Source organism: Lolium perenne, chromosome 3 (assembly GCF_019359855.2).
Source record: "Lolium perenne isolate Kyuss_39 chromosome 3, Kyuss_2.0, whole genome shotgun sequence".
Taxonomy (NCBI): Eukaryota; Viridiplantae; Streptophyta; class Magnoliopsida; order Poales; family Poaceae; genus Lolium; species Lolium perenne.
The window spans coordinates 348,853,112-348,924,803 of NC_067246.2; the positions used below are offsets into that span (position 1 = coordinate 348,853,112).

Consider the following 71,692-nt stretch of genomic DNA (forward strand, 5'->3'; position numbering starts at 1 on the left):
CGTCAGTGTTACGCATGTGTGTTTCACCATAAAGATTTACAATAACTTATCCATCGTACATGGAATACTGTCATAATTTGAACAACTCATTGTTTTCATTTGACTAGAACAAAATAACAATTTATAAGGTCTTTATTATAAATCTGAAGGGCTAGGTAGAATGCCAACGACGAACATAATAACTCTTTATTTTTGTTCCAGACGTGCATTATCACCACATTCCTTGTCAGTCACTTAGGCCATAATATTCTTTTATTGCGTTGTGTTGTATGACATCTCATACCAACCAATATGGTACAAATACCTAAGAATTTTATTATGTGACCAAACAAAGAATACATTCATAACTTGTATATCATCTATATACACCTGAGCTAGACTTTCTAGTCTTTTCTTTCTTTCTGCCAAAAACTTTTGTAGTTTCTATTTTGGCTTTCCTCATTATTCGGAAAACACTTCAACATCAATAACTTCTAGGTTTGTTGGTCAAATATCAATAACCTTGAGGTTCTTACTTTGAAGTTGATCATCACATGACAAGTGTTCCGAATTTCACTATTAGTAACCTTTTAATGTGATGAACAATTTCACTCATAATTTTTATCCATCAAATCATGACGTCTTTCCGAGACCATAACTGTACATGCTAGGCTCGTAAAGTTTAACCTCAGTATTCGCATGTGCAAATCTGGTTTGCACCCGTTGTATGCACACGTAGAATCTATAACACCCGATCATCACGTGATGCTTCGAAACGACGAGTCTTAGCAATGGTGCATACTAAGGACGATCGCTTCATGGATATGCGAATATCGTTAGTGCCCAACTAGTTGGAGGATCGGGACGCCTAGCGCCTTCAACCTTCGTACATTCCCATAAAACTTATGAGTTTATGTAGTCTCGCTAGATTATATTCTATCATCTTGCAATAAGGTTTTAGATATCACATATATCTCATACCTCGCTTATTTCTGAAAACAAAATTTCCAGCTCCTTACTTTTCAAACGGATTTGAACATCAAGTTTCATGGAGACAAGATAATTTTAGGTAGTAATTGAAACCATTGCTCTTTGAATCAGCAATGTGAGGTTTACCAAAAGTTTGCAATAGGACTTAATTATTTCTTGATTCTTTAACAATACGGTACCAGTCCGTAAAGTTACTTGTCAGATTTAATAGTGTTTCTATCTCAATTACAAAACTAGCGCATGTTAGATAACGGATGCCAATTTCTACAAATTTAATTCAAAATACTATTCAGACTATGTTCATGATAATTAGTTCAAGTTTTAATCTAATTACTAATGAACTCCCACTTAATACAACATCCCTCATAATTATTTAGTGGCACACGATCCATCGTCACTACACCAAGTCCGATCATCATGTGAGATGATGTAGCTTCAATGGTGAACATCAACATGTTGATCATATCATCCATATGACTCGTGTTCAACCTTTCGGTTTCCTGTGTTCCGAGGCCATGTCTGTACATGCTAGGCTCATCAAGCAAACCCAAGTATTTCCCCGTGTGCAACATGGCTTACACCCGTTGTATGTGAACGTAGAATCTATCACATCCGATCATCACGAGATGCTTCAAAACGACAAACTTTAGCAACGGTGCATACGAGGGGAGAACACTTTATTATCTTGAGATTAATGTGAGGGATCATCTTATAATGCTACCGTCGCGATCTAAGCAAGATAAGATGCATAAAGGATTAACATCACATGCAATTCATAATATGTGATATGATATGGCCTTTCTTCTTGTGCTTTTGATCTCCATCTCCAAAGCACACGAGCATGATCTCCATCATCACCAGCATTGCACCAAGGTCCATGGCGCCGCTTCATGGTTGTCCACCATCCATAGTCACTATTACAACTACTAACTCATAGTAATGGAATAAAGCTATTACATGGTGATTGACACGCAGGTCTTAACAAATTTAAAGACAACCATTAGGCTCCTGCCGGTTGCTATAATACAATAATGATCATCTCATACATCAAATATAATCATCATCACAAAGCCATATCACATCACCAAACCCTGCAAAAACAAGTTAGACGCCTCTAATTTGGTTTGCATATTTTACGTGGTTTAGGGTTTTCGAGTAAGATCCAATCTACCTACGAACATGAACCACAACGGTGCTACTAGTGTTGTCAATTGAAAGTGTAAATTGCATCTAAACTATGGAGGGAGAGACAGACACCCGCAAAGCCACTTATGCAATACAAGTTGCATCTCAAGCGTGGAGCAAGTCTCATGAACGCGGTCATGTAAAGTTAGCCCGGGCCGCTTCATCCCACCATCCCGCAAGACGCAAAGTACACATAACAAAAAGGCAACAAAAGCAACACCGCCCACAAACTCATTGTGTTCTACTCGTGCAACAGATCTATGCATAGACATGGCTCTGATACCACTGATGGGTTTGTTGCATGGAAAACAAAATTTTTCTACCGAGAACATGAACAAAAACCAAGATCCAATCTAGGAAGAAGCAAGATCTAATCTATGAAGATCGAGGCAACGAGATGTATGAAGACTAACCCTCAAAGATCCAAAGCCTTACGAGATCAGATCTCGTTGTTGATGAAGTCGATCGTCCTGTGCTGCAATCCGACAGCACTTCCGTACTCGGTCGTGCGTACGGTGTCGATGAAGTCCGTCCTCTCCCCGTTCCAGCGGGCAGCGGAGGTGTGGTAGCTCTCCTCGGAATCCCAGCAACACGGGGGCGTGGTGGTGGTGGTGGAGAAGAAAAACTGCAGGGCTTCGCCAAGCCGGTACAGAGTCGTGGTGGAGGAGAGAGGGGCGACCAGGGTTAGGGTTTCAAGGTGTGGCGCCCCCTGCCCCTCCCCTCTTTATATAGGGGGGGAGGTCGGTTGGGGTGGTCCCCCACGCCCCAAACCCATCTAGGGCCGGCGGCCAAGGAGGGGGGGAGTTTTCTTCCCCCTCAAGTTGATCCCCCCTAGGGTTTTGGGAAACCCTAGTGGGCTGGCCGACTTGGGCCTTGAGGGGCATGTGCCCCTGGCCCATTAGGGCTAGGCTGCACCCCCTCAACCCATGTTGGACCTCCTAGGGTCGTGGGCCCCTTGGTGGACCCCCCGGAACCTTCTAGAACCTTCCCGGTCTTCCGCCGGAAAAATCCCGAACTTTTCCGAAACCTAGAAATCAACTTCCCTTATATGAATCTTATTCTCCGGACCATTCCGGACCTCCTCATGATGTCCTGGATCCCATCCGGGACTCCGAACAAACTTCGGTCTCCATCTCATATTCCGAATCTACTTATACGACATCGAACCTTAAGCGTGTCACCCTACAGTTCGTGAACTATGCAGACATGATCGAGACTCCTCTCCGACCAATAACCAATAGCGGGACCTGGAGATCCATAATGGCTCCCACACATTCAGCGATAACTTAGTGATCGATTGAACCATTAACATACGATACCGATTCCCTTTGTCACGCGATACTTTACTTGTCCGAGGTTCGATCATCGGTATCTCCATACCTAGTTCAACCTCGTTACCGACAAGTACTCTTTACTCGTACCGTGGTATGTCATCTCTTTTGACCTTGTCATCTCTTGTGACCTTGTCACATGCTTGCAAGCTAATTAGACGACATTCCACCGAGAGGGCCCAGAGCATATCTATCCGTCATCAGGATGGACAAATCCCACTCTTGATCCATATGCCTCAACTCATACTTTCCGAATACTTAATCCCATCTTGATAACCACCCATTTACGCAGTGGCGTTTGATGTAATCAAAGTATCCATCCGGTGTAAGTGATTTACATGATCTCATGGTCGAAGGACTAGGTTACTATGTATCGAAAGCTTATAGCAAGTTGAACTTAATGACTTGATCTTATGCTACGCTTATTTGGGTGTGTGTCCATTATATCATTCACCCAATGACATAACCTTGTTATTAACAACATCCAATGTTCATGATCACGAAACCATGATCATCTATTAATCAACAAACTAGTTTTACGAGAGGCTTACTAGGGACTCTGGTTGTTTATACAACACACATGTATTAATGTTTCCGGTTAATACAATTATAGCATGGGGTGTGAACATTTATCATGAACACTAAGACATAACAATAACTAATTTATTATTGCCTCTCGAGCATATCTCCAACAGAATCAGCCACACCCAAGCCATGGCACTCCCGGATGATGGGAGTAAACCACACCCATGGCCGCCAACTGCATAGCCATGGAGCTCACCAGCACGACGAAACAGCGCTCATCGCAGCTGGTAGCAAGACTTGGAACTCCACGTGCAACTACGGCTGCTCCCCTGGTAGGAAACAAACCACCTCCATGGCTGCCATCTGCAAGCCAGGGAACACCAACCACTGCGAAGAATGAGCCACAACGAGCCGATAGACGGGTGGAGAGAAGGTAGAGAGAACAGTGCCAACCCTGAGGGGCCAGCACACCGCCGGCAGCAACACCGCGCCGCCCAGCACTACGCTGGGCTGCGAAGGGGCACATCCTTGAGCACCAGGCCAGGAACGACGGGCGGTGGATGGAAGGCACCGCCCCCCCGGTTCTGCCACCAACGACGGGGAGCAGGACGGGGAGGCGGGTAGATCGAAGCCGTGCCAGATCTGGCCGGCCAGCGCCTCAACGCGAAGGCCCAGCACAGCTGCACGCGCCCGGGAGCACCGTACCTAGCAGGAGGAGCACCACCACCCGCACGCCGGGGAGCAACGGCCGCCGGCAGGCGCAAGCCGATGCGGGGCGCCGCCGGGACGCCACCAGGCACGCACGCCCGAGCAGCGCACGGAAGAACCCCCCTACCACCTTCGGGGCAGGGGGCCCGCCGCCACCGGAGGATGTGAAGCTGTCGGCGGAGAAGGGGACGCCCCGGTGCCGCCCCTGGAGCGGCACGGGAGCGGAGCTCTCCTATTCGAACTGTTTTTCGTCATGGTAATCTAATTTTAAGGTCTCTTTCAAGCAGGCAGTAGACAGGAGTGATACTCCACAACCCAAACTGGAAGCGTTGACGCGTACCATATGAAGCAACAGCGCCGACCGACGGTTTGTTGCAGAGAATTTGAATAGCTGGAAGATGTGGTACCAGGGGCCGGATGATCGCGTCCCTGTCCTTGAAATCACAACAATATCTGGGAAATGGTTTTCTTGCGTTACGTGAAGTCGATCAGCGGATTGAAGCGCTACTTACGTCTTGCCGGAGCTTCATTGACGGCTGTGGCCAGAAGCCGAGCCGCTCCTCCTCCTCCTCCCGGAACAGCTCCAGGCAACCGCGCATAGCATACGGGATGGCTGTCGCGGCGGCGGCTGTTCTGGTCCTTGTGCTGCTGTCCTTCTCCGGCCCTCTGTGTCCTAGGCTACTCAGCGCATCGCCGTCACCGTCACCGTCGCCGCCGGAGCCCGTGGCGCTCACCCTCCTCGCCTGCGCCACGGAGAAGGGAGCAGGTACGCGGTCTAGGTGCCGGCACAACTAAACCGATTTCCATATGAGACCGACCCAACTGGTCCAATGGACTTTTTTTTGGGTCAGGCTAGGAAACCGATGAGTCACCTGACCCATTCCATCCCAGAGCCTTGAGATAATTTGCAATGCGATTTCATTTCAGTGTGCTTGGATGGAACGCCGCCGGGCTACCACCTGCAGAGAGGCTCCGGATCAGGATCCAGAAGCTGGCTCATTCACCTAGAGGTACCATCCGTCCATCACTCACAAATTTTCTTACTAATCATGTCTATTAGTGTACATGTATTAGTGTACATGTATTTTATCATGTCTAAGCAAGCAGCAAATCAGAAAAAACAAGAATAACAAATTCAAGATGAGATCATGTTCCCATGTTCTTAATTCTACAATGTTCATAACTTAAGTCTATGTTCGTATAGAAGACGTGGCTGGTCCTAGCCAGTTCATGGATGGTTCCCTACACTTACTTTATTCGCTAAAAAATGCCTTTCCTACATGATTGGGATGTTTAGCAAATAAACTCAAGGCTCCCATGGTGGTTAATTGACTGACATATATCTTTTCATTTAACAATATATGCCTACATGATTGGGATGTTTAGCAAGTAGACTAAGGCTGCTAGAGCAATTTACTTGATTGACCTATATTTTTTCTCAATTCAAAATATCCAGGGAGGAGCTTGGTGCAGCACCGTGGAGCGCTGTTCTGACCGCAGAATGACCGTTCTGGGTTCATCAGACTTCATGAAACCGATACAGTTCGCCGGCAGTGGGATCCTAGACAGTGATCAAAATCTGAATCCCGGTAACTGCCCATGCTTCTCTGTCACACACCCCTCCTCCCATCAGTGTCTATTTGTCACATAATTTTAAATAGATTCTCCCCTCTTTCTCTATTTGAATAAAGTCAGGCTTTGAGACCATTTTCCCCATTCGTCCTTTCACTATTTTGATTGGCACATTTTTAGATTTCTACAACTGGAACAAAGTATACGTGCGGTACTGCGATGGGGCATCCTTTTCGGGGGACGCGGAAGGTCGGGCGCAGGTGATTTTTGCGAATCCTGCTCCGACGTCACGGTTTTTGTTGTGTGGAGTGATGTTCTGTTGGTAATGATGTAGGATGGAAGCATACTTCACTTCAGAGGATTGCCCATCTATGAAGCAGTCATTGATGAACTCATGGAAAAAGGACTTGCCAAGGCTACACAGGTCATACTTCCTCTACCGACTTCACATAATTTCTTAAAAGATACATCACTACAGGATTTTGCATATTGGCCATGTGTCCTGGGAAGTAGGTAAAGGGCTCTTGTCAAACACCTAATTGACAAGCGGGTGTTCGCCTAGTGTCTTTTGTCTGCCACTTGGCAAAGCTTTTACTGAGTATTATTTTGGTACTCAGTGAAACAAAGTAAAGAGACAAAGACAGACGTACATGCATAGATATCACCCCTTTTGAGAAACAACCATTGGTTATTTAATTGAGAACAATACCATGTGGAAATGAATCAACCTCATTTATTCCACACATTTCAGGCCCTCCTTACGGGTTGTTCTGCTGGTGGTCTAGCCACGTTGCTTCATTGCGATGATTTTAGTGCAAGATTTCCTAAGGAGGCTTCGGTTAAATGCCTTGCTGATGCTGGGTTTTTTCTTGATGCGTAAGACAATTGTAAATAAATGTAATTCACTAACATTCCACCTGCTAATTTAGCATTTTTTTTTCATGGCAGAAAGGATATATCTGGAGAAAGGTCCTTTCAGGCTAACTTTGACGGAGTTGTTCAACTCCAGGTTAGCCATCGAATATCGCAACATTTTTATGCCGTTAGTCTTGTGCAAAGAATCGGGAAAACATTGCAACATTTTCCTGTCCAATTAATATTGCCACTGAGTTCTCTTCCCCATTTTGCTCCACATTTGTTTCAGAATGTTAGAGAAGTGTTATATAAGGACTGCCTTGCCAACAAGGATCCAACCGAGGTAGATTCTCCTGTATAACTCGATTCATGTCCAACACTTCCGCCATCCTTAAGAATGTATCAGTTAGTTCTGTATCTGACATAATGTTGCTCCTAGTGTTTCTACCCAGCTGAGCTTATTAAGAGCATCCACACACCCGTGTTTATTCTCAACTCTGCGTATGATCCATCTCAGGTAAGTTTCAGTATTTGCTTCTTGTTCTTATATCCAGTTCTGTTCAATTAAGCTTCTCACCATTCTACCTTATGGTTCTTTACCATAGATACGAAACATTCTTGTACCGGGCTCATCTGATCCTGATAAGTCATGGTTGAGTTGCAAGGATAACATCAAAAATTGCAATTCCACACAAATTCAAATCCTTCATGGTTGTCATATCTCATCAATCGGTTTTCTCTTCTATTTCAGTTAGTAGTTTTGCCTCTGTCCTTATTTAACACTAAATAGTTTCTCTTGTTCGTCGATAGGATTTAGGAATGCAATGGTCAATGACTTGAAGGTCGTCCAAGAGAAGGAGGATTGGGGCATGTTTATCGATTCATGCTTCACTCACTGCCAAGCGCTTTATGGCATCTCTTGGAATTCACCAATCTCCCCGAGGCTTGAAAATAAGGCATGGAGTTAAAGAAATACACCGTCAGATTATATGTGTTATCTTTGACGCACTAGGTTGTTGCCTGGATTAATATATTTCGATTACCATTTTGTGGAACAGACCATTGCAAAGGCGGTTGGAGATTGGCACTCTGGCAGAAGGCAAGGAGTGAAATATATTGACTGCGAGTACCCATGCAACCCAACTTGCAGCAGTCTATTGCCTACACCTCCATGATTCATTACTACATGGGACCGCCTCGAGATTTACTATGTAAAGATTCAAGAATGAAGGAACACTACTAGCAATCACCATATTGTATTGCCTATCAAAATGAAAATATTGATTATCTGGAATGAAAATAAGTAAGGTTCAGATGGTCGACAATTGCGTCGAGTGAAAATATATTGAGTGAAAAACTAAAAGTATTTGTATCATAAAGCACCAAATAATCATGATAAAGTTTCCCAGAAAAGGGCGATTTTTTTTTTAATAATACACTTTTTATTATTTAATCCAGAAATAATACTCGTTTTTCATCTATTACACGAATAATACACTGTCGGGTTGGTAGAACCCGAAATTCAAAAATCGGGGCACACGACCCCGAAACGAGGGGAATCTCATCCCTGCCGCGCCGTGCCACGCCGAGTCAGGGTCACTGACCCCGAATTGCTTTAATCGGGCCACTGAATCCCGAGCAAAGCTGTCGGCCGGTCGGCCTGCCAGCGGCAGCAGACATGTCGCGTCGCAGCATCCCGAGGGGGAGGAATCGGGGTCCTCGACCCCGACACGGTCTCTTCGGGGTTCTCCAGCCCGAGATTCCCCTGCATAAAATCGAGCGCGACGCGCGCTGCTCTTCTTCCTCCTCGGTTCCTCCTCACAGCAGCTCCTCTCACTCTCATTTCCTCTCAGCTCCACCTCTGTTTTCTCCCATTTAGCTACGATTTGTCCAACATTTTGCTGATATTTAACCACCAAATGCTGTAGAATCACCTGATCTATAGATGGGTTAAATTTGGGAGCGTTCTGGTGGAGGTGCTGGTGCTGCTGCTGCTGCTGCTGCTGGTGGTGGTGGTGGTGCTGCTGCTGCGTGGTGGTGGTGTTGCTGCTTGGTGGAGGAGCTGGCCAGCTAACGGAGCAGTTTCGCACGCTTCAAGGGTAAACCCTAATCCGTGATATTAGATGGTATAATTATGCATGGTGTGTTCGTTAGCTTGCCGGATTAGTTACAGATATGTAGTTGGTCGTTGTTGGTATTTTTATTTATTTCATAGTGTAGGTGCTAGATTTTTTTGACGAGTCTGTAATTTGTATAGGTGAGCAGATATGTCAGATAGAGTAAAGTTCGTTGTTTACTTCGGTCACGGCACGGTCCGAACAACTCCGATGGGAGCTGATCTGAGCGAGTTTCAGTATGAGGACTTGCATTTGTCAAACCCAAAAACATGGCGAGTTAGTCAGTTGAAGGAGTGGTTGACCGTGAATTTTGGGCTTAATCCGGAAGCATACACTGTTGGTGTGCATGCTTTGTGGAGCAGCTCAAGTACTCAAATTTTCTGGCGGTTGAAGCCGATTGAGCGGACCTCTCAGTGGGTGCACTGGTTAGAAGCGTGCGAGCACAGGGGAACTCACCCCATCGCCTTAATGCTTCCCGAGGCGAAGGAGGTGAATTCCCAGGAAGGCGAGGGTGAGTTCCATGCAGGGCAGAGCAGTCAAAGTTCAGATGCTGGAGGCAGCAGTTTCCAATCCGGGCAGAGTAGCCATGCAGCTGGTGGTCATGACTGTAGTGTCGAGCTTCAAAGCAAGGATGAAGAAGAAGAGGATATGCAGAACATGATGGACGAGGAAGACGAGGATGGAGTGGACGATGAGCTTGACTCAGATGAATCCGGTGGATCCGATAATTCAGATGACAACGAGGAGGAGGATCCGATCCCCTCTTCTTGGAACCATGATTTGTCGGAGGCAATGATAGTGGATGATCGGCACGATTCAGCCTGGGAGTACAGCATGAACACCATCTCAATTGGTGCTAGATATGATGACAAGAGACATCTGCAGGAAGCAATCACTCAGTGGGCAATGAACACGCAAAGGGTATTCAGAACCACTGTTTCAAGTCAGAAATTCTTGACAGTGGTCTGCAGTGATGCTAGATGTCCATCAAGGGTGCATGGGTACTGTCCGAAGTATGACACAACATGGATTGTGAATGACTTCGTGCCGCACACCTGTGTCCTTAAGAGTATGCTGAAGGATCACCGAAACCTTACATCCACTCTGATTGCTCGCCTGTTCTACAAGGAGATTGTAGAGAATACAGCGATGGGGGTTAAAGCCATCCAGAAAAGAGTTCACCTCCAATATAATTATGTAATTGAATATGGCAAGGCATGGAGGGCTAAACAGACGGCACTGGAGAAGAGATTCGGGACCTTCTATGATGCTTATGACGGTGTCGTCCGTCTCCTGCAGACATTGAAGGACCGGAATCCGGGCACCCATGTGGACATAGAAGACTTTGTGATACCACAGTTCCCTAATGTCAGGGTTCTGCACAGGGTGTTTTTCGCATTCAGCATATGCATCGAGGCTTTCATGCACTGTCGTCCGGTGATGTGTGTAGATGGAACTTTTCTTACAGGTAGGTACAGGGGTCAGATTCTGACTGCCATTGGAGTGGACGGCAACAATCGAATTGTGTCTATCGCATTTGCATTTGTTGAGAGTGAGAACACTGCTAGCTGGTTATGGTTCTTCAGGCAGTTAAAAAAATCGATAGTGAAAGATCGCCCAAATGTGAGCGTGCTCCATGACAGGCATGCAGGTATACTTGCGGCTATCAAGACGCTGAAAGAAGCCGGACCTGATGAAGAGACGCCATGGCAGGATATGCAGAGTAGGTGGTGCATGCGCCACCTAGGGGCCAATTTTTTCTCGCAGTTTAGGAGCAAGGGTCTTATCAATCTGTTCAAGAAGTTGTGCAAGCAGAATCAAGAATGCAAGTACACTTTTCTCCGTGGCAAGCTGGATGAGTTCACAAAGGACCATGTGCGACACAGGTTAGCCGCGCGAGCTGCATTAGCAGCAGCTCATGCAGCAGCTGTGGCACAGGGTACACAGGTTCCGGAAGCCCCCGAGCCAGATCCTATTGGGCTATGTGACCTGCCTGGATTTGACCCACCCAATACTAGAAGGAGGCCTGGACGACGGATTAAAATTTTTGCAGAGTGGATAGAGCACGAGCCATTAGAAAGGTGGTCTTTGCTGCATGACACACATGGAGCTAGGTACGGTGTGATGACTACCAACCTAGCTGAATCATACAACTTCGTGCTTAGGGGAAATAGGGCATTGCCGCTGACAGCCCTTGTGTAGGGTATTTTATATGGCACTATGAATTATTTCAAAGAGAGACGCCAGTTGGCTGTGAGTCATATGCTGGAAAATCCAAACACTCCTTACTGTAAGGCCATTATGGAATATATGGATGTCAAGATGAAGAAGGGTATGGCACACACTGTTGTGGCCATATGTAATCAGGAAAGGAGGTTTGAGGTGCGCTTACCAACCGACAAGTTTGGTTGTGTGAATGCGGTGAGAATACATGAGGTCAGAATTGGAAATGAAGAATGGCCATCGTGTGAGTGCACATGCAACAAACCGAGGTTGCTTCACCTTCCATGCTCCCATGTGCTGGCAGCTACCAGACAACTAGGGATGGACTCAATCTCTTTCGTCTCTCCATATTACATGAAAGAGTCTGTGCTGAACACCTGGACCGGTGAGATGGTAGGATACAGAGTTGTGGGAAATTTTACTACGGTTGTACCAAATGAAAGACGATACATCCCTGACCCAAGGTTATTGCGGACAAACAGAGGTCGACGGGAGACAAGGCGCATTAGGAATGATATGGATGAGGCCGAAGCGGGTGGTCCAACTAGGCAATATTTTCTGTGCAACCAGTTTGGACACAGGGACCCCCTATGTCCCACTTTCTACCCAGCGGCAGCAGCGGCGGCGGCTAACCGTGGTCGAGGCAACCGAGGAAGGCGTGGGAGGGGAAGAACTAGAGGGAGACAGTAGCAAATATGCAATATGTATGAAGTATGGTTTAATTTGTAGTATGTCTGAACAATGCTTCAATTTGTAATATGTACGAACTATGGTTTAATTTGTAATCTTTGTCTAAACAATGGTACAATTTGTAATATTTATGAACTATGCTTTAATTTGTAATATTTGTGACCGATGGTTTAATTTGTACTATGTCTGAACAATGCTACAATTTGTGATCGATGGTTCTATGTGTGCAGATATGGCGGCCCGATCGTTGCTCGATCCACGGATTGATCAGAAACATCGTGCAGCGCACTTGGAGGCTGAGCCATAGAGCCTCGAGCCACTCCAGACCCGTACTCCAAAGAAGAACTGGATGATACACCCTGAATGGGAAGACAGGTACGTGTTCAATTGTTTTGTATCAAATTTATAAGAACTATATTGGACCTGCTTGAGCTTGTGCATGATTTGATTTGCAGGTTGAAGTGGGCTGGACTACTACCTTTCGCTCGATTAGTGGAGGCCCGAGATCACATTTCGCGCCTGAACTACGATGCTGCTTTGATCACCTGCTTAGTGGATCGGTGGAGGCCCGAGACCCACACGTTCCACTTTCGCTGGGGTGAGATGGCTCCTACTCTAGAGGACGTGTCTATGTTGCTGGGCCTTCCGTTGGCTGGTGAGCCCATAGGCCCATTGCAGGAAACCATAGGCTGGCAGCAGACCATGGATGCACGTTTCCATGGTATTCGCGCAGACGTTGGGCCTATGACTTTTGATGCTCACGGCCCTCGCCAGGCATGGCTACACGAGTTCCAGGTGCGTAACAGTTTTGTCTTTTTTATCACAGCTTATTTACCTCATAATATGTAAGTCCTAACATTGAAATATATGTTGACAGATCGAGCAGTTCGGATTCCCATATGTACCGATGACTGCGGCCCAGATCACTCGCAGCTTGGAGGCGTACCTCATGTGGCTTCTCGGGAAGACGATGTTCACGGACAATCACGGGAACACGATCAGTGCGCGGTACATCCCTATAGCTCAGGAGATAGCAGATGCCACAAAAGCAGAGGACATCACACAGAGGAGCTGGGGTTCTGCGGTCTTAGCCGCTACGTACCGAGGTATGTGTAAGGGTTGCCAGCTCACCTTGCAGGGTTCTGGAATCGTTGGTTGCCCACTCCTGTTGCAGCTCTGGTCCTGGGCGAGGTTTCCCATCGGCCGTCCTGAGATTGGCGGTGGGTCTTGGCCGACAGACGAGATGTACGACGCGGATCGCATCGACATGCCGACGTTTGGTTCTCTATGGACATCGCGGAAGGTATACGCAATATTTACTCCTTGTTTATATTGTTGTATAAAATGTAACACTAACATAGTTATGTTATGTTACGCAGAGACATTTTAGGCATAATCAGCTAAGGAATTGCTACCCAGCATTCACAGAGCAGTTTGACCTACTACTAGAGAGCGATGTCAACTGGGAGCCATACAGTGAGGACCACCGCGACGGGGCATACCCAGGCGGTATATCAAACATGTGTACCAGAGATTGGGCCTACTGGATGACGAAGGCGAAGATCATCTTCGATATCTTCGTGGAGGAGATGTCGCAGCAGAGGGTCATGAGACAGTTTGGACAGCGTCAGTTGATCGAGCCACCACCTCCCACAGTTCCTCTACCACCACGCGTCCACACATCAGTACAATTTAATTTTATCCTAAGTTATTACATCAATTGGACAATCATTGACGGATTGGTACAATTTAATTTTCAGGTACAACAGAAAAGGAGCGAACAAGACTGCTGCTGGATGGGAACAGCTCCTGGCTCCATACATCACGGGTTGGGCCACTGCGCCGACAGATTCATGGGCCACTAGGGAGCCATTTGATCTCCAGGAATTTCAGCAGTACTTGCGGGCGTACATGCCTAGGACACGACTTCGGTTGAGCCAGGCGTGTGACCCAGTTCAGAGGGCTCCCTCGACACAGTGGGACACCTACCCTCGTCACTCCACTTCAGACACTCGGCATCACGCAGTAAGTCAAATATATTTTTGGTACATTTGGCCAACAGATTACTAATTTGAGCTCACAATTGTAGGCCGAGTTGACGGCGGAGCTCCAAGATGATGCCGCCCAGTATGCACGGTCGCTCTCCTCCGGGCCACTTCTTGGACGGTATGAGCACCACGCCTCCTTCACACGGCGTTTACAGGACAAACTACGTACTATCTACGCGGCTCTCACATGCACCTGATCTTCCGATGTTGTCGAGTACCGAGCAGCACAGCGGCCACCTCGTCCCTCTTTGCAGGTGCATCAGCCGAGGCACGGCCCGCGCCCACGTATGGAGGCACCGCCGAGCCCGAGGCCACCATCTCCTAACCAGGCAGGAGGTTCTGGTTGGCAAAACCAGCAGCAGCACGAGCCTACTTACGAGTATTGGCAGGGTGGAGGTTTCGGCATGGAGCAGCACACTCCCATGCCTAACTTGGGGTGGCGTCCCCGTATGGACTCGCCAGAGGGTATGAAATTACTCACTATGCATATTAATTGTGCACCATGTATGAATTTGCTAGTGACTAACGGTTTTTATATGTAATCATAGGTGAGGCACATATATCGTCTATGTCCGGATCACGATCCTTCTGGTCCAGTGCTCATGATCAGGACGTAACACAGCAGATGTACCAAGACTGGATGTCCAGTCAACATCAAACTCCACCTCCAGATCCCACACAGCCCACGCAGAACAGTCAGCACGAGCAGGGGTACATGATTCCTCCCCGACAGCGGCAGCCACCTATCAGAGGGTACTCGCCCTCACCTTTTCAGGCTGGACCGCCTCCGAGGCGTCGAGGGAGGGGCCGTGGTCAGTGAGATGAGACTTATTGCTACTACTATTTCCTTCATCTAGTGTATGAGTACTATTTGTATGCACCATGTACGAGTACTATTTGTATGGACCATGTATGACTACTATTCCTGCGACTCATTACTATGTACGAGAGACATATTATTAGTATTTCTGTTCAACAAACATTTCAAATTCAACTTCAAGCGATGTTTAAGATACAACTTACTATTGCAACATACCTCTCTGCTAACAAATTAAACGGTACACCAACGCTACAACATACTGAAAGATCCATGACTACTGATAACTAGAACACTAAGAACGCAGCACACCCTTTCCCTTGCCCTTCGAGGACTTGGCACTCTTGCCCTTCGACGATGCAGCTTTCTTCGACTTCGTCGTCCGAGTCGACGACCGGCGGTGCAGCACTCTTGCCCTTCGAGGAGTTGGCACTCTTGCCCTTCGACGATGCAGCTCTCTTCGCCTTGCTGCTAGGGTCAAAGATATCATCGTCGTCCTCGCTCTCAGCCGCCCACCGTAATGGATATTTCAATAACTTTTCCTTTTCTTCTTCATCCTTCCATGTTAGTATCTTCCACTTCTCATTCAACCTGATAAGCTCACATCTTATTTCCCGTGGGCTACGAGCAGGCATCTTCCGCAGTCCAATTCCAAAAGACCAAGTCTCAAATTCCCTACCCACCTTTCGGAGCATGGCGTCGCTACTGATGAACTCCTCGAATGTCTCTACCTTACTCTCCCTCATCACATAGCGGGCACTGGCAAGAAGAGGTTTGGCCATGAATTCATCGAAAAGATGGGGGAATTCTTGTATGGGGGATCCATCTTGTAGAGACAGCACACTGAAATACAAGGAGACGGTGTGGGTTTTTATAGGCTAGAAGGGGTGAGTTTCGGCGGGAAGATGTGAGCTGCAGGGCTGTGGCGGGAAAAATGGGCGGAGAGAAATGGAGGGGAATTTGGGCGGGAAAATAGGGCGGGGAATTTGGGCGGGAAGAAAGTGGCGGTCAATTTGGGCGGGAATACAGCGGAACTTAAACTGAAATTAAGATACATTGCAGCTGAAATTAAAATACGGCTTATCACTACAACGGAATTTAAGATACAACGACAAACTAAATCTGAAATTAAGATACATAGCCAGTACGACACATCACACTACTTTCCCTGCGTCCACCGTGGCCATTTTCCAGACTTGTCGCCGCGTTCTTCTGCCGCTTGCGCTTCAGCAGCTCTTTCCCTTAGTCTCTTCCTCTCCGCTTCACGAGCGTCCTTGCGCACCTCTTCCTCCGCAAACCTACGTGCAGCCTCATCATCCATCCTCTTCTGATTCACCTCGCGATTACGAGCTTGTTCCGCCCTTAGCTTCTGGATCTGTCTCTCTCGCTCTGCTTTACCATTAGCACGAGCCTTTTCCTGACGCTCCTCCTCAAAGAATGTTGCCCACGCACGCCGGTGTTTCTCCTCAACCTCCTGCCGCGCCCAGTCCGGCTGCTCCGTGTCTATCCAGTGAAACCATTTGCATAGGGGCGGGGGAGACTGCAACACAAACAGTTACATTAAATCACATTCACAAAAAAAATTAAGCCAACATAAAATTATGTCAAAACATACCGGTGGCCTGGTGGACGACGAAGCTGAACTACGGGGTGGATCATGCTCATAGCTCGCACACATGAAAAATTTCATGCCGAACTGGTCGGAGAAATCCTCCACCTGCTTAACCTTAGCAAGACGGCCGCACCAACACCGCTCCGCAGTCACACCCGGGGGCAAACTTGCAGCCTTTGCCTTCACTGGCCTAAACTCCTGGTCAGAGCACGGCACACTCATGATGGCTAAGGGCGAGCAAACAGAAAAAAGAGAGAGATACAAGCACTTAGGCAATCCAAAGTAGCGATGCCTGCTTTTATAGGCATAAATTCGACAGCGTGGCGGGAAAATATAGCGGGAGATAATGGCGGGATAAAATTGGCGGGAGATGATGGTGGGAAGGAGTGGCGGGAAGGGTGGCAGCAAGGGCGGGCGGGAAACACGGCGGTGTGAACGCGAAAAGGCGGGAAAAAACAGCTCGGGTAAAATCGGGTTCAGAATACCCGATTTCAATAAATCGGGTTCCTCCACCCCGAAGTGACGTTTTTCGTTTTTTATTTTTGTCCACGCCGCACGAGAATCTATAATCGGGTTTCTCAAACCCGATTTTGTAAATTCGGGCTGATTAATCAATTTCGGGTTCGGCAAACCCGACGGTGTATTATTTCTGAAATTTGCTAAAAACGAATATTATTCCTGGAATTAATAATAAAAAGTGTATTATTTAAAAAAAATCGCCAGAAAAGGGGAGTTATTTTATTAATATATCGAATGTTGTTTAAAATTCTAATTCATTTCTTTCTTGTGTGGAGAAACATAAATGAGAAATCCATAACCTTGTATGTTGAGAAAAAAGAGAAAAAGACAGTCATTATGTGCCGGTATCGATAATACCATGACGAAAGATTATACGCCGTCCTCTCTGTCCACCATGAAAGGTACCTCCACTAGGTAAAATACTTTTGATGGGACTTTTACAATGTGGCGCCAAAAAATTCCGCCGGGTACGGGATGCATAACCTATCTCTCATATTAAGCAAGAGCGCGTTCTATCTCTCTCTCTCTCATGGTGAGACACTGTTAACTTCTTTAGCAACAACTTTTCTGTGTACCTCTGGAAAATGGTAATTAGAAGCTTATTTCAAATAATGTATCTTGAAAATGTGTTTGAGGAAGCGAAAGATTTGGCAAATCTATACCTGAGGAGAGATCTAATAGTTCACTCCACAAGCCTGTTTTTCTAGTTAGATGTACCACTTATGTCATGGTTCATCAGTGCAGTTGAGTTGGAACCATTCTCCAGGATTCTATTTTAGTAGGCTATCTATTTTGTGGCTGTTGCAGCATCTTTTTTGATGGTGTTTTCGTGTTGCCTATTTGGAGTGTTTGTGAGAAGTATATAGGTCATTCTTCTTTAGTTAGAAATGTTACTTTCCCCCTCACATTTGTTGCTTAAAATGCCAGTACCATGTTAATATGTATAAATTATAGATGAAGCTTTGTACCAACTTGGTTGACCGCATCATGAGCCTATGTACGCATCGCCATCTATACCTGTGTACATAGGCTCATGACGCGGCGATGCTTTTCTGATGGTAGGATAAATTGGTGTATTTGAGTATGTTAATGATCAATCAAAATTTCATTCTACCGACTTATTTTTCTGAAACCTAAGAAACATATTATCATTTTCCAACCTATTTTCTTTATCGTACTTATACATATTGTTCATCGGCACGAGTTCCACCAGATCGTGTGAGCCTGGGTGCACATGTAAATCTAGTTTAATTAAACGGGTCGATGTTTGTCGGCCAAAGGTTCGGGGAGGGATTGGGTGACTAATTTTCACCTCAACAATGTTAGCCTGCTATGTAAATGGATTTGGAGACTAGAAAAATAGGAAGAGCTATGTCAGATCTGGTTAGAGCAAAGTACTTGAAAAAAAGGGAATTTTACTCAATGCAAACTAAATCCTGCACTCTCTCATTTTTGGTTGGGTTTGGTGTTCATTAAAGATACTTTTTATAGTTGTTGTTGGGGATGGAAAGAAAAGTAATTTTTGGGAAGACAATTGGATTGACCACAAACCACTTTGTCAAAGTTTTTCCTGTTTAAACACTTTATGTTACAATCATATTGTTACAGTCAATACGGTGTTTACTAGAGGTTTATCTTTCCTAAAAATTTAGGTGGTTTCTGAGAGAGGAAACCAAAGAAATGTAGAATAATTCAGTGGAGGTGTGCAGTCAGGTTGTGTTGACTGAGGAACCAGATAGAGTCACATCAACTAAGTTGGATGTTTTTTCAGTAAAGTCAATGTACTCATTCCTAATTGCTAGAAATGTTAATTTTCCCTATTAAGGTTTGTGGATACTCAAAATTACTTTAGGGATCAAAGTATTATGTTGGTTGGGTATCAGAAATAGAATTCTGACTAAGGAGAATCTTATGAAAAGGGGATGGAAAAAAATGGCACCACGTGAGTTTTGTGAAGAGCGCGAAGATCAGGAACATTTGTTCCTTTTTATGTTCCCTAGCAAAATACTTTTGGAATGTTGTTAGTGTATCCCTCGGCATCAACTTTTCTCCTTTGGGGTTTGGAGATTTGTACAGTTTAATTCTGCTACACAGGTCATACTTCATTTGCTGTTGCAACGGTCGTTCAAAAAGGACGTGCCAGCAGCGAGCGAGATGCAGGCGGGGCGGTGGTCGGTGATCGACAACAGCAATGTCGTCGACCTCGACGGGCCTGGTACTGCTCCGGCACCGGCACCTGCGGTGAAGAAGGAGGAGGCCTCGAGTTCGTCTTGGACTTCGAGTTCGTCTCGGACGGCGCCGACAGCGCTGTCGACTTCACCGCCTTTGACCGCCGCTAGGTTTAGTTTTTTTTTTCATCTACTACTATTTATTTTGCAAACTTTGTATAAATTCGAACGCGGGCGGGTCGGTGGAGATGCTCTAAGAAGCAATCATTAATACTCTACGCAACACAAACACAAACTGGAAGAGTTGACGCGTATCATATCAAGCAAGCAGAACCAACTGACGGTTGTTTGAATAGAATTTAAATAGCTGGAACATGTGTTACGTGTGGGAATTTAAATAATCACTTCCCTGTCCGCTTGCCGGGTACACCCACGTGCTTGTTGTTGTAAGCTACGCCTTAAAATCAATCGATCACAACAGGCACGATACCGTGCTTGTGGCGGATCTTTTTCTTGTACTAGCGTGATCAAATCCATCAGCTAGCTAGCTTCAGCTCTGCCTCTGGGATGGCCGTCACAGCGGCGGCTGTTCTGGTCCTTGTGCTGCTGTCCTACGCCGGCCCTCTGTGTCCCAGGCTGGTCCGCGCGTCGCCGTCGCCGTCGGAGCCCGTCGCGCTCACCCTCCTCGCTTGCGCCAAGGAGAAGGGAGCAGGTACGCGGTCTTGTAACTTTTTTTTGTCTGTGCCAGGGATCCGATGGGTTGTTTACCCAGCCCATTCCCATCCCAAGTCTCGAGATAATTGTTCGGTTTAATTTTGATTTACTGTATCTGCATAGTTGTTTTTCGATCTGCATTTAGTTAGTATCATGTAGTTAATTCAGCTAGCATGCAAGGTGAGATGCCGATGGGCCATGCCATGCGGCTAGAATGGCGAGATGCCTAGGGTGGTGAGATGCTGCTGTACATGTCTTGGTTGATTAGCTGCTTGTACGTGCATGCTGGCCGGGTCATGCGTTCCTCGAGTGAATCTAGGACAAAGAGAAGGTTAGCTGTTAGTGCGTGAGTTGAGTTAGTGGCCGGTGTGGTGTAGGTGCATGGGTTAGTGGGTGCGTGTGTGTGAGTCTACAAATAGCATTGTAATCAGCATGTTTTCTTTGAGAAGTGAAGAAATAGAGAGAAGAAAAGTTCAGGCTGTGTGAACCCGCTGAACGCAAAATCCTTGTATCTGTTCTTGTGAGAAGCAAGAGAGATACTCAGAGAGCTGAGCGACTCAGCTGTATCAATAATTTGCAATTACAATGCGACTTCATTTCAGTGTGCTTGGACGGAACGCCGCCGGGCTACCACCTGCAGAGAGGTTCCGGGTCAGGATCTAGAAGTTGGCTCATTCACCTAGAGGTACCATGCTTCAATCACTCACCAATTTTCTTATCTATTAGTGTAGTGGTATGTTTTTTCCATGTCCAAGCAAGCAGCAAACCACAAAAATACAAGAATACCAAATTGAAGATGAGAGGATCTTCCCATGTTCTTAATTCTACAATGTTCGTAACTTTGAGACGAGACCTGGCTGGTCTTGGTCAGTTTCTGCTGCCATTAAGCAGATGGTTCTCTACATTTCTTTTATTCGATAAAAAATATGTCTTCCTAAATGATTGGGATGTTTAGCAAACATACTCAAGGCTGTCAGGGCCGTTAATTCATTGATCTATATTAGTTCATTTCAAAAGACATGCCTACATGATTGGGATATTTAGCAAGTAGACTCAAGGGTACCAGGGCCATTGGTTGATTGAATTTTTTTTTTCAATTCAAAATATCTAGGGAGGAGGCTGGTGCAACACAGTCGAGAGTTGTTCCGACCGCAGAATGTCCATGTTGGGTTCATCGAACTTCATGAAACCGATAGAGTTCGCCGGTAATGGGATACTAGACAGTGACCCGCAACTGAATCCCGGTAAGTACTCATGCTTCTCTCTCACACACCACACCTACCATCCATAGCTATTTGTCTGATCATTTTACTTATATTTCCTTCCTATTTCTGTTTGTTTGAATAAGGTCAGGCTTTGATAGATTTTTTCCTGTTCGTCCTTTCAATAATTTTAATTGGCACATTGTTAGATTTCTATAACTGGAACAGAGTTCGTGTACGGTACTGCGATGGGGCGTCCTTTTCGGGGGACGCGGAAGCTCGAGCGCAGGTAACATTTCTGAATTGTGGTTCACCGGTGCTGCTTTTGTTCCTTGAAGTGATGTTCCGTTGGTAATGATGTAGGATGGAAGCATACTTCACTTCAGAGGATTGCGCATCTATGAAGCAGTAATTGATGAACTCATGGAAAAAGGACTTTCCAGTGCTACACAGGTCATACTTCATTTACCAATTGAACACAATTTCTTAGAAAGATACATTACTTCTGGATTTTGCCTATGTGCCATTTACCGATTGAACACATTTCAGGCCCTCCTCGTGGGTTGTTCTGCCGGTGGTCTAGCCACGTTGCTGCATTGCGATGATTTTACTGCAAGATTTTCTCAGGAGGCTTCAGTTAAATGCCTTGCTGATGCCGGGTTTTTTCTTGACGCGTAAGACTCCTGCAAATAACTGTAATTCACTAACATTGCACCTAAACTAATGTACCACTATTTGTCCTGGCAGAAGGGATATATCTGGAGAAAGGTCCTTTCGCTCTGCCTTTGATGGAGTTGTTCAACTCCAGGTTAGTCTCCGGACATTTCTACATTTTTTTTATGTCGTTAGTCTTGTGCAAACAACCGGGAGAACATTGTAACATTTTCTTGTCCAAGTAACATAGCCACTGAGTTCTCCTCCCCTCTTTTCTCATACATTTGTACCAGAATGTTAGAAAAGTGTTGCCCAAGAACTGCCTTGCCAACAAGGACCCATCCGAGGTAGATTCCGCTGTATAATTTGATTTACGGCCAACACTTATGCCTTGCATCACATTATGTCACTAAGTTCATTAGCTGATATAATGTTGCTCCTAGTGTTTCTTCCCAGCTGAGCTTACTAAGAGTATCCACACACCCGTGTTTATTCTCAACTCTGCGTATGATTCATCTCAGGTACGTTTCTAGTTTCTTTTTGTTCTTATATCCGCTTCTCTGTATTAAAATTCTCACTGTTCTACCTTATGTACCTTTGTCGTAGATACGATACATTCTTGCACCAGACTCATCTGATCCTGATAAGTTGTGGTTGAGTTGCAAGGATAACATCAAAAATTGCAATTCCATACAAACTCAAGTGCTTCATGGTTGGCTTAGCTTATCAATCGGTTTTCTCTCCTCTTTCAATAGTACTTCTACCTTTTATCTTTCCTGAAACACTAAATAGTTGCTCTTGTTTGTCGATAGGATTTAGGAATGCAATGGTCAATGACATGAAGGTCGCCCAGCTGAAGGAGGATTGGGGCATGTTTATCGATTCATGCTTCACTCACTGCCAAGCACACTATGGCATCTCTTGGAATTCACCAATCTCCCCAAGGCTTGGAAATAAGGCACGTAGTTAAAGAAATTCACTGTCCTATTATCTGTGTTATCTTTGAAGCACTAGGTTGTTACTTGGCTTAATATATTTTGATTACCAATTTGTGAAGCAGACCATTGCAGAGGCGGTTGGAGATTGGTACACTGGAAGAAGGCAAGGAGTTAAATATAATGACTGCAAGTACCCGTGCAACCCAACTTGCAGCAGTCTGTTGCCTACACCTCCATGATTCATTAATACATTGAACATTGTCGAGATTTACTGTGTAAAGATTCAAGAAAAAAAAGGACAATACCACCAGTCATCATATTGTATTGCCCATCGAACTGAAAAATAATGATTGTCTGTACCGAAAATAAGTATATGGTCGATGATTGACAATTTCCTTGAGTGAAAATGTCAATTGTGTGAAAAATCAAACTATTTATAGTTTGAGCACCAAATAACCATGGGAAATTTCCCCCCAAAAAGATGTGTTATTTTATTAACTCATCAAACGTCGCATCAAAACTCAAATTCATAGTTCTTTCGTGGAGAAAAAATATATAGAATTCACCGTTTCCTGTCGTGGTTAAGTTGCAAAGTCAGGCTCGACTGGCTTGATGTGGTTGGGTGACGTCATGCACTGTGAAGTTCTTCGTGCCCGGTAGCGATTGACAATTGCGCCAAGCAAAGATGTTGATTGCGTGAAAAAGTAGATCTATTTATAGTTCAAGCACGAAATAAGCATGGGAAATTTCCCTAAAAAAGAGGTGATACTTTATTAATTCATTGAACCTTGCATCGAAATTCAAATTTATAGTATTTTTTGTGGATAAAGAAATATCATCAGCTCCTATCTGGTCGTGGTCAAGTTGCAATGACAATATCCAAAACTGCAAGTCTACACAAATTGAATTTCTTAATGGCTAGTTTATAGTTAGTCGTGGTCAAGTAATCATATTTTGTTCTTTTTGCGCGCGGGAGTCTGTGTTATCTTTGATTCATTGGACAACCATGTGCAGTCGCTTGCATTGTTATATATATTTTTAATTAATATTTTATTATATGGAGCAGACCAGTCCGGAGGCTGTGGCATCAAGGAAGAAGCCAAGGAGCGAAAGAGATCGAGCGCGAGTGCCCATAGAGCCCAACCTGTAGCAGCGAGTTGCCTCCATGATCCATTTTTACCAGTAGCTACATTTGACCGCGCCGGAAAATTTTACTATTGTGGCGCTTCAAAAAAAGAAAAGAAGAGGCAAACCGAACAATCATAATACACTTCTGCTCCGGTGCTCCCCCTTGGGAAATGTCAGACCTCGTCAAAAATAAGGACGGTTAAGATCTTTTTATACCCCTTCGTAAGCGGGGTTATGATTGTAAAATTTAAAAATCTGATATGTACGTACGACCCTCTAGAGGGCCGTATGGCCCGCATTGTTTTGTCCGTACTACGGTGACGTTCGTGTACAAAATAGGCAGGACATATAAAATGGTGGTGGACGTCTTCTCATACATCGCCCCACCAATCTGTTCTCAAATCAGGAACGGAAATACCTTATCTATACCTACCTAATAATAAAGGAGCTAAGGTTTCTGCCAAAATTTTCGTCCAACTTTTTATTTTCCGATTTTACCCTCCCACCAATCAACATAATACTACAGATGCCACATACCGTTTCGTTTATCTCCATCGGCTGCGCTCGATTGAAACCCAATCGTTCCTCACCAGCGCGTGGCCGACCCAATCTCCAATCCACCCTCTACTTACGCTCGGCCTCCTCTATCTATCCAGCCTCGCCTCAAAGCATGTACACTCCCGCCCCCTCCTCCTCCGGCTCCGGCGAGGCAGGACGCCACGGCCTCCCTCCTAATCTCCGGTTCTCTCTTCCCCCGCCCTCCTACTCATCCCGTCCGTCGTTGCCGCCCCCAATTTCTTCGTGGACAGGTACAGCCCGTCGACGGTCGACCTTGCTGCTGAAGCTGCACCCAACGCCAGTGTTGCCGCTCCCCGGCCGTTTCGTCGGCCTCCAGGAGCACGCCGCGCTCCACCGGATCCACGACCTCTAGCAGTTGGCCCGGCCAGATCCCCGACCTCCGCCCGCTGACTGCAGCACCCCGTGCGCCCCTGGTTGTCGCCTGCCCGAGCTATTGGTAGTGGTTGACTGCACGATCCTGCTGCCTGGGTCCTCCCCTACGTCTTGTTGCTGCTAATTGTTGCCTGCTCGAGCGAACTGAAGATGCTGAAGGTAAGATGCATTTGTTCAGACGGAACTGCCCATAGGTTGACTGGAATAGAGTGTGTATATGACAGTTTTAGTTATTTGTATCTACAGAGCCATCAGCGGTAACATTTTGTGTAGTATTCAGGAATATTGATTCATATGTGTGCATTCTTTGGCTGACAGAAAATTGAGGCTTGTTGCAATATTGCATTTCTTGTCACAGTATGATGGTCACACTCTTATACAATGTAATTCATCACTTCAACCATCCAAACAGGATTTGACATTCAACCTCAATATCAAGTTTAGGTTCTAAATAACTAAACATCCAAACACAAATATTAGCATTCAATATCAATATTAATATCTTGGATATTGACATTCAAGCCAATACAATGCCAAGCCTCCTAATTCAAACATCCAAAGTGAAATATATAGTGTCATTTAGAGAAACCACCATATTCATACAAATCAAATAGGATTTATTTATAGAACTATATAAGTCGACAATATACAGAGACATATTTCCACCGCTCATACTATGTTGGAGGATAAAATAGGTAAAAGCTAAAGCAAGGCTAGGGTTACGGTGCTCGCCTTACTGGATTGTCGGGCAAAATTCAAGTCGTATGGTTGTTTTAGTACTAATTTTATAACCACTGGCAAAATATTATGTATGTACTACTTTAAATTCGTTTGATTTTATTTGTTAATAAAATTTAAGAATGGCGTCTAAATAAGAAAAACATGATCACCATCACGATGGCGACATAAAAAAAGTACGAAGACTGATGGTCCTTTTAGATTGTTTGATTATCCGTACTTCCAGTGCAACGCACGGACCCTTTTCCTAGTGTATACATATATACATACATTGGATGGACATGGGTTAGCGGGCCTATGGTTGGAAAACAAAACAAAAAATGAATACAACCTCTCAACTTGTGTTAGCTTGTGTTAGTGGGGAGCACCGGAGCAGGACTCGTCATAATAATGTGTTCTGCATCGGAGCGTAAAACATGTGGCTGTGTACATGGATCGTTGTAAAGGTCTGGACATTTCATTCTTCCTAAAGCAGGTGGCTGTGTGCAGTTCCGCCCCCCTCCCGATGCTCGCTCTATAATCGCTCGACTGGTGGTTAGGGTTCTCGGATCTGCTGGGGTGGAAGAGAAGCCGCTCCGGTCCGCGCGGCGCCATGGCAGAGTAAGAATCCCCCTCCCGCCACTTTCCGGCGTTTCCTTCCCACCGACTGATAAACAGGTCGGGACATTACATTTCATCCTTCTTGCTCCAATAAAAAAAGGACGAGAAAAATTCAGTGCAAAACGCAAGCAAGGAGTGGTAGAAGTGCTCGGCACAACGCAAGCACAAACTGAAAAGATTGAAGCGTACTAAAGTACGTAGTATCAAGCAACGGCGCACCAGACAGTTGGTTGAAGCATTCAAACTGTAAGTCTTCAGCGCGAAGATGTGGTGGCGGCAACCAACGGTGGAGGGGTGGAGTCCACCACCACTGTCGAGATAAGAAATCATGTAGCCCGCCTCCAAGCGACGTACGGCCAAACAAACAGCAATGGCGCCGGGGGCAACCGAGCCGCTCCTCGCCCCGCAGCTTCGGCGCCGCGCATGGGGACTCGCCGTGACGGCGGTCCTGGTCCTGATACTGTTCCTGCTGTCCGCCTCCGGCCCTCTCCGTCCCAGGCTGTTCAGCTCGTCGCCGGAGCGCGTCCCGCTCACCCTCCTCGCCGGCGCCACGGAGAAAGGAGCAGGTACGTTCGCGGTGTTCATCCGACGTTCTATCAGAATCATAGCTTCTTTCTTGCATTAATCCATCCATTTCAGTGTGCTTGGATGGAACCCCGCCGGGGTACCACCTGCAGAGAGGCTCCGGCGACGGGGCCAACAAATGGCTCGTCCATCTAGAGGTAGTACCATCATCCATCAGTCACCCTTTTTTTTTCCTGATATATAAATTGCTAGCTAGAGTACGTTTTTCCATTTCTGGCATTAATTAGCTAGCAGAAAATTGAAAAAAAAATCAAATTGAAGATGAGACAGTCTTCGTGATCTTTCTTATAATTTAAAATATTGAGATAGAGATCGACCTGGGTTCTAATCAATTTTTGCTTCCACTAAGCATGTGGCTCCGTGGACTTTTATTCCATATAAGAAGATGCCTTCTTATGATTGTGGTTGGTGAGCAGACGGACTCAAGGCTGGCAGGGCAATTAGTTCACATATATTTTTCGATAAAGGGTGTTTCATTACTTCAAATGTTTAAGCATTACACTAAGTGTATAGCTAAGATGCGTACTACTGTTCAACGTCCGACGAATAAAACATGAAAACAAATAGTTCGACAGAAGGAGACACAAATGGCGGTGCAACGGCATCTAAAGCAATGATGGTCCTATTCGAAGACTAGTACAATTTACAAAAGATATATTTTTATAACTTTTTTTAAAAATATGCACTTTTTATAACTAAAACGTGCTTTGAGATAGAGACCTGGGTCCTAATTTCTTCGCCAATAAGTAAGCTTTTCATTTTTTTTTCTAATTGAAAACACCCAGGGAGGAGGCTGGTGCAGCACAATCGAGGATTGTTCGAACCGTAGAATGACCGCGTTGGGCTCATCCAATTTCATGAAGCCGATACGGTTCGCTGCTGCCATTCTCGACAGCGATCAGCTGCAGAATCCTGGTAATTGTTGATTGTTCTTTCTCATTTACCACTCCCTATTTGTTGCATTGTTCCCCTTTCTCTTTGTTTGGATGAAATCAGGCTGACTTCTTTACCTATTTGATGATAGTATGTCCTTTAACTAATTTTGATTGACACATTGGTTAGATTTCTACAACTGGAACAAAGTCTATGTAAGATACTGCGATGGAGCGTCATTTTCTGGGGATGCAGACGGTCGGGCGCAGGTGGTTTTTTTCTGAATCGTCGTCCAACGTTGTTGTTTTGGTTGCTTCAAAATGATGATGTTCTGTTGGTAATGATGTAGGATGGAAGCACACTTTACTTCCGAGGATTGAACATCTATGAAGCGGTTATTCATGAACTCATGGAAAAAGGACTCTCCAATGCTACACAGGTCATACTCAATCTTTGTAAACTTGGTGTTTTGGGCAATCTTAGCGCTTTGTTCTCAATACAAACACGTGCTTCCAGGCATGTTCGACAAAAAATGTTCTTGCAGTTTCAGCAACAACCTTTAGTTATCTAGTTGAGAACAAGACCATGTGAAAATGAAGTAACCTCAGTTTCCTTCACATTCCAGGCTCTACTTACAGGTTGCTCTGCTGGTGGTCTAGCCGCAATACTGCATTGTGATGATTTTAGCGCAAGATTTTCTCAGGAGGTTGCAGTTAAATGCCTTGCTGATGCTGGATTTTTTCTGGACGTGTAAGACTCTTGAAAATATATGTGAAATCTACTAGCATTGCACCTGAACTGAAGTAACTTTTCTTTGGCAGAAAGGATATATCTGGAGAGAGATCCTTTTGGTCTGTCTATGATGGAGTTGTACAGCTCCAGGTTAGCTGTTAGACATGCTTGAAATTTTGGACGGCATGCCTTATTTTATACTGAAATTTTCTAATCATCTTGTAGTCCTTTTTGTACTTTTCTCCAAACGTGACAATAAACAAGGAAAATATTTGTAAACCATAGATTTTCCATGTGGCTAGTCTTGTAACAACAGTCAGCAGAAGATTGCCTATTTTCTGTGCATATTGTTTTTTTTTTTTAGAAAATGGGAGCTTAGATTACCCTTTGTACTAAATGCCATAGTGTCATTCTAGTCTCGTTTTGTTTGCTAAATTATTTCAGAATGTTAGAAAAGTCTTGCCCAAGGACTGCCTTGCAAACAAGGAGCCAACCGAGGTAGCTTTCTTTTATAATTCGACTTCCTTCACACACTTACACATGTCATCAGATTATGTGAGTATGTTCAATATCTGACATAATGTTGCTCCTAGTGTTTCTTCCCAGCTGAGCTCATAAAGTACATCCGCACCTCCATGTTTATTCTCAACTCTGGATATGATTCATGGCAGGTAACTTTCAATATTCTCTTCTGGTTATTATATTCATTTCTCTATATTAAAATTTCCACTGTTCTACCTATGGTTTCGCTACAGATACGAAACGTTATTGTACCAGGCTCATCTGCTCCTGATAATTCTTGGTTGAGTTGCAAGGACAACATCCGGAACTGCACTTCCAAACAAATTGAAGTTTTTGATGGTTGGATTAGATTGCCAATCTGTTTTTTCTCCTTTTTTTTAAACTTATCACCTCTGCCTTTTCTCTTTTATGAGACACTAAATGGCTTCTTTTCTTCATCAACAGAGTTTAGGAACACAATGGTTAACAACTTGAAGCTCGTCGAAGATAAGGAGGACTGGGGCATCTTCATCGATTCATGCTTCACTCACTGCCAAACACTCTCTCGCATCTCTTGGAATTCACCAACCTCCCCGAGGGTTGGAAATAAGGTACAGAGTTAAAATATCCACTATCATATTAGTATGTTATCTTCAATGAACCTTGTTATTGATTGGATTTATATACTTCCATTATCATTTGCTGGGGCAGACCATTGCAGATGCTATTGGAGATTGGCACTCTGGAAGGAGCCATGGAGAGAAAGAAATTGATTGCGAGTATCCGTGCAATCCAACATGCAGCAGTCTGTTGCCTACATGATTTGTTACTGCATTCGAGTAATTCAGTTCTTCAAATAAAATTGGATGATTTGTTTCTACATTGGACCTGTCGAGATTACTATGTAAAGAATCAAGAAAAGGGGTAATACCAACAATCATCATTTTGTATACTCCATGGAAGTGAAAATTGAGGATCATATGGAATGATAATAAATATGGAATGATAATAAATATGGTCTGATGAATGAAAATTGCATCGAGTGAAGAAGTGAAGTTATTTATAGTTCAAGCACCAAATCATTATGAGAATTTCCCCGAAATGATAAATTATTTTATTAAATCATTAAAACTTCCTTCAACATTTCATTTTCAATTTTATTTTAACAGCGCAACTAACATGGCAGCATGCAATTTAAACTACATAGAGTTCAACAATTCTTCACTAACATTACTTAGGGCTACACATTGCCACTAGACAGTACTTAGGGCTACACATTACCACTAGACTACTACAGCTTATTCATCACATATGTGCTTGATTTTTAGCAACTTTTCCTTGCTAGCATTTCTCAACTTAAGAATACCGTACAACTAATACTCCATCTTCTTCTTCTCCTCCTTCAGAATCATATTTTTCTTTTCCCACTGTTCCTGCATCAACCTCATTTTTTTGCCACCGGCAATCTTGCCATCCTTCAACATAGCAACTTCATCACTGGCTTTCATCAACTCATTCTCAAGATGAGCCTTTATATCCCTCAATTTTTTCTCCTCAGTTCCATTCACTATATTGTCATAGTTTTGCTCAATAAACTATATCTCAGTATCATTCACGAACTTGGCCACATCAGCCATCAGACTGGAGTACTTCTTATCCACCTTTATCTTCTCCTCATTCAGAATCTTTCACCAGTTCGCTATTCTCAATCTTCTCATCTAAAAGTGCATTATGCATGTCATGATACATTCCCTACATCTTCAGTAGTGTGTTCTTCATTGTCTGCGGCCACTCATCATCTAGCCAAGAGTGAAACCCATAATTCTCAATATACTGCATATATCAAATATATACATTATTACTGTATATTATCACATCCAACAAATGAACAGAGCTACTGGCTAAATGGCCAACATGTTTATTAAACTACTGGCTAAATGGTTGCCCATCTACTGGCTAAATGGTTGATCAGCTACATTGGCACTAATTCAGAGCAACAACAAATGAACATAGGTGCAAAATTGAGTGGACAGAGCAAATACTACTAATTCAGGGTTATCAGTTGTTAGAAATTACTGATTCACTGAGAAGTTGGAAAATCAAGTTACAAATGAACATAGCAAATACTACTAATTCGGAGAAAACTGCTAATTTAGCTACTATTAATTTCAGAGCAACAACTACTGATTTAGAGCAAGTACTGCTAACATAAATTGACAGCCGGTGTTAGAAATACGTAGCAGCAAGAACACTCCAGCGAGAACACACGTACCCCTTGCATAGAACACATGTAGAAGCGATGGCCAGTGTTCGTGCCTTCAAAAGCGATGCGCTTCACCGGCTCCTTCCCATGGAGGAGGCACACCTCCGGGCAATCTGCCTACAACCCGGTGAATGTAGGTTCGTCGCACGTGTCTGGGCAGTAGTCAATCGTGCTAAAGTCCTAATTACGCATAAATTCATCCTCATTAGACCAAAATCAAAGAGAAATCGAAAATTCCCAAATCTGGGCGAAACCCTAGCCCTAGATGCGGCGATAGGACCGAGCATTCACTTACCCCTGGCTAGGTAGGAGACGTGCTCGATGACTCACCGTCGTTCCAGCCGGGCATGGATGGCCGCTGACGACAAGCAGCGACCAAATAATGGCAGTCGACGGTGATAGTGGTGCGGCATCCGAGAGGGGATGAGCAAGATAGAGGAGTGAGCGGGAGTGAGACATCGATTGCTTTTGACCAGCCTGGGCTCACGGGTGGGCGCACAACTGCCCATTAATGGTTGTCTCGTCTGTCCATCTAGCATGGGGCACGCTAGTGAAGGAGATATGCCCTAGAGGCAATAATAAAGTGGTTATTATTTATATCTTTATGTTTATGATAAATGTTTATATATCATGCTATAATTGTATTAACCGAAACATTAGTACATGTGTGATATGTAGACAACAAGAAGTCCCTAGTATGCCTCTTAAACTAGCTTGTTGATTAATGGATGATTAGTTTCATAATCATGAACATTGGATGTTATTAATAACAAGGTTATATCATTATATGAATGATGTAATGGACACACCCAATTAAGCGTAGCATAAGATCTCGTCATTAAGTTATTTGCTATAAGCTTTCGATACATAGTTACCTAGTCCTTATGACCATGAGATCATGTAAATCATTTATACCGGAAAGGTACTTTGATTACACCAAACACCACTGCGTAAATGGGTGGCTATAAATGTGGGATTAAGTATCCGGAAAGTATGAGTTGAGGCATATGGATCAACAGTGGGATTTGTCCATCCCGATGACGGATAGATATACTCTGGGCCCTCTCGGTGGAATGTCGTCTAATGTCTTGCAAGCATATGAATGAGTTCATAAGAGACCACATACCACGGTACGAGTAAAGAGTACTTGTCAGGAGACGAGGTTGAACAAGGTATAGAGTGATACCGAAGATCAAACCTCGGACAAGTAAAATATCGCGTGACAAAGGGAATTGGTATTGTATGTGAATGGTTCATTCGATCACTAAAGTCATCGTTGAATATGTGGGAGCCATTATGGATCTCCAGATCCCGCTATTGATTATTGGTCGGAGTGAGTACTCAACCATGTCCACATAGTTCACGAACCGTAGGGTGACACACTTAAAGTTGGATGTTGAAATGGTAGAACTTGAATATGGAATGGAGTTCGAATATTTGTTCGGAGTCCCGGATGAGATCCCGGACATCACGAGGAGTTCCGGAATGGTCCGGAGAATAAGATTCATATATAGGATGTCATTTTATGTGAATTAAAATGTCGCGGAAGGTTCTATGGAAGGTTCTAGAAGGTTCTAGAAAAGTCCGGAAGAAACCACCAAGGAAGGTGGAGTCCACATGGGACTCCACCTCCATGGCCGGCCAACCCTAGTGGGGGAGGAGTCCCAAGTGGACTCCCCTTAGGGGGCCGGCCACCCCCCCCATATGGGAGGTGGAACTCCCACCTCTAGTGGGAGTCCTAGCTTGGCTAGGTTTCCCCTCCATATGGAAGGTTTTTGGTTCGGGTCTTATTCGAAGACTTGGAGACCAACTCTTGGGGATCCACCTATATAATGAGGGGCCAAGGGAGGGGGCCGGCCACCCCAAGACCACAAGCTGGCCGCCCCCCTGGAAGTGGCCGGCCACCCCCTCCCACACCCTAGCCGCCCCCCTCTCCTCCATATCTCCCGCGTAGCTTTAGCGAAGCTCCGCCGGAGTTCTCCACCGCCACCGACACCACGCCGTCGTGCTTTCGGATTCAAGAGGAGCTACTACTTCCGCTGCCCGCTGGAACGGGAGGTGGACGTCGTCTTCATCAACAACCGAACGTGTGACCGAGTACGGAGGTGCTGCCCGTTCGTGGCGCCGGAACCGATCGTGATCAAGATCTTCTACGCGCTTTTGCAAGCGGCAAGTGAACGTCTACCGCAGCAACAAGAGCCTCCTCTTGTAGGCTTTGGAATCTCTTCAAGGGTGAGACTCGATAAACCCCTCGTTGCTACCGTCTTCTAGATTGCATCTTGGCTTGGATTGCGTGTTCGCGGTAGGAAATTTTTGTTTTCTATGCAACGTTATCCTACAGTGGTATCGAGCCGTGTCTATGCATAGATGGTTGCACGAGTAGAACACAATGGTTTTGTGGGCGTTGATGCTCTTGTTATCTTTAGTTTGAGTACTTTGCATCTTTGTGGCATAGTGGGATGAAGCGGCTCGGACTAACTTTACATGACCGCGTTCATGAGACTTGTTCCTCGTTCGACATGCAACTTGTATTGCATAAGAGGCTTTGCGGGTGTCTGTCTCTCCTACTATAGTGAAGATTCAATTTACTCTTCTATTGAAAACATTAGTATCAACGTTGTGGTTCATGTTCGTAGGTAGATCAGATCTCTCTCGAAAACCCTAAACCACGTAAAATATGCAAACCAAATTAGAGACGTCTAACTTGTTTTTGCAGGGTTTGGTGATGTGATATGGCCATAATGTGATGATGAATATGTATGAGATGATCATTATTGTATTGTGGCAACCGGCAGGAGCCTTATGGTTGTCTTTAAATTTCATGTTGAGTAGTATTTCAAAGTAGTTGTAATAGTTGCTACATGGAGGACAATCATGAAGACGGCGCCATTGACCTTGACGCTACGCCGACGATGATGGAGATCATGCCCAAAGATGATGGAGATCATGTCCGTGCTTTGGAGATGAAGATCAAAGGCGCAAAGACAAAAGGGCCATATCATATCACATATGAACTGCATGTGATGTTAATCCTTTTATGCATCTTATTTTGCTTAGATTGCGACGGTAGCATTATAAGATGATCCCTCACTAAAATCTCAAGATAATAAAGTGTTCATCCTTAGTAGCACCGTTGCCAAGACTTGTCGTTTCGAAGCATCTCGTGATGATCGGGTGTGATAGAATCAACAAGTGCATACAACGGGTGCAAGACAGTTTTGCACATGCGGATACTAAGGTGGCCTTGACGAGCCTAGCATGTACAGACATGGTCTCGGAACACGTGATACCGAAAGGTAGAGCATGAATCATATGGTTGATATGATGAACACTTTGAGTGTTCGCCATTGAAATCACACCTTGTCTCGTGATGATCGGACATAGGTGCGATGGATTTGGTTCATGTGATCACTAAGACAATGCGAGGGATATTGTTTTGAGTGGGAGTTCATCTAGATTTTTAATTATGTTGAATTAAAATTTGAACTCAATTTGTCATAAACTTAGTCTAAACTTTTGCAAATATATGTTGTAGAGATGGCGTCCCCAATCAATTTTAATCAGTTCCTAGAGAAAGAGAAACTTAAGAGCAATGGTAGCAACTTCACCGACTGGTTCCGTCATGTGAGGATCTTCCTCTCTGGCAGAAATCTGCAATATGTGCTTGATGCACCGCTAGGTGACCCTCCTGCAGAAACTGAAACCGATGAAGTAAAAGCTGTTTACGAGACTCGGAAAATTCGGTACTCTCAAGTTCAGTGTGCCATCCTGTGCAGTATGGAATCCGATCTTCAAAAACGTTTTGAGCACCACGATCCTCATGAGTTGATGAAAGAGCTGAAAGCTATTTTTGAGACTCATGCGGCCGTGGAATGCTATGAAGCATCGAAACAATTCTTCAGCTGCATGATGGAAGAAGGCAGCTCCGTTAGTGAGCACATGCTCGCCATGACCGGGCATGCGAAGAAACTCAGTGACTTGGGAATAGTGATTCCTAACCGACTGGGGATTAATCGTGTCCTTCAATCACTGCCACCAAGTTACAAGAACTTTGTGATGAACTACAATATGCAGAACATGAACAAGGAGTTACCTGAACTCTTTGGCATGCTAAAAGCTGCTGAGATTGAGATCAAGAAAGAGCACCAAGTGTTGATGGTCAACAAGACCACCAGTTTCAAGAAACAGGGCAAGTCTAAGGGAAAATTCAAGAAGGGTGGCAAGAAAGCTGCCACGCCTCCTATGAAACCTAAGAACGGCCCTAAGCCCGATCTTGCGTGCTATTATCGCAAGGAGAAGGGACAACTGGAAGCGTAATTGCTCCAAGTATCCGGCTGATCTGAAGAGCGGCCTTGTCAAGAAGAAGAAAGAAGGTATATCTGATATACATGTTATAGATGTTTATCTCAACGGTTCTCGTTCTAGTACACTGGTATTTGATCTCGGTTCGATTGCTCATATACGTAACTCGAAACAGGAACTAAAGAATAAACGAAGACTACTGAAAGATGAAGTGACGATGCGCGTTGGAAATGGATCCAAAGTCGATGTGATCGTTGTCGGCACACTTCCTCTACATCTACCTTCGGGATTAGTTTTAAGCCTAAATAATTGTTATTTTGTAACCGTGTTGAGCATGAACATTATATCTGGATCTTGTTTAATGCAAGACGGTTATTCATTCAAGTCTGAGAATAATGGTTGTTCTATTTTTATGAATAATATCTTTTATGGTCAAGCACCACAAAAGAATGGCTTATTTCTGTTAGATCTCGATAGTAGTGATACGCATATACATAACATTGATGCTAAGCGAATTAAATTGAATGATAATTCTACTTATATGTGGCACTGTCGTCTTGGTCATATTGGAGTGAAATGCATGAAGAAACTCCATACTGATGGATTACTTGAATCACTTGACTTTGAGTCACTTGATAGATGCGAAGCATGTCTAATGGGAAAAATGACAAAGACTCCATTTTCTGGTATGATGGAGCGAGCTACTGACTTATTGGAAATCATACATACCGATGTGTGTGGACCAATGAGCGTAGCATCGCGCGGTGGTTATCGTTATGTTCTAACCTTCACAGATGATCTGAGTAGATATGGGTATATCTATTTCATGAAACATAAATCCGAAACTTTTGAGAAGTTTAAGGAATTCCAAAGTGAAGTAGAAAATCAACGTAACAAGAAGATCAAATTTCTACGATCTGATCGTGGAGGTGAATATCTGAGTTATGAGTTTGGCATGCATTTAAAGAAATGCGGAATACTTTCACAATTGACACCGCCGGGAACACCTCAACGTAACGGTGTGTCCGAACGTCGTAATCGAACTCTCTTAGATATGGTTCGTTCTATGATGTCTCTAACTGATTTGCCGTTATCTTTTTGGAGTTATGCATTAGAGACAGCCGCATTCACTTTAAATAGAGCACCATCAAAATCCGTAGAAACGACACCGTATGAATTATGGTTTAATAGGAAACCTAAGCTGTCGTTCCTGAAAGTTTGGGGTTGCGAAGCCTATGTAAAGAAGTTACAACCGGACAAGCTAGAACCCAAAGCGGAGAAATGCGTCTTCATAGGATACCCTAAGGAAACTATAGGGTATACTTTCTATCACAAATCCGAAGGCAAAATCTTTGTTGCTAAGAACGGAACCTTTCTTGAGAAAGAATTTCTCACTAAAGAAGTGACTGGAAGAAAAGTAGAACTCGATGAGATTGATGAATCTATACTCGTTGATCAGAGTAGCGCAGTACCGGAAGTTGTACCAGTACCGCCTACACCGGCAACAGAGGAAGCTAATGATAATGATCATGAAACTTCGAACGAGGAAACTACTGAACCTCGCAGATCGACAAGGGAACGTACCACTCCTGATTGGTATGATCCTTGTCTAAATGTCATGATTGTGGATAACAATGATGAGGACCCTGCGACGTATGAAGAAGCGATGATGAGCCCAGATTCCAACAAATGGCAAGAAGCCATGAAATCCGAAATGGAATCCATGTATGATAACAAAGTATGGACTTTGGTAGACTTACCTGATAGCCGAAAGGCTGTCGAGAATAAATGGATCTTCAAGAGAAAAACAGATGCAGATGGTAATATTACTGTCTATAAAGCTCGACTTGTCGCAAAGGGTTTCCGACAAATTCAAGGAGTTGACTACGATGAGACTTTCTCACCTGTAGCGAAGCTAAAATCTGTGAGGATTTTGTTAGCAATAGCTGCATTTTTCGATTATGAGATTTGGCAGATGGATGTCAAAACAGCATTCCTTAATGGAGACATTGAGGAAGAGTTGTATATGGTACAACCCAAAGGTTTTGTCGATCCTAAAAATGTCGACAAAGTATGCAAACTTCAGCGTTCAATCTATGGACTGAAGCAAGCATCAAGAAGTTGGAACCGACGCTTTGATAAGGTGATCAAAGACTTCGGGTTTATACAGTGTCATGGAGAGGCCTGTATTTACAAGAAAGTGAGTGGGAGCTCTGTAGCATTCCTAATATTATATGTAGATGACATATTATTGATCGGGAATGATATAGAACTATTAAGCAGTGTTAAAGGTTATTTGAATAATAGTTTTTCAATGAAAGACCTTGGTGAAGCATCGTATATATTAGGCATCAAGATTTATAGAGATAGATCAAGACGCCTAATAGGGCTATCACAGAGTACATATCTGGACAAGATTCTAAAGAAGTTTAGAATGGACGAAAGTAAGAAAGGGTTCTTACCTATGTTACCAGGCAAAGTCTTGAGTAAGACTCAAGGACCGGCTATTGAGAAGAAAGAGAAAGGATGAGTAAAATCCCCTATGCCTCGGCGATAGGATCTATCATGTATGCCATGCTATGTACTAGACCGGATATAGCACATGCTGTTAGTTTGACTAGCAGATATCAAAGTGATCCAGGGAATGGAACAACTTTGGACAGTGATCAAGAATATCCTGAAGTACTTGAAAAGAACTAAGGATATGTTTCTTTGTTATGGAGGTGACCAAGAGCTCGTTGTAAGTGGTTACACCGATGCAAGTTGGAACACTGATCCTGATGACTCTAAGTCACAATTTGGGTACGTGTTTATATTGAATCGTGCTGCAGTAAGCTGGGCAAGCTCGAAGCAGTGCACGGTGGCGAAGTCTTCAACAGAATCAGAGTACATAGCGGCTTCAGAGGCTTCATCAGAAGCGGTATGGATGAAGAGGTTCATTATAGAGCTCGGTGTGGTTCCTAGTGCATTGGACCCATTAATCATTTACTGTGATAACATGGGTGCCATCGCCAATGCACAAGAGCCAAGGTCACACAAGAGGCTGAAGCATATCAAGCTGCGTTACCACTCGATTCGCGAGTACATCGAAGATGGAGAAGTAAAGATTTGCAAAGTACACACTGATTTGAATGTAGCAGATCCGTTGACTAAAGCTCTCCCTAGGGCAAAGCATGACCAACACCAGAATGCCATGGGTGTTAGGTATATTACAATGTGATCTAGATTATTGACTCTAGTGCAAGTGGGAGACTGAAGGAGATATGCCCTAGAGGCAATAATAAAGTGGTTATTATTTATATCTTTATGTTTATGATAAATGTTTATATATCATGCTATAATTGTATTAACTGAAACATTAGTACATGTGTGATATGTAGACAACAAGAAGTCCCTAGTATGCCTCTTAAACTAGCTTGTTGATTAATGGATGATTAGTTTCATAATCATGAACATTGGATGTTATTAATAACAAGGTTATATCATTATATGAATGATGTAATGGACACACCCAATTAAGCGTAGCATAAGATCTCGTCATTAAGTTATTTGCTATAAGCTTTCGATACATAGTTACCTAGTCCTTATGACCATGAGATCATGTAAATCATTTATACCGGAAAGGTACTTTGATTACACCAAACACCACTGCGTAAATGGGTGGCTATAAAGGTGGGATTAAGTATCCGGAAAGTATGAGTTGAGGCATATGGATCAACAGTGGGATTTGTCCATCCCGATGACGGATAGATATACTCTGGGCCCTCTCGGTGGAATGTCGTCTAATGTCTTGCAAGCATATGAATGAGTTCATAAGAGACCACATACCACGGTACGAGTAAAGAGTACTTGTCAGGAGACGAGGTTGAACAAGGTATAGAGTGATACCGAAGATCAAACCTCGGACAAGTAAAATATCGCGTGACAAAGGGAATTGGTATTGTATGTGAATGGTTCATTCGATCACTAAAGTCATCGTTGAATATGTGGGAGCCATTATGGATCTCCAGATCCCGCTATTGGTTATTGGTCGGAGTGAGTACTCAACCATGTCCACATAGTTCACGAACCGTAGGGTGACACACTTAAAGTTGGATGTTGAAATGGTAGAACTTGAATATGGAATGGAGTTCGAATATTTTTTCGGAGTCCCGGATGAGATCTCGGACATCACGAGGAGTTCCGGAATGGTCCGGAGAATAAGATTCATATATAGGATGTCATTTTATGTGAATTAAAATGCCGCGGAAGGTTCTATGGATGGTTCTAGAAGGTTCTAGAAAAGTCCGGAAGAAACCACCAAGGAAGGTGGAGTCCACATGGGACTCCACCTCCATGGCCAGCCAACCCTAGTGGGGGAGGAGTCCCAAGTGGACTCCCCCTTAGGGGGCCGGCCACCCCCCCATATGGGAGGTGGAACTCCCACCTCTAGTGGGAGTCCTAGCTTGGCTAGGTTTCCCCTCCATATGGAAGGTTTTTGGTTCGGGTCTTATTCGAAGACTTGGAGACCAACTCTTGGGGATCCACCTATATAATGAGGGGCCAAGGGAGGGGGCCGACCACCGCAAGACCACAAGCTGGCCGCCCCCCTTGAAGTGGCCGGCCACCCCCTCTCCTCCATACCTCCCGCGTAGCTTTAGCGAAGCTCCGCCGGAGTTCTCCACCGCCACCGACACCACGCCGTCGTGCTGTCGGATTCAAGTGGAGCTACTACTTCCGCTGCCCGCTGGAACGGGAGGTGGACGTCGTCTTCATCAACAGCCGAACTTGTGACCGAGTACGGAGGTGCTGCCCGTTCGTGGCGCCGGAACCGATCGTGATCAAGATCTTCTACGCGCTTTTGCAAGCGGCAAGTGAACGTCTACCGCAGCAATAAGAGCCTCCTCTTGTAGGCTTTGGAATCTCTTCAAGGGTGAGACTCGATAAACCCCTCGTTGCTACCGTCTTCTAGATTGCATCTTGGCTTGGATTGCGTGTTCGCGGTAGGAAATTTTTTGTTTTCTATGCAACGTTATCCTACAGCTAGCATCTCAGGTGGGGCCGGCATATCAAAAATTGTGTCAATTTGATGCAAATCAACGATTAGCTCGTTCGGCAAAAAACCTAGCAAAATCCATCGGTTTTTTGTTCTGCAAACGTAAAGTTGTAGTATCCAATAAATTTGAGTTGTAAAATGGCGGTTTTATGCTATTAACACACTGAAATGATTGAAGTCATACTACTGGTAGCGAGCGCACCATCAGACGGTTGGTTGAAGAATTTGAAATTATAAATTTTCAGGTGGAAGATGTTGCGGCGGCAAGAAACTGTTGGAGTGGAGTCGACACCACTTCTGCAATAAGAAACCAGGCAGCCTGCCTCCATACACTGGTGGAAAAAGGGCCTTTGGTCGCGCTTCGCAACTGCCATTAGTCGCGGTTGCGCAACCGCGACCAAATTAGCGCGACTGAAGCCCCCCCCCCCCCTTTAGTCGCGGTTGCTTACGAACCGCGACTAAAGGCCCGTCCACGTGGGCGCCAGGCGACCGTCGGGGCGGAGGACCTTTAGTCGCGGTTCTTCTGGCCAACCGCGACTAAAGGCCGCCGCAGGTTTAGGGTTTTAGGCCCCCCCCTAAACCTGACCCCCCTAAACATATTTTCTGTTTAATTTGTATATTGTTTTATTTCTTTTGTGCTTTATTGTAATTTTGAAAGAGTTTCACATATTCTGCGGTACTACATATATACATGCATATGAATGTACAATTTCAAACAAATTTGAAATTAGAACCAAAAAGAATTCAAGAGGAATATACAGTATATATTCAATATCATCGGATGACCATATACAAGTTTGAACAAGTTTCCATACATAATTTAATGCATGTATAGTTCTACGTCCTCGCAATGGTGTTCTCCTTTAGGATCGAGGACTTCCCTCCTGAACCATCTAGCTAGTTCCTCTTGAAGTGGTCGGAAGCGAGCTTCTGGACTAAGCATCATCCGGAGGTTATTCCTCTGAGCATTGAGATCACTCGGAACGCGCTCAGAGGTGTATCTCCGGATCATCTCACAGACATAGTATCCACACAGATTGGTTCCCGGTGGCTGAATATCGCCACCATTCTTAGCCTTTGACCGCATGAAATTTAGCTCTTTTTTGAATTCACCGACCTTTGTATCTGAGAACTGTCTCCAAACCCTACGAGGCAAAGAAAATTAAATGAACAAGAGAGTTATTAGTTAATTACTTGAAGCTTAATTAGGAAATGAACGAAATAGGCCGATCGATATAGAGCGCAAATGAATGAAAACAATTACTTTTGAATCATTTGTCTCATGTCGGCCCACTCCGCCTTATCCATATTCAGAGAGTCGTGGACGATACATTCTGATTTGTCAACTTTAATTACTAGCAAAATCCAGTGGAACCTGCGGACACGATACATGCACAGTACGTCATGCATAACTCATCGATTAGCCGGCCACATACCATGCATGGAGTAAACAAAAGAGAATGTGCTCAAGACATAAACACTCACCCAAAATGGTAAGGAAATAGAATATCACTTTTGAGTTCCTGCTTATCAAGAAACCGCCACAGGTCTTTCTCCACGTCGGCGGGGTGATGCTTTAACGTATATCCATTAACGATGTGTGGGTCAATGAACCCAACATCATGGATGCTCCTTACTCTGCATTCCTTAATCTTCAATCTGCATGTATAATAGCGGACACAACAATATAGTTAGGACATATATATATAGTGCAGGCAATATGAACGAGATGGGGTAGAAATAAATCACTTACAGAACGTAGCAACTGATGATAGATTTGTCGAGCTCGCGCAGATTGAAAAGCTGGAACAATTCACTCAGATGAATTTGTACAGAGTATTGTTTGAAGTGATGCTCATATCCAACTTCCGCATAAATATAATCTTTGGCGTTTTTATGTTTTATGTAACCCTTGTACCAGTTCAGCAGACCTTTCATTTGTGGAGGTAGATCCTCTTCCTGCGCAGGCTCGACGAGAGGCCCATTCTTCACATATGAAAGTACTACCTAATTCACTGGCGCCTCATCAAGGCCTAACAGTTCACGAAGAGTAATACCTAAGTTGGCCGCTTGTTCTCTGGCACTCGTTACAGTCAATCCCTGTGCTGCTGCAGCTTCTATGATTTCGGGGGCATCCGGACCGGCGGCTGTCACTATAAGCGGGGCAATCGATTGTTTACTTTGCTCCCCGAGCTGGGCAACAACTCGTTTCCCACTTTGTGCACTTTGTAATTCCGCTTTATCGGCCTCCTCTTTCTTCTTCTTGAACATGCGTGCCTGATTCTTTAGTTCACATGCATAGTCGTCAGGCAGATTCTTCGCGGCTTGGGACGGTGTGTTCAAAAATGACTTAGCCCACTTCTTTTGCTCATCAGAAAATACTGGCTTGGGCTCGGGCTCTCTTTTCTTCTTGCAGCCCGCCTTCCATTTCTCTAATTCAGCAGTCGCGGCCGCCTCGACTTCCTCGGCACTACGTTCCCAAGGCCTCATGGGGAGAGGCTTCAGTGATGGCTCCGGTACCTTTGTTTTCTTAGGTACGTAAGGGTCCGGGTTAATAATCCAGGACTGCTGCTTCTGCTTCTTCGCCGGAGGTGGATTGGGGGGCGGCGTCTGCTTACCCGCCCGGGGCGGACTACGGGGCGGCGGCTGCTTACCCGCCGGAGGTGAATTGGGGGGCGGCGTCGGCTGACGTGAAGGAGGTGTAGGTGAAGCACCACCACCACCGCCGCCACCGCCGCCACCACCACCACCGTAGGGGGGTGGACTTCTGGCGCCTCGCCTGGAAACTTGATAAACTTCTTCTGCCATAGAATGAACTGGCGCTTGACATCTCCAAGTCTTGTCGCCCCTTCAGGTGTAGCAATGTCAATGTCCAGGTCCACAAACCCTTGGACTATGTCCTCCACCGTGACACGAGCATAGCCATCTTGAATGGGGTTGTTGTGGTGGAGTGCTCCAGGTGGTAAAGCACTGCCGATGGCTACCTTCATGGACATGTTCCCGATAGGATAATACAGATGACATGCTTTCATCTCCTTTATATCGTCCACGGGGTAGCGAGGAGGCTCCGGTGCAGTAATTTCGACCACCAGAGGCTCCGGAGCAGTAATTTCGATCGTCGGTGCACCAGCCGGTGGGGCCTCCGTGGAAGCCACGCTGCTTCTCCGCTGCTGGCTTCCGAGATCCAATGGATGATCTTCATGCTGCGCCCGACCCCCTCTTCCCGCCTCTTTCTTCCCGCCAGTTCTTTCCCGCCTCTTTCTTCCCGCCACTTTCTTCCCGCCAATTTCTTCCCGCCAATTTCTTCCCACCTCTTTCTTCCCGCCACTTTCTTCCCGCCTCCTGTCTTCCCGCTCCCATTTTTCCCGCCATTTGTCACTACATATATGTAGCCCGGCTTGGCCAGCATTATCACATCTCTACAATCTCTCATCACTCTCAATGGCTTCCACCGCACCCACTCTAACCTACTAGCAGGTGGAGGAGCTTTGCGCCTCAAACTACCCTTGCCCACCGGGCTACCGCGTCCCCGCCGGCTGGAGCCTAAGCGCCGGCGGCGTGCCGGTCCCTCCCGTCCCTTAGGGTACTGCGCGCCGGGCGGCCATCACGAACCACTACTACCTCGACCTCACGCCGGAGCAGCGGATGAATCCCCGCTGGCATCCCGATAACCAGCATACTTGGGACGCCTTCTTCATCAATCGGCGTGAGAGGGCGCTCGCCAGGTATGAGGAGGATGGTCTGCCTCCTGGGAACTTCCACGAGGCCGGCCGTCGGCTATGGTGGTACGGCCGGACTCTGCAGAGCGTCATGGACTACATTACGGCCGGCGATATCCCCCGCCTGCGCTACCCTCAGTTCGAGCCACGAGCGCCGCCCGACGACAGCGACGACAGCAGCGACGACGACGGCGGCAACTTAGAAGGCGACGACTACCAGTACAACGGCGGCGGCTATGAAGACTACGAGTATGCATATTATACGCCTAGGCAGGAGTATGACTGAGTCACTCCAAATTTCATGTATCATCAGTGCTATCTCGAGTCAATTGAATCATTCGAAAATGGACACCAAACACATCACGGGTAATATAATTCACATGATCCATTCAACAAAGTTTGGTACAATAAATTATTACACATCATTTCTTCCCTTGTGTCCCTGCTTGCTTACGATTGTGCCGTATCCATGGAGCATCCTCATCATTTAACTTAATGTTTGGGTCGGTGTTCACTTTGAAGGGCGGAATTTCAGCAAACATATTATAATCTTCTGACATGTCTGTCTTGTCCTCCACTCCCACGATGTTTCTTTTCCCTGAAAGAACAATGTGGCGCTTTGGATCATCGCATGATGTACTGATCGTTTTCTTATCTTTCTGTTTCCTCGGTTTGCTACTCATGTCCTTCACATAGAAAACCTGAGCGACATCTTTCGCTAGGACGAATGGTTCGTCAAGGTAACCAAGATTGTTGAAATCCACCATTGTCATTCCGTATTGCTGGTCCACCTTTACCCCACCTCCTGTTAGCTTGAACCATTTGCACCGGAACAAAGGGACCCTAAAGGAGGGTCCATAGTCAAGTTCCCATATCTCCTCTATGTAACCATAATATGTGACCTTTTGCCCATTCTCGGTTGTTGCATCAAAGCGGACACCACTGTTTTGGTTGGTGCTCTTTTTATCTTGGGCGATCGTGTAAAATGTATTCCCATTTATCTCCTACCCTTGGAAAGTCGTTATAGTCGAAGATGGTGTCTTGGCCAACATGTACAGCTGATCTACAACATGATCGTCATTCATTAAATGTTTTCTCAACCAACTGCCGAAAGTCTCCATGTGGGCCTTCCTAATCCAGGATTCAGGCTTCCCAGGGTTGTCCGAGCGTAAAATATTCTTGTGTTTCTCAAAGTACGGAGCCACCAAGCTGGAATTGGTCGAGCGTGTGGTGTGCTTCAATCGAGAGAATGGCCGTCCATACATATCGTTGATTTCCTTCCGATCGTGCCTTTTCCACTTAGTCTCCCCTCGTGCCGCGATCGAGGAAGACCAATCGGCTTAAGGTCAGGAACAAAGTCAACACAAAACTCAATTACCTCCTCATTTCCATAGCCCTTGGCGATGCTTCCTTCTGGCCTAGCACGGTTACGAACATATTTCTTTAATATTCCCATGAACCTCTCGAAGGGGAACATATTGTGTAGAAATACAGGACCGAGAATGGAAATCTTATCGACTAGGTGAACCAGGAGGTGCGTCATAATATTGAAGAAGGATGGCGGGAACACCAACTCGAAACTGACAAGACATTGGATCACATCGTTCTGTAACCGTGGTAGAACTTCTGGATTGATTACCTTCTGAGAGATTGCATTGAGGAATGCACATAGCTTCACAATGGCTACTCGAACATTTTCCGGCAGGAGCCCCCTCAAAGCAATCGGAAGCAATTGCGTCATAATCACGTGGCAGTCGTGAGACTTCAGGTTTTGGAACTTTTTCTCCGCCATGTTTATTATTCCCTTTATATTGGACGAGAATCCAGACGGGACCTTCATACTGCTCAGGCATTCAAAAAAGATGACCTTCTCTTCTTTGGTCAGAGCGTAGCTGGCACGACCTTGAAACCGTTCCGGATGCCGGTCATCAGGGTCTTTCAAACGTTGCTGGTCCTGCCGTGCTTCCTTTGTATCATTTGTCTTCCCATACACGCCCAAGAAGTTTAGGAGGTTCACGCAAATATTCTTCGTAACGTGCATCACGTCGATTGCAGAGCGGACTTCTAGGACTTTCCAATATTCTAGCTCCCAGAATATAGATTTCTTCTTCCACATGGCTGTGTGCCCGTCAGCTCCCTTCGGAACTGATTGTCCGCCAGGACCCTTTCCAAAGATGACTTTCAAATCCTTGACCATATCAAATACCTCAGCACGTTCCGCAGGCTTCGGCCGGTGATCTGCCTTGCCATTGTAATGCTTGCCTTTCTTTCTTACTGGATGAATTTTCGGAAGAAATCGACGATGCCCAAGGTACACGTTCTTCTTACAATGTGGCAAATGTACACTTTCAGTCTCATGTAAGCAGTGCGTGTATGCATTGTATCCCTTATTTGACAGTCCCGAAAGGTTACTAAGAGCAGGCCAATCGTTGATGGTTACGAAAAGCAACGCTTGTAGGTCAAATTCCTCTTCTTTGTGCTCATCCCACACACGGACACCAGGTCTGCCCCACAGCTGTAAAAGTTCATCAACTAATGGCCTTAGGTACACATCGATGTCGTTGCCGGGTTGCTTCGGACCTTGGATGAGCACTGGCATCATAATGAACTTCCGCTTCATGCACAACCAAGGAGGAAGGTTGTAGATGCATAGAGTCACGGGCCAGGTGCTATGGCTGGAGCTCTGCTCGCCAAAAGGATTCATGCCATCCGTACTTAGACCAAATCTTATGTTCCTTGCGTCAGCTGCAAAATCTTTGAACTCTCTGTCGATCTTTCTCCATTGCGTTCCATCTGCGGGGTGTCTCAACTCCCCGTCCGACTTACGGTACTCTTTGTGCCATCGCAACAACTTGGCATGCTCTTTGTTCCTGAACAGACGTTTCAACCGTGGTATTATAGGAGCATACCACATCACCTTGGCGGGAACCCTCTTCCTGGGTTTCTGGCCCTCAACATCGTCACCAGGGTCATCGCCTCTGATCTTATAACGCAATGCAGTGCATACCGGGCATTCATTCAAATTCTCGTATTCACCGCGGTAGAGGATGTAGTCGTTGATGCATGCATGTATCTTCAGAACCTCTAAACCTAGAGGGCAGACAACCTTCTTTGCTTCGTACGTACTGGCGGGCAACTCGTTATTCTTTGGAAACATATTTTTCAACATTTTCAGCAATTTTTCAAATGCCGAGTCAGCTACACCTGCCTGTGCCTTCCATTTCAGCAAATCCAGTGTGCAGCCCAGCTTTTTCAGACCATCATCGCATCCGGGGTACAGCACCTTTCTGTGATCCTCTAACATGCGATCCAAATTCTCCCTCTCCTTTTCAGTTTCGCAGCGTCTCCGTGCATCAGCAATGGTCCGACCAAGATCATCAACGGGATCATCATGTGCCTCTTCTTCACCTTCCCCTTCACCTTCCCCTTCACCTTCAGCATCCTCCATGAAAGTATCACCGAAATGAGCAAGATAGCTTTCATCGATGAAATCATCCCCTTCTTCATCTTCTTCCATTATAACCCCTCTTTCTCCATGCTTGGTCCAACAATTATAGCTTGGCATGAAACCGTGCCGAAGCAGGTGCATGTAAACATCTCTTGAGGAAGAGTAACCCTTCTGATTCTTACAGTTAACACATGGACAGATAACAAAACCCCCATGCTTGTTCGCATTAGCCACTACGAGGAAATCTTTCAAACCCGTAGTGAACTCGCCGGAGAGTCGGTTACCGTACATCCATTGCCGATTCATCTGCATTATTATAATATAAAATATATAATTAACCATCATGCATTTGTTAAACTGACTAGCTACAAACAATATAAATTAAACAATGAACTACACACATGCATATTTTATCAATGACACATCAAAGGTTCAAGTTGCTAACCGCGATCGAGGAGGAAAAAATAAATGAGAAAGCTCAAGTGTGGCTCCAACACTTCATATCATGTTTGTTTCATGCTCTTGGGGCATTTCATCAAACACCTTATGTGCATAAGAGGAACCAAAAGCAAACCTAACACCCACTTGTGAAGTTTGTGAAGAGAATGACTCCAAATGGCTAAGTGTTGGCTGCTGGATGGGTATATATAGGGGAGGGGCTTTAGTCGCGGTTGGCCACCTTTAGTCGCGGTTGGCCTGGCCAACCGCGACTAAAGCCCCCCACGTGCACCAGCTGGCCACCGAGCGCCCTGGGCCCAGGCCTTTGGTCGCGGTTCGCCTCCCGAACCGCGACTAAAGGTCCCATTAGTCGCGGTTCCTATAGCTTCGCGACTTATGGTGCTGGACGGAAGCCTGTTTTTCTACCAGTGATACCGTGACACTGCCAAACAAACAGCAATGGCGGACACGACCGAGCCGCTCCGATTCCCCGCCCCGCACCCGAAACAGCGCCAGCCTCCGCCAAGAAGACACAATCTTTTAATCTTTACTTTTTTATTTTAACAAATCGGATAGAGTCCCTACTACACTTTTTATTAAGCAAATTGGATCAAACGCACATGGATCCGTACGTACTACAATTTATTATTCGATAAAAAATGTACTCTTACACGATTGGGCATGGTTAGCAAGTGGACTCATCGCTGGCAAGGCAAATAATTGATTGAGACCTACATTTTTCTAAATCAAACTATCCAGGGAGGAGGTTGGTGCAGTACAGTCAAAGATTGTTCGAACCGCAAAATGTCTGCATTAGGTTCATCTAAGTTCATGAAACCGATACTGTTCACCAGCGCAGGGATCCTCGGTAGTGATCAGCAACTAAATCCCGGTAATTGTTTAAGCTTCTCTTTTGCATACCACTCCTTGTTTATTTGTTGCATCAATGTTCACGCGGTCCCTCTTGTTGTTCATTTGGATAAAGCCAGCTCATGAGACCTTTTTGATAAGTCCTTTCACTAACTTTAATCAGCTCTTTGTTAGATTTCTACAACTGGAACAAAGTCTATGTACGGTATTGCGACGGGGCGTCATTTTCTGGTGACACTGAAGGTTGGGCGCAGGTGAGTTTTCTGAATCCTGGTCTGATTTCGCTGTTTTGATTGCTTAAAGCGATGATGTTCTGTTGGTAATGATGTAGGATGGAAGCATACTCCACTTCAGAGGATTGCACATCTATGAAGCGGCTATTGATGAACTCATGAGGAAAGGACTTGCAAATGCTACACAGGTTGTACTTAATTTACCCATTTCACATGATATTTTCAGAACCATCTTTCGTGCATATATATCTCTCTGCCAGTTTCAGCAACACCCGCTAGCTATTTTGTTGCAAACAAGACCATGCGGAAATGAAGCAACCTGACTTTCCTTCACATTTCAGGCCCTTCTTACAGGTTGTTCTGCTGGTGGTTTAGCCACGATACTGCATTGCGATGATTTTAGCGCAAGATTTCCTCGGGAGGTTTCAGTTAAATGCCTTGCTGATGCTGGCTTTTTTCTTGACGTGTAAGACTCTTGAAAATAGATGTGATCCACTAGCAGTGGACCTCAACTAAAGTACCTTTACTTTGCAGAAAGGATATATCTGGAGTACGGTCCTTTTGGTCTGTCTATGACGGAGTTGTTCACCTCCAGGTTTGCTGTAGGACGTGCTTCAAACTTTAGTAGATATGCCTTCTTTTATAATCAAGTCTTTTTAGTCTTGTTAACATACTTGTACTTTTATCCAAAACATGGCTACTAGAAAAGGATTTTTGTAAAAACAATGTTTTTTCATGCAGTTAGTCTTGTGAACATCACACTTTTCCCTATCCAAGTAATTGATGCCACTTAGTACCAAAATCCATTGAGTTATTTCTCCCTTTATTTTTCTGCTAATTTTTTTCCAGAATGTTAGAGAAGTGTTACCTAAGGAATGCCTTGCCAACAAAGAGCCAACCGAGGTAGTTTCTCTTGCATAATTTGATTTGCTTCCCATACTTACGCCTGCCATCAGATTATGTCAGTAAGTTCATTAGCTGACATAATGTTGCTCCTAGTGTTTCTTCCCAGCTGAGCTTATAAAGAGCATCCGCACCCCTATGTTTATTCTCAATTCTGGGTATGATTCATGGCAGGTACTTTCCAATATCTTCTTCATGTTCTTTTATCCACTTTTCTTTGTTGATGTTCACACAATTTTATTAGTGATTCTTCTTCATAGATACAAAACGTCCTTGTACCAGTTTCATCCTCTCCTGATAAGTCATGGTTGAGTTGCAAGAATAATATCCGAAACTGCAATTCCACACAAATTCAAGTTCTTGATGGTTGGCTTAGCTTGTGAATCTTTTTTTTTTCTCTTCTTTCATTTAGTACTTCTGCCTATTCTCTTCTGAAAAACAAAATACTTGCTTTTCGTCATCGATAGGGTTCAGGAATTCAATGGTTAATAACCTGAAGGTTGTTGAAGATAAGGGGGACTGGGGCATGTTCATCGATTCATGTTTCACCCACTGCCAAACGCTCTATGGCATCTCTTGGAATTCACCAATCTCCCCAAGGCTTGGAAACAACGTAAGGAGTTTAAAATGCACTATCAGACTATCAACCTTATCTTTGACGCATTGTGTTGCTGCTTGGATTGATACATTTTGGTTATCATTTTGTGACGCAGACTATTGCAGAAGCTGTTGGAGATTGGTACTCTCGAAGGAGGCAAGAAGTGAAACAGATTGACTGCGAGTATCCGTGCAACCCAACATGCAGCAGTCTGTTGCCAACATAATTTGTTACTACATTGGTACGCGTCGGGATTACTATGCAAAGAATCAAGAATACAAGGGGAGAATCAACAGTTACCATGTTGTATATCCGTGTCAATGTAAAAATAATGATTATTTAGAATGAAAATAAGTATGGTAAGATGAATGTCAATTACTCCAGTTGAAAAAAATGAAATTATTTATAGTTCAAGAACCAAATCATTATGAGGATTTCCCCCCAAAAGAGGAATTTTTTTTTTTAGGCTAGACAGTGGGTTTCCCCACTATGTATACTTTAAAAAAAATCAGTGAAGTGTTGTACAAATATTGTTGCTAGAGATTAGCAACGAACTATTAGGCTTCAAACCTAAAGAAAAGAGGAGTTATTTTATCAATTCAGTAGAAGTTGATTAAGCAATTCAATTCTGCGTTTTTTTTTTGGGTCGGAGAAACAAAATACAAAATCCCAAACCTTGTAAGATGAGAATGGAAAAATGATTAAATGACAAAAGTTATTGAGCACATAGATAATCTCCTTAACGGTTCTATGAACATAAATTTATTTAGAGCAAGAGAAATTTGATATATCTCTTTAGTTCTTGAATAGTTAAGAGATATTCGGAAAATCTCAGCGCCATATGCCGTTCAACGATGGCTCTGCCAAAAATGACCATATTTTCCCTGTTGGTCCCATCTTCCCCTGTTGCACTATGGGACGAGAGAGGAGAATCCCACCTCCACTAGAAAGGCCAAAGGCTGCCCCCAAATGGTGCAATGATAGAGGCAAGTGTTTATATCCTCTTGCGTGGCCTAGACACCGGTGGCTCAAGAGGAAACCCAGTTTCCTTTTATATGTTGGTCAGGCAATGGTGGAGTCTAAACGTCGTTACCTTGTTGAAGACATCACCGTCACAGCCGGCGTCTACTCACTCGTGCTGCTCTGAGGAAACCCCAGATTTGGGTATCATGGATCAGACCATGGAGGCATTGTCGGCGTCGCTCTACCTCTTGGGGGCATCGTTTTTTTGAGCAGTTGCTCGATGGTGGATGCATCTGGTGGAGTGGTGTGCATGTATCTTGTTGACGATGGCGAGTCTCAATGGCGTGGTGCAGCGGGGCCTCAGTGACAAGGACGTGGTGTGATGGGCTCGGGCAGGGTGGGGGTGTTCTAGGGGTATGCGGATCTCTGCCCTGAAAATGGATCAGCGATTGATGGCGATGACGGGGCATGAGGCATTCACCCATGGTCAGCAGATGTGTGCTTCTGTTTCGTCATAGGGTGACTCAGTGATGCCCCCAGTTTTTTTGTTGGTGGGACGTTGTTTGTGTTTTTACGGTATGAAACCCTGATGGTTCACCCATTGTCGGGCTTGTAGACGTTGAGTGGTGGCTTTGAGTTTTGTAATATAGGCTCTTGGAAGATCTTTGTTGAATAAAATCAGAATAAAAGCCGTATGCATCGATTGATGCATAGGCTGGGCTTCCCCATTTCGATTTTGTTTGCAATGATGCTTGATCAATGCCATACGGTCTAATATAATATAAACCGATTAGACAGACATACCTAGATGCAAAAAGAAAGTTATCAAACATTTGATGAAGTCGGGCCATTTTGTGAGAGGGGATACCACCGTCGCCGGCATGGATCCATGCACACATGCTCATTTATTGTGAAATTTCAGTAGTTGTGGTAATAAGATAATCGGGCCATATAATTAGATAAACAAAGTACTAATTAATCTATATTTTTACAACAAATATATGCTCCGGGGTGGTGCAGGTGGGTGTTGCACGACGACCAACCGATCACTTAAAAGAAGGCCAGACGATACATTCAAGCTCCCTGCATACAGGCACGCACTTAAGCAGCCATTAAGAGCTGCTAGAAGCCAGCGAGCGAACGAACCTCCATGGTTTCAGTTCTGGCAGACGAGGAGCACAATGAGCAGCAGGCCATGGGTCGATGGCCATGCGCCGTCGTCATCGTGGAGGCGGAGGGTGGCCCACCGCGTCCTTGTGGAATGGCTGCAATTGCGGCACGCAACAACAGCGCCATTGTCTTTACCTATATATATCTACAGGCCTAGGTCTTGGGAGCTTCGATGGATCTTTCTATCCATCGTTGCGAGATCGAAAACAAATGCACAATGTATATATGGGGCATGTATTGTCGTCTCTTGGAGAAGGACATGCCGTGTGAAGGCATGTCTCCGATGCTTTCCAAACGCAACACGCTCCATTCTCATGGTGTCCACGCCTTGCACGAGCGCACCTCGATCAGAATTCAGAAGCCTAGGTTTACAACTTTCATCGATCAGGTTTTTTTAGATGACATGCTATAGGTCTAGCATTAAGTTAATAACGCCCTTAACGGCGAACAAGATACACGATGCTAACCCCAGCTTACACGGACACGCTACACACACAAAACCAATGCCACCCAAGGAAGCTATAGCCGGAACCGAGAGCAGCCGACACGACTATTACAGTCTACCAAGAGGAAGAGCAGGAGCACGGTGGGATACGTTGTTGAACCCGTGTTCACCCTAAACCCCTCAAAAGCTCTGTGTCTGTGCCCATGATAATGTTAATATGTGGCATGCAATGACATGGGCCGGAGGGTCTTACTAAGAAAGGTATACTAAACATATCAATTTGGCATAACATGTATCACTCGTTTAAGAACACATAATAGATGATTGTTTTGATATCAAATAATTATTGTGAGCTGAAAATTTCGTTTAGCTATGTTATGCACATGATCTTCATTAGCTAGTTATACTGGCTTAAGAATTTCATTAGCCAGTTATATCGGTGTAGCAGGCAGTGGTAAACTTTTCTCGAGTGCGCGCAAGCAATTTCTACAAAGATTGACATAAGGCATATTAGTTAACTGATCACCATTTTTACATTATGACGAAGGCGATGGTGGTGTAAGGAGGTGACATTGCGACAGCAATGATGAGGTGGTGGAGGAGCGTCCACCCACCCGACAATGTAATGCAAATCTGAGCTAACTGGTGAACGTGAACATGCAGTCTAGCAGCAAGGGTGCCGTCCAAGAAGGCGAACATGCAACCGAGCGGCGAGGGTGCCATCCAAGAAGGCGAACATGCATGTAGTCAAGCAGCGAGGGCTCCATCTAGGAAGGTAGAGGGTGCGCCATCTATGGACATGGGAGTGCTGTCATGCAGTGTCAAATGCAGCGGCTACACAAGAGGTGTTGATTCCGGGTTAAGCGACAAAAGGGGACGGAGTAGAATCCATTAAAGTAAATTGCTAAATGCACGAAATAGAGCTGATTAGGCTAACGCGAGCTGTTAGAGCATCTCCACTCGTCCCCCCGAACAGGCCCCCGGCGAGCCATTTTTACATCCGGACGGCGTAAATCGGCCCAGTCGCGCCCCCGGTTCCTTGTTTTCGTCCGGATTTGGCCCTTCATCCATCCGGCGAGCCCACGCCATCCCCGGTCCCCCGGGGCGCGCTCGGTGACTCCGGACGAAAGATTTTGGCGCGAAACGTCGTGTGGACCCGCGTAGTCGGCGACAGGAAAACCAAATCCTGTCGATTTTCCCTCCAATTTGCTTGCATATCCCCATTCCCTCCAATTTGCTTGCATATCCCCATTCTCTCCCGCCGAATTTGTCCATTCTCCTCGTCTTCCAGTTCCAGTTCCCGGCGGCGTCTTCTCGTCCACCACCGCTCTCCTCCTCGTCTTCTCGTCCACCACAATGCCGCCGAAGGCGACGACGAGGAAGCCGCGGGCGAAGAAGGAGCGGCCGCCGGGCTTGACGAACGCAGAGTGGGCGGCGGACGAGAAACGGCGCGAGGTGGAAACATGCGGCAGGGCGGAGAGGGTGAAAAAAAGCCGCCGCCAAGAGGGCGGCAGTGGCGGCCCATGACGAACAAGCGAGGAAGATCGGCATGGCCATGAGCGGCGGCGGCGGCTCCATGTTCCCCGGCCAATGGCCGGCGCAAGGTACAAGTAGTTCCCCGTCGTCCTTCTCCCCTTCGATGTACTCGCCGTCGCCGCCTGCCATGTTCCAAGAGGGCGCCTACGTCCAACCGCCCAGGTTCACGCCGTCGCCGCCCGAGCTAGACGTCGGCATCGGCGGCCAGTTCGAGGGCAGCTCGCCGGTCATGCGACGAGGGCCGCTCCCGTTCGGCGCGATGGCAGCGCCGAACGAAGAGGAGATCCACGAGATGATCATCTCCGGCTCCATGGCCGCCGCTGCGAGCCCGGGGTTCTTCATGGCCGCCGCCGCCGCGAGCCCGGGGTTCTTCACGCAAGAGGTGGCGAGGACGACGACAGCTGTGGCGGCGCGCAACGGGCATCGGGAGGATGTTGCCGATGGAAGCCAAGCCGTCGAAGAAGAAGACGAAGAAGAAGAAGAGCCAACTCAAGCCGCCGCCAACCTGTCGAAGGGGGAGAAGAAGAGGAAGAAGGACTCGCCGCCTGCCGAACCGCGTATCAAATGGACGCCGAAGGAAGAGGAGTGCCTCGCCGAAGCTTGGATGACCGTGTCCACGAACGGCATAAACAGGGTCAATCAGTCGTTCGACACATATTGGCTTCGAGTGAGGCAGGCGTACGAGGAATGCAAACTCGTCGATCCCTACTTCAACAAGACGAACATGAACGTGTACCGGGGAGACAAGGCAATGGCCACCCATTGGGGGATCATGCAGACGGCGTGCAACAGGAGGAGGTCGACAAACGGCCGATCAGCGGCCACGACTTGGAGCAAAAGGTATGCTCCCTCGACCCTGCATCACCGAGGTACATCGTCGTGAGCTGACCCGTATCGCCGTGCTCTTTTTTCCCCAGCTGCGCCGTGCTTTGGACATGTACACGGACGACACCGGCCTGCAGTTCAAGTTCCTGAACGTCTACGCCCGCCTCGAGAACTGCGAGAAGTGGAAGGAAACCCGCACGACCCTCTCGAAGAGCAAGACCGAGCAGTACAACCCCGACGCTCCGGCGGCTTGCGCGGCGGAAGGGCGCCCTGAACTCGGCCAGAAGAAGCTCAAAGAGCTCAAAAAGACGGGCAATCCCGCCGACAGGATGCAGGCGTCGATCGACAAGTGCTGGGCTGACTTGAGGTCGCACGCCGACGGGAGGAACGACAAGTTCGACGGCAGGTGGCGGGAGATGCTCGCCAACCAAGGCGTCCGGATCGCCCTGCTGAAGACGAGGGTGGCGGCGAAGAAGAGGAACACAGACTTGGCGTTCCTGATGGGCGGCGGCAACATGGAACTGATGGACGAGGAGACGAGGAATTGGTACCAGGGCCACCGCAGCGACATCCTCCGAGCCACTCCGGCCAGTCCTTCGTCGTCTCCGCCGGCTCCTACCTCGGCTTCCTCACCATCTACCTCGTCGACTGCGACTGCTTCGACGTCCACTGCCGCTGCTTCGTCGTCGGCTGCCGCAGCCGCTTCGGCCACGGCGTGTGAGGAAACTGGTCCGTCGGACACCGCCGTGCCGGCCGGGACTGCCGATGAGCCTATTTCCGTGTAATTTCCCTCCGATCGCTGATCTGTTGCTGATCCTTTTGCTCCTTTTGCCGATCAACTGGCCGTACTTGTAGCGCGGGATGGCGCTTTGTTTGAATTTAAACTATGTCCGCCGAACTCCGGGTGGACGACTGGAAATACGGTACTCCCCACGACTTAATTTCGTCCAATCCGGTGGTTGTTTCGTCCGGATTTGGGCGTGGGGAGCGCCAACGAGTGGAGATGCTCTTAGATTGTGTTGAGTGGACCAGATCCTACATATTAAGTCCACCCGTGTATGTTGCTAGGTTCGTTTAGAGAAGTTCATGTTAGTAGTGGAAGGTGGAAGTATCACGGTCCTCTACTATATCAATCCGTGTAAAAACTTTAGCCCTTGCCAAGATAATTAAGCTTGCCATTAACCAGAAAATCATGCTACTATATCAATCCATGCACACAACCTCGTTCATGCTACAATTTTAGTCCTTTGAAAAATAAGATAATTATAAACCCAGCCATTACTAGGTAAACATGCTACTAATTAAGGAGAACAAGTATTTACGTCTAGTACTAGTAGGCTGGTGCTCGACCTTACACTGTGATGGATCACCAATGTCCGGTCCGGCGTCTACCGGCTTGTTGAGAAAGACGACGAGCTCGTCGTTTGAGACTTGCACTGTCTTCCCCCCCCCCCCCCCCCCCTCCCGGATGATCTTGGTGTCCTCCTCAATTCTCTTCTCCTTGATTCTCTTGGTCTCCTCCCGGATGATCTTGGTCTCCTCCCGGATTTTGTTGATCTCGTCGTCCTTTCTGTTCATCTCCTCCATGCGATTGGTCTCCTCCTCGATTCTCTTCTCCTTGATTCTCTTGGTCTCCTCCCGGATTCTCTTGGTCTCATCCCGGATTCTGTTGATCTCCTCGTCCTTTATCTTCATCTCCTCTATTCTCTTCACCCGGATTCTGTTGATCTCCTCGTCCTTTATCTTCATCTCCTCGATTCTCTTCTCCCGGATTCTGTTGATCTCCTCGTCCTTTATCTTCATCTCCTCCATGCGATTGGTCCGCTCCTCGATTCTCTCCTCCCGGATTCTGTTGATCTCCTTGTCCATTCTGTTCATCTCCTCCCTGCGACGCACCTTTGCATGCAGACTCCAAGCGATCACTGACCCAATACCGTACAAGAAGGCCAGGCGGCACATCCGCGCTCTCCGCATCCCACGCACTTGAGCAGCCATCACTAGTAGAAAAAGGGGCAATAGGCCCGGTCCATTTGGGCCTTCAGACCCGGTTCCCGAACCGGGACCAATTAGGCGGGACTAAAGGGGGTACCCTTTAGTCCCGGTTCAAAGATTAACCGGGCCTAAAGGCCTCGACACGTGGTGCGGCCAGGGAGCTCGCGGTGGAAGGCCTTTGGTCCCGGTTCGTGGTACGAACCGGGCCTAGGTTTCTCTGCCGCGGCAGAGAATTGCTATTTCTCTGCCGCGGCACAGATTTAGGCTGTACCAGCGTTTCTCTGCCGCGACGAGAGAAACGAGCGTTTCTGCCGCGGCAGAGTTTCAGCAATGCATATATATCATTCAAGAAACCACAAAAAATCGTCATGAATATATATAGACATCGTCAACAGTACACGACATAGTCAACACAGTACACGTAATGCATGCATATTTACAATACAACATCTCCTCGACGAATATCCTCCGCCGTCACGATCTTCCGATAGTGCTCTCCACCTGGGGTAAGGACCTCGGTAATAAAGAATCCCGCGATTTCCTATTGAATTGCTTTTATTTGATCCGCTGTTATGAGAGTGTCCCGCAGGCGTGTCATCTATATTTAAAAAAGGAGATCAATATATGAATGGAACTCAATACAATAGATGGTACTAATTAAGATTAATTGTGGAAATTTGTTATCGTACACGAGTGTGGTGCATTTGGGCATCCCCACCCTTGGGACAGGACATATCACGCATGAAGGTGCAGACGTAGTATCCACATAAGTTATTCCCTTGTTCCTGCCTCATACACTTTACGAAAAAATAGTTCGATCAAACTAATAATCAAGCATCGTATTGAAAGTAAATATCATATATAAAGTTTCACGGACATAGCTATATATATAGTACTACTTACAGGGTAATCTTTAAATGTAAGCTCCGGTTTCCATTTACCCGGAACAGTATTGATGAACCGTTTCCAAGCCCTGCCCGGCAAAAAATAATGAGTAAATGAGTAATTGATTAGTTGATGATATCTTCGAATTAGAGCAGATGAAGATGCCAATACGAAATTGATTGAAACTACCTCTGGAGGATGGCAGCCATGTCCGCCCATTCCGCATATTCTTTACGTTTCGAGTCCATGACTTTTACGACTCCAAGGTGAAGATCAATGATTAGGAGAATAAAGTGGAAACTGCACAAGCATAGCTCAATGATTACGAGAATAAAGTGGAAGGTGCACAAGCATAATGTATGTTATATATAACACTCACTTGAAGTTGTAGGGAAAGAATATATCCTCTTTGTCTGCTTGCTTCTCTAAAAATATTACGATGTTGTCCTCTGTGTCCTTGGCGAAGTCTCGAACCGTAACTTCATGAACTGTGTTTGGGTCTATGAACCCCAGCGGTATGAGCTTGCCTCTTTTGTATTCCAGCTTCTTCATTCTGCATAATTAAATGTATAGCGTACACAAAGAATATAATGAGGATAATTGTTAGTGCAAATGAATGAGCTACAAACTTAATTACACAAATAAATCACTTACAGGCAGTAGCAACTGATGACAGCTTTGTCGAGGGCGTCTTAATTGAATAACTGAAACAGTTCTTCTAACTCAAGGTTTATCTCGTCTTTCCCCCGGAAGTAATGCTCATCTCTAAGATACACCGTGAGGTAGGCATCACCTCTTCGACAGGCATTCAGGTACCATTCATGTAACCTTCGCATCTGAGTCCCTAGACGCGCGAGCTTGATACGTCTCCGACGTATCGATAATTTCTTATGTTCCATGCCACATTATTGATGTTATCTACATGTTTTATGCACACTTTATGTCATATTCGTGCATTTTCTGGAACTAACCTATTAACAAGATGCCGAAGTGCCGATTCTTTGTTTCTGCTGTTTTTGGTTTCAGAAATCCTAGTAATGAAATATTCTCGGAATTGGACGAAATCAACGCCCAGGGTCCTATTTCGCCACGAAGCTTCCAGAAGACCGAAGAGGAGACGAAGTGGGGCCACGAGGTGGCCACACCCTAGGGCGGCGCGCCCCCCCCTTGGCCGCGTGGCCCTGTGGTGTGGGCCCCTCGTGCCGCCTCTTGACCTGCCCTTCCGCCTACTTAAAGCCTCCGTCGCGAAACCCCCAGTACCGAGAGCCACGATACGGAAAACCTTACTGAGACGCCGCCGTCGCCAATCCCATCTCGGGGGATTCAGGAGATCGCCTCCGGCACCCTGCCGGAGAGGGGATTCATCTCCCGGAGGACTCTACGCCGCCATGGTCGCCTCCGGAGTGATGTGTGAGTAGTCTACCCCTGGACTATGGGTCCATAGCAGTAGCTAGATGGTTGTCTTCTCCCCATTGTGCTTCATTGTCGGATCTTGTGAGCTGCCTAACATGATCAAGATCATCTATCTGTAATTCTATATGTTGCGTTTGTTGGGATCCGATGAATAGAGAATACTTGTTATGTTGATTATCAAAGTTATGTCTATGTGTTGTTTATGATCTTGCATGCTCTCCGTTACTAGTAGATGCTCTGGCCAAGTAGATGCTTGTAACTCCAAGAGGGAGTATTTATGCTCGATAGTGGGTTCATGTCTCCGTGAATGCGGGAAGTGTGAGAAATCTCTAAGATTATTGATGTTCTGTTGCAAAGAGTGATAAAACATTGGTGCTATGTTCAATGATGTAGTCACTTATTACATTACGCGCAATACTTAATGCAATTGTCTGTTGTTAGCAACTTAATACGGAGGGGGTTCGGATGATAACTTTGAAGGTGGACTTTTTAGGCATAGATGCATGCTGGATAGCGGTCTATGTACTTTGTCGTAATGCCCAATTAAATCTCACTATACTCATCATAATATGTATGTGCATGGTCATGCCCTCTTTATTTGTCAATTGCCCAACTGTAATTTGTTCACCCAACATGCTATTTATCTTATGGGAGAGACACCTCTAGTGTACTGTGGATCCCGGTCCAAGTCTCTATCCTGAAATACAATCTCCTGCAATACTAGTTCTAGTGTTTTCTGCAAACCATCATCTTCCACGCCAGACGGTTAATGCTTGGTTTCAGCAAGCCGGTGAGATTGACAACCTCACTGTTTCGTTGGGGCAAAGTACTTTGGTTGTGTTGTGCAGGTTCCATGTTGGCGCCGGAATCTCTGGTGTTGCGCCGCACTACATCCCGCCGCCATCAGCCTTCAACGTGCTTCTTGACTCCTACTGGTTCGATTAAACCTTGGTTTCTTACTGAGGGAAACTTGCCGCTGTGCGCATCACACCTTCCTCTTGGGGTTCCCAACGGACGTGTCAACCACACGCATCAAGCAAATTTCTGGCGCCGTTGCCGGGGAGATCAAGACACGCTGCAAGGGGAGTCTCCACATCCCAATCTCTTTACTTTGTTTTTGTCTTGCTTAGTTTTATTTACTACTTTGTTTGCTGCACTAAATCAAAATACAAAAAATTAGTTGCTAGTTTTACTTTATTTGCTATCTTGTTTGCTATATCAAAAACACAAAAAAATTAGTTACTTGCATTTACTTTATCTAGTTTGCTTTATTTACTGTTGCTAAAATGGCTACCCCTGAAAATACTAAGTTGTGTGACTTCACAACCACAAATAATAATGATTTCTTATGCACACCTATTGCTCCACCTGCTACTACAGCAGAATTCTTTGAAATTAAACCTGCTTTACTGAATCTTGTTATGCGAGAGCAATTTTCTGGTGTTAGTTCTGATGACGCTGCTGCCCATCTTAATAATTTTGTTGAATTGTGTGAGATGCAAAAATATAAAGATGTAGATGGTGACATTATAAAATTAAAATTGTTCCCTTTCTCATTAAGAGGAAGAGCTAAAGATTGGTTGCTATCTCTGCCTAAGAATAGTATTGATTCATGGACTAAATGCAAGGATGCTTTTATTGGTAGATATTATCCCCCTGCTAAAATTATATCTTTGAGGAGTAGCATAATGAATTTTAAACAATTAGATACTGAACATGTTGCACAAGCATGGGAAAGAATGAAATCTCTGGTTAAAAATTGCCCAACCCATGGACTGACTACTTGGATGATCATCCAAACCTTCTATGCAGGACTAAATTTTTCTTCGCAGAATTTATTGGATTCAGCTGCTGGAGGTACCTTTATGTCCATCACTCTTGGTGAAGCAACAAAGCTTCTTGATAATATGATGATCAATTACTCTGAACGGCACACGGAAAGAGCTCCACAAGGTAAGAAGGTAAATTCTGTCGAAGAAACCTCTTCCTTGAATGATAAGATTGATGCTATTATGTCTATGCTTGTGAATGATAGGACAAATGTCGATCCTAATAATGTTCCGTTAGCTTCATTGGTTGCACAAGAAGAACATGTTGATGTGAACTTCATTAAAAATAATAATTTCAACAACAATGCTTATCGGAACAATTCTAGTAATAACTATAGGCCATATCCTTATAATAATGGTAACGGTTATGCTAATTCTTATGGGAATTCTTACAACAATAATAGGAGTTCACCCCCTGGACTTGAAGCCATGCTTAAAGAATTTATTAGTACACAAACTGCTTTTAACAAATCTGTTGAAGAAAAGCTTGGGAAAATTGATATACTTGCTTCTAAAGTCGATAGTCTTGCTGCTGATGTAGATCTTTTGAAATCGAAAGTTATGCCTAATGAGGATATAGAAAATAAAATTGTTACTACAGCAAATGCCATCCAAGTTAGAATTAATGAGAATATAAGACTAATGGCTGAACTGCGTGCTAGGTGGGATAGAGAAGAAAATGAAAAACTAGCTAAAGAGAAGAATGTAGCTAAAGTTTGGACTATTACCACCACTAGTAATGCTAATGCTACAATGTTGCTGCACCTCCTACTATTAATAATAAAAGAATTGGTGTTAGCAATGTTTCCACTTCTAATGCAAAGCGCGAGAAACTGCCTGAAACTGCTAAAACTGCTGAAACTGCCTGTGATAAAGCTGCTGAATTTTTTTCCAACATTGGGGATGATGATCCCATTGCTTTAGATTATAATGGTTTGAATTTTGATAATTGCCACATATCTGAAGTTATAAAGTTCTTACAAAAACTTGCTAAAAGTCCTAATGCTAGTGCTATAAATTTGGTTTTCACGCAACATATTACAAATGCTCTCATAAAAGCTAGAGAAGAGAAACTAGAGCGCGAAGCCTCTATTCCTAAAAAGCTAGAGGATGGTTGGGAGCCCATCATTAAGATGAAGGTTAAAGATTTTGATTGTAATGCTTTATGTGATCTTGGTGCAAGTATTTCTGTTATGCCTAAGAAAATTTATAATATGCTTGACTTGCCACCGCTGAAAAATTGTTATTTGGATGTTAATCTTGCTGATCATTCTACAAAGAAATCTATGGGGAAAGTTGATAATGTTCGCATTACCGTTAACAATAACCTTGTCCCCGTTGATTTTGTTGTCTTGGATATTGAATGCAATGCATCTTATCCCATTATATTGGGAAGACCTTTTCTTCGAACTGTTGGTGCTATCATTGATATGAGGGAAGGTAATATTAAATATCAATTTCCTCTCAAGAAAGGTATGGAACACTTCCCTAGAAAGAGAATGAAGTTACCTTTTGATTCTATTATTAGAACAAATTATGATGTTGACACTTCGTCTCTTGATAATACTTGATACACACTTTCTGCGCCTAGCTGAAAGGCGTTAAAGAAAAACGCTTATGGGAGACAACCCATGTTTTTACCTACAGTACTTTGTTCTTATTTTGTGTCTTGGAAGTTGTTTACTACTGTAGAAACCTCTCCTTATCTTAGTTTAGTGTTTTGTTGTGCCAAGTAAAGTCGTTGATAGAAAAGTTCATACTAGATTTGGATTACTGCGCAGAAACAGATTTCTTTGCTGTAATGAATCTGGGCTGTTTTCTCTGTAGGTAACTCAGAAAATTATGCCAATTTACGTGAGTGATCCTCAGATATGTACGCAACTTTCATTCAATTTGAGCATTTTCATTTGAGCAAGTCTGGTGCCTCGATAAAATTCGTCAATACGAACTGTTCTATTTTGACAGATTCTGCCTTTTATTTCGCATTGCCTCTTTTGCTATGTCGGATGAATTTCTTTGATCCATGAATGTCCAGTAGCTTTATGCAATTTCCAGAAGTGTTAAGAATTATTGTGTCACCTCTGAACATGTTAATTTTTATTGTCGCTAACCCTCTAATGAGTTGTTCTAAGTTTGGCGTGAGGAAGTTTTCAAGGATCAAGAGAGGAGTATGATGCAACATGATCAAGGAGAGTGAAAGCTCTAAGCTTGGGGATGCCCCGGTGGTTCACCCCTGCATATTCTAAGAAGACTCAAGCGTCTAAGCTTGGGGATGCCCAAGGCATCCCCTTCTTCATCGACAACATTATCAGGTTCCTCCCCTGAAACTATATTTTTATTCCATCACATCTTATGTGCTTTGCTTGGAGCGTCGGTTTGTTTTTGTTTTTGTTTTGTTTGAATAAAATGGATCCTAGCATTCACTTTATGGGAGAGAGACACGCTCCGCTGTAGCATATGGACAAGTATGTCCTTAGGCTCTACTCATAGTATTCATGGCGAAGTTTCTTCTTCGTTAAATTGTTATATGGTTGGAATTGGAAAATGATACATGTAGTAATTTGCTATAATGTCTTGGGTAATGTGATACTTGGCAATTGTTGTGCTCATGTTTAAGCTCTTGCATCATATGCTTTGCACCCATTAATGAAGAAATACATAGAGCATGTTAAAATTTGGTTTGCATATTTGGTCTCTCTAAGGTCTAGATAATTTCTAGTATTGAGTTTGAACAACAAGGAAGACGGTATAGATTCTTATAATGTTTACAATATGTCTTTTATGTGAGTTTTGCTGCACCGGTTCATCCTTGTGTTTGTTTCAAATAAGCCTTGCTAGCCTAAACCTTGTATCGAGAGGGAATACCTCTCATGCATCCAAAATACATGAGCCAACCACTATGCCATTTGTGTCCACCATACCTACCTACTACATGGTATTTTCCGCCATTCCAAAGTAAATTGCTTGAGTGCTACCTTTAAAATTCCATCATTCACCTTTGCAATATATAGCTCATGGGACAAATAGCTTAAAAACTATTGTGGTATTGAATATGTACTTATGCACTTTATCTCTTATTAAGTTGCTTGTTGTGCGATAACCATGTTCACTGGGGACGCCATCAACTACTCTTTGTTGAATTTCATGTGAGTTGCTATGCATGTTCGTCTTGTCTGAAGTAAGAGAGATCTACCACCTTATGGTTAAGCATGCATATTGTTAGAGAAGAACATTGGGCCGCTAACTAAAACCATGATCCATGGTGGAAGTTTCAGTTTTGGACAATATCCTCAATCTCATATGAGAAAATTATTAATTGTTGTTACATGCTTATGCATAAAAGAGGAGTCCATTATCTGTTGTCTATGTTGTCCCGGTATGGATGTCTAAGTTGAGAATAATCAATAGCGAGAAATCCAATGCGAGCTTTCTCCTTAGACCTTTGTACAGGCGGCATAGAGGTACCCCTTTGTGACACTTGGTTAAAACATGTGCATTGTGATGATCCGGTAGTCCAAGCTAATTAGGACAAGGTGCGGGCACTATTAGTATACTATGCATGAGGCTTGCAACTTGTAAGATATAATTTACATGATACATATGCTTTATTACTACCGTTGACAAAATTGTTTCATGTTTTCAAAATCAAAGCTCTAGCACAAATATAGCAATCGATGCTTTTCCTCTATGCAGGACCATTCTTTTACTTTCATTGTTGAGTCAGTTCACCTATTTCTCTCCACCTCAAGAAGCAAACACTTGTGTGAACTGTGCATTGATTCCTACATACTTGCATATTGCACTTATTATATTACTCTATATTGACAATATACATGAGATATAGATGTTACAAGTTGAAAGCAACCGCTGAAACTTAATCTTCCTTTGTGTTGCTTCAATACCTTTACTTTGATTTATTGCTTTATGAGTTAACTCTTATGCAAGACTTATTGATGCTTGTCTTGAAGTACTATTCATGAAAAGTCTTTGCTATATGATTCACTTGTTTACTCATGTCATATACATTGTTTTGATCGCTGCATTCACTACATATGCTTTACAAATAGTATGATCAAGGTTATGATGGCATGTCACTCCAGAAATTATCTGTGTTATCGTTTTACCTGCTCGGGACGAGCAGAACTAAGCTTGGGGATGCTGATACGTCTCCGACGTATCGATAATTTCTTATGTTCCATGCCACATTATTGATGTTATCTACATGTTTTATGCACACTTTATGTCATATTCGTGCATTTTCTGGAACTAACCTATTAACAAGATGCCGAAGTGCCGATTCTTTGTTTTCTGCTGTTTTTGGTTTCAGAGATCCTAGTAACGAAATATTCTCGGAATTGGACGAAATCAACGCCCAGGGTCCTATTTCGCCACGAAGCTTCCAGAAGACCGAAGAGGAGACGATGTGGGGCCACGAGGTGGCCACACCCTAGGGCGGCGCGGCCCCCCCCTTGGCCGCGCGGCCCTGTGGTGTGGGCCCCTCGTGCCGCCTCTTGACCTGCCCTTCCGCCTACTTAAAGCCTCCGTCGCGAAACCCCCAGTACCGAGAGCCACGATACGGAAAACCTTACTGAGACGCCGCCGCCGCCAATCCCATCTCGGGGGATTCGGAGATCGCCTCCGGCACCCTGCCGGAGAGGGGATTCATCTCCCCGGAGGACTCTACGCCGCCATGGTCGCCTCCCGGAGTGATGTGTGAGTAGTCTACCCCTGGACTATGGGTCCATAGCAGTAGCTAGATGGTTGTCTTCTCCCCATTGTGCTTCATTGTCGGATCTTGTGAGCTGCCTAACATGATCAAGATCATCTATCTGTAATTCTATATGTTGCGTTTGTTGGGATCCGATGAATAGAGAATACTTGTTATGTTGATTATCAAAGTTATGTCTATGTGTTGTTTATGATCTTGCATGCTCTCCGTTACTAGTAGATGCTCTGGCCAAGTAGATGCTTGTAACTCCAAGAGGGAGTATTTATGCTCGATAGTGGGTTCATGTCTCCGTGAATCTGGGGAAGTGATAGAAATCTCTAAGATTATGGATGTGCTGTTGCCACTAGGGATAAAACATTGGTGCTATGTTCAAGGATGTAGTCACTGATTACATTACGCGCAATACTTAATGCAATTGTCTGTTGTTAGCAACTTAATACTGGAGGGGGTTCGGATGATAACCTGAAGGTGGACTTTTTAGGCATAGATGCATGCTGGATAGCGGTTTATGTACTTTGTCGTAATGCCCAATTAAATCTCACTATACTCATCATAATATGTATGTGCATGGTCATGCCCTCTTTATTTGTCAATTGCCCAACTGTAATTTGTTCACCCAACATGCTATTTATCTTATGGGAGAGACACCTCTAGTGAACTGTGGACCCCGGTCCAATTCTCTATACTGAAATACAATCTACTGCAATACTTGTTCTACTATTTTCTGCAAACAATCATCTTCCACACAATACGGTTAATCCTTTGTTACAGCAAGCCGGTGAGATTGACAACCTCACTGTTTCGTTGGGGCAAAGTACTTTGGTTGTGTTGTGCAGGTTCCACGTTGGCGCCGGAATCTCTGGTGTTGCGCCGCACTACATCCCGCCGCCATCAACCTTCAACGTGCTTCATGACTCCTACTGGTTCGATTAAACCTTGGTTTCTTACTGAGGGAAACTTGCCGCTGTGCGCATCACACCTTCCTCTTGGGGTTCCCAACGGACATGTCAACCACACGCATCAGAGCTCGCCAGGTTTGACGAGATCAGATCCGTATCTATACTTGTTTACCACTTGAGCCGTTGGATAGTAATCTTCGTACTCAACTGATGCTCCCTGAGCTCTAGCCGCCCGTTCGATCATCGATGCCGTCTCTGGATCATGATAGGGCTCCACGACGAAGTGGGGTGCGGCCTGAATGTCCTGCTGTCCAAGCTGGGCGACTTTTTTTGCTTCTTTGCTCGCTCTAGAGGACTGTCCAAGAGAGCGGTCATAATCAGCTCTCAGCTCAGGTCTCTTCATTCTCGTCTCGGCAAAGTGCTTCACTGTCTGCGGTGGAATAAACATCTTCTTCGGCGCAAGAAACGCCTTTTGCTCTTCAGTCTGCTCATGTGGTAACAACTCTGGAGTCTGTGCCCTCATTGGAGTTGATGATCTCTTCGGAGCTGTAGGAGGTGCCGCGGACCGCTTCCTCTTTTGCTTAGGTGGAGGCGGCGGAGTCTCCTGACGAGGAGGAGGAGGCGGCGGAGTATTTTCACGCGGAGGAGACTGGTCATGGATAGGGGAATCATCATCGCGCAGAGGAGAATCATCACGCGGAGGAGACTGCACAGGTGGCGGAGGAGGCGGAGGTGGCCTGCTTGTTGGCTTCTCACCTGGAAACACAATGTTCTCCTTCCGCCATTGCACGGTGGTTCTACGGGCTTCTCCCAGTTCTTTGATTTCCCCATCTTCACCTGCAGGGTGCTCAAGCACCAACCCCTCATACTCTCTCAACACTTCATCCACCATCACAACAGCAAAGTCGTCTTGGACCGGACGGCAATGGTAAGACCTTGTAGGTAAGAGGATGCCGACCGCCACCTTGAAGGATAGGTTGAAAACTTTAACATGCAGCTCACAAGGACGGCTCTCAGTGAGATCATCCACGGGGGGGTAGCGAGGAGGCTCGACCACCTGGTCATCATCATCATCATTATCCACCTGCTGAGAGGAAGCCACGCTGCTTTTCCGGTGTGGTTGAGATTGCGACGGGCGAGGGCATTGAGCAATGCACGATCTACATCCTACCCCTGAGCCATCTGAGATGTAAGTACTTGGGTTACCATGGATAATTCGGATTTCATGTTGCTCATACACTCCTCTAAGTTAGCCGAGGCGGTCTGTTTCCCTTGCCTTCCTCCTCTCATGGCTTTTATCGGAAATCTCTTCCTTTCCGCAGGAAAGCCATACTTCCACGGAACGGAGCCTTCTGTGCCTCGTGTTCGTCCGCCGTGTTCTTTGTTCCCAAGGGCGCGTGTCAGCTCATCGTTCTCTCTTTCGGGCTGGAACAACCCCGCCTCCACGTCCCTATGTGCTCTTTCCAGGGCATCAATGGGAACCTTCAGATGAGCTTTCTTATAGATGCACTTCCCTGTTTCTGGATCCAACGTTCCCCCAATCCCGTAGAACCACTCCTTGCACCGTTCGATCCAACCGTGTGTCCCTAATCTGATCCCTTTACTGGTCAGTTCCGCCTCAGCTGCCTGCCACTTAGGACGGTTAGCCCTGTATCCACCTGGACCCAGAATTTGGTGATATAGCTTCAACGCAGCATTTGCCTTATTTATTTCCGACCTTCTCTTAAATTCTTCTGACTCCGTGCTGTACTTCACGAATTCGACCCAGTGATTTTTTACCTTCTCACTGTCCGGAGTCTTCTTTAACTTGATAAGGCGGCGCAATCTTTTCTTGTGGCTCTTGAATAGTTCGGCCATCTTCTTCTTGCCAAACTCGCGGAGGGCCTGCTCCATCTTGGCCTTTTCAGCGTCACCCCCCTCTTCGGGTACTATGTTGAAATGTGACATGAGCTTGTTCATAATGCTGTTTTTGGCTACATCATCGATATAAAGACCTTGAGCTTCTTCCTCTGCAGACAGCACTAGTCCCTTCGGCTTGTGCCATTCTCGAACGGTGATCGGGACGTGGTCCCTAACAAGCACTCCGCATTGAGCTATAAATGCCTTTGCACCTTTCTCTGGAGCAATCGGTTTACCATCCTTTTCGATGTGGGTGATGTCGTGCCTAACACCGTCATCCAACTTTTTGGCCGGGCCTCGCTTCCTCGACTTCACAGAAGAAGTGCTCGATCCAGAGGGCTAAAAAAGAAATAGTTCATAGTCAGTACAATTTAATTAGTTAATGCATCTAGTCGATCAACAGCGGCTTAATTAATTTATATACCTCGGTGATAACTATAGTTCGGGAGCCATTATGATGATCTTGTTCCTCACCGGCGCCACTAGGATCTTCTTCCTCAATATTCTCCGCTCCCTCACCGGAGTCATTCAAATAAGTTGCGGTGACATCGTCACCGCCATCATCTGGAATAACGTCGTCGTCGCGATCATCCAGAGTACCGTTTGCTATGAGTTCCTCCATGAAATTTTCTTGAATTTCATCTCTGTCCATGCTTTCTACAACGACCTGCAAGCTATACATAGGAACCATCATATGATCAAATTAAGGATAATGCAAAAAACTGAAAATGGAGTTACATATGTAGTTCTTAACTAAGGATCGATAATATAGTGCTGAAAGCAGATCTGTGATTACATGCATACATAGATCGGGTTCATGTTATTTAACCCTAATACATATCAATCACTACTACAACCACTCAACCGCATGAGACCGGGTCCTAGAGGCGCCGACCGGGTCCTGAGCCGCGCTGGGTGTACCCCCAAAGCCACGGAACAACAACGGGAGCATAGCTAACATGAGATCCCCGCATAACGCTCCATCCGGTCCTATACATGTTGTCTAACGCGTACATGTAACGGCGAACGTGCTGGTCCTCCGCTTCAATGCGCTGAGCTACCTCCTCCCGGCGGGGGCAGCTCCTCTGAAACGACCGTGGCCCATAAGACCTCCACCAAAGAATATCCGGGTCGACAACGGGACCCGGATTCCGCACCAAGGTGCGCGACCCGGAAGCTAAGACCTCCCGGTGCCACCCCGGCGGAGCCGGTCCCGGACCTCCCCATCTGCTCCATCTCCTCTAGAAGAGTCAGACCACGGCGCGGCGGCTGTCGCGGCATCGTAGCTACGAAAACAAATCATATATGTACTAATATAAATAAAAAACATGATATTGTGCTAAATAAAAAACTTCACTACTTTTGTACTAACGCCGCGTTCCACGACCCGGATCGATCGATCCGGATCAGAAATCGGGAACGACAGCGAGCGGTAGCGGGAATTGAGTGACCCTGTTTTGGGGGCGTCGGCAGGGGCGCCGGCAGTACCGGCACCGCCACGGACTCGGCGCTCCTCCTCGCTCGCTCTTTCTCTATTTCGCGACCCTAAGTCTATGTCGCGGCGGCACCGCTACGGACTCGGCACCACCACGGTCTAAGTCGTCGGCGCGCGCGGGGGGCGGCGCCGACATAAATGAATCTATTTTGTTAATTTTTTTGTAACTAATAACTACACTAATTTAAATCAAACTAACTATTTCTAACTAATTTACTAACTATTTTTGTAACTAAACTAATTCAAACTATGTACTAATTTAAATCAAACTAACTATTTCAATTCTAACTAATTTACTAACTATTTTTGTAACTAATTTACTAACTATTTTTGTAACTAATTTACTAACTATTTTTGTAACTAATTTAAATCAAATTATGTACTAATTTACAAATCATCTATTTTGTAACTAAACTAATTAATCTAACATATATAAAAACAAAAAAAATTGAAACTATATGCATGGCCGTGGCGCCGCCGGTCGGCCGGCCGGAGGAGGGAGAGGAGGGAGAGGAGGGAGGCGCCATACCTGCGCGCGCGGTGGCGGCGGCGGTGGCGGAGGTCGACGGTGAGGAGGCGGAGGCGAGCGGTGGCGGCGGCCGGCGGTCGAGGAGGCGCCGCGGCGGGCGGGCGCGCGGCCAACGCGTGCGCGCGTGCGGGAGAGAGAGGAGCGGCGGACGGCACGGGTGGCGGCGGCGGCGGTGGCGATGGCGCGCGGGAGGGCGGCAGCGATGACGAAGCGGCGGCCGGCGGCGATTTCGGCAGCCTGGCGGCACAACTGCTTCGTCTCCGCGGGATTGATCTCCGCGGAGACGAAGTGTTTTCTTTTATACTGCCCCCCCTTTGGT

General features: G+C 45.3%; 3 protein-coding genes across 4 annotated transcripts; all 3 read left to right on the forward strand.

Moving 5' to 3' along the window:
• The first annotated feature begins 5,032 nt into the window (after nt 1-5,032).
• On the forward strand, nt 5,033-8,458 carry LOC127346163 (pectin acetylesterase 5). The gene is made up of 12 exons (XM_051372708.2): nt 5,033-5,484; nt 5,646-5,728; nt 6,175-6,307; nt 6,471-6,550; nt 6,625-6,714; nt 7,042-7,166; nt 7,239-7,299; nt 7,435-7,488; nt 7,585-7,662; nt 7,751-7,856; nt 7,956-8,101; nt 8,204-8,458. Exons 1-12 carry the CDS (start codon nt 5,136-5,138, stop codon nt 8,318-8,320), a joined length of 1,422 nt encoding a protein of 473 aa, XP_051228668.1. The 5' UTR covers nt 5,033-5,135; the 3' UTR covers nt 8,321-8,458.
• Nucleotides 8,459-19,826: 11,368 nt separating this feature from the next.
• On the forward strand, nt 19,827-23,412 carry LOC127346164 (pectin acetylesterase 5). The gene is made up of 12 exons (XM_051372709.2): nt 19,827-20,051; nt 20,656-20,738; nt 21,165-21,297; nt 21,465-21,544; nt 21,619-21,708; nt 21,805-21,929; nt 22,003-22,063; nt 22,203-22,256; nt 22,353-22,430; nt 22,516-22,621; nt 22,722-22,867; nt 22,970-23,412. The coding sequence occupies exons 1-12, from the start codon at nt 19,907-19,909 to the stop codon at nt 23,084-23,086; spliced, it is 1,218 nt and encodes a 405-aa protein (XP_051228669.1). The 5' UTR covers nt 19,827-19,906; the 3' UTR covers nt 23,087-23,412.
• A 2,973-nt stretch (nt 23,413-26,385) lies between these two features.
• LOC127346166 (pectin acetylesterase 5) lies at nt 26,386-51,198 on the forward strand. 2 transcript variants are annotated; one of them, XM_051372711.2, is made up of 12 exons: nt 26,386-26,830; nt 26,904-26,986; nt 48,920-49,052; nt 49,205-49,284; nt 49,362-49,451; nt 49,605-49,729; nt 49,798-49,858; nt 50,113-50,166; nt 50,263-50,340; nt 50,427-50,532; nt 50,634-50,779; nt 50,880-51,198. In XM_051372711.2, exons 1-12 carry the CDS (start codon nt 26,635-26,637, stop codon nt 50,988-50,990), a joined length of 1,263 nt encoding a protein of 420 aa, XP_051228671.1. In that variant the 5' UTR covers nt 26,386-26,634; the 3' UTR covers nt 50,991-51,198. The 2 variants fall into 2 exon arrangements, with proteins under 2 accessions (XP_051228671.1, XP_051228672.1); XM_051372712.2 differs by lacking the exons at nt 48,920-49,052; nt 49,205-49,284; nt 49,362-49,451; ... (5 more) ...; nt 50,634-50,779; nt 50,880-51,198 and adding exons at nt 27,635-27,764; nt 27,912-27,991; nt 28,072-28,161; ... (5 more) ...; nt 29,421-29,566; nt 29,667-29,907 and having other exon boundaries at nt 26,538-26,830.
• The last annotated feature ends 20,494 nt before the right edge of the window (nt 51,199-71,692 follow it).

What these genes read in the sequence shown, in the direction of transcription:
- LOC127346163 (XM_051372708.2), top strand. Translation starts at nt 5,136, where the DNA reads ATGATCGCGTCCCTGTCCTTGAAATCACAACAATATCTGGGAAATGGT. An exon ending in CGCCACGGAGAAGGGAGCAG is followed by an intron (nt 5,485 to 5,645) that starts GTACGCGGTCTA and finishes ATTTCATTTCAG; the next exon opens with TGTGCTTGGATGGAACGCCG. An exon ending in GACTTGCCAAGGCTACACAG is followed by an intron (nt 6,715 to 7,041) that starts GTCATACTTCCT and finishes CACACATTTCAG; the next exon opens with GCCCTCCTTACGGGTTGTTC.
- LOC127346164 (XM_051372709.2), top strand. Translation starts at nt 19,907, where the DNA reads ATGGCCGTCACAGCGGCGGCTGTTCTGGTCCTTGTGCTGCTGTCCTAC. An exon ending in CGCCAAGGAGAAGGGAGCAG is followed by an intron (nt 20,052 to 20,655) that starts GTACGCGGTCTT and finishes ACTTCATTTCAG; the next exon opens with TGTGCTTGGACGGAACGCCG. An exon ending in CCAACAAGGACCCATCCGAG is followed by an intron (nt 22,257 to 22,352) that starts GTAGATTCCGCT and finishes TGTTGCTCCTAG; the next exon opens with TGTTTCTTCCCAGCTGAGCT.
- LOC127346166 (XM_051372711.2), top strand. Translation starts at nt 26,635, where the DNA reads ATGGCGCCGGGGGCAACCGAGCCGCTCCTCGCCCCGCAGCTTCGGCGC. An exon ending in CCAACAAAGAGCCAACCGAG is followed by an intron (nt 50,167 to 50,262) that starts GTAGTTTCTCTT and finishes TGTTGCTCCTAG; the next exon opens with TGTTTCTTCCCAGCTGAGCT. An exon ending in CCCCAAGGCTTGGAAACAAC is followed by an intron (nt 50,780 to 50,879) that starts GTAAGGAGTTTA and finishes TTTGTGACGCAG; the next exon opens with ACTATTGCAGAAGCTGTTGG.